Source organism: Phyllostomus hastatus, unplaced genomic scaffold, assembly GCF_019186645.2.
Source record: "Phyllostomus hastatus isolate PE091 unplaced genomic scaffold, TTU_PhHast_1.1 phas_contig_65, whole genome shotgun sequence".
In the NCBI taxonomy this organism is placed as follows: domain Eukaryota; kingdom Metazoa; phylum Chordata; class Mammalia; order Chiroptera; family Phyllostomidae; genus Phyllostomus; species Phyllostomus hastatus.
Window position 1 is genome coordinate 10,246,084 of NW_025333932.1, and position 72,089 is coordinate 10,318,172.

The 72,089-nt window shown below is 37.6% G+C and overlaps 1 protein-coding gene across 3 annotated transcripts; it reads right to left on the reverse strand.

Annotated features, from left to right (window-relative positions):
• Positions 1–1,910: 1,910 nt before the first annotated feature.
• SNX16 (sorting nexin 16) lies at positions 1,911–40,906 on the reverse strand. Of its 3 annotated transcripts, none has more exons than XM_045849517.1 (9): positions 40,708–40,906; positions 39,356–39,467; positions 38,697–39,153; positions 35,227–35,313; positions 31,987–32,135; positions 21,202–21,271; positions 5,169–5,305; positions 4,526–4,645; positions 1,911–3,829 (listed from the first exon to the last, which is right to left on the reverse strand). In XM_045849517.1, the coding sequence occupies exons 3-9, from the start codon at positions 39,051–39,053 to the stop codon at positions 3,733–3,735; spliced, it is 1,017 nt and encodes a 338-aa protein (XP_045705473.1). In that variant the 5' UTR covers positions 39,054–39,153; positions 39,356–39,467; positions 40,708–40,906; the 3' UTR covers positions 1,911–3,732. The 3 variants fall into 3 exon arrangements, with proteins under 3 accessions (XP_045705473.1, XP_045705474.1, XP_045705472.1); XM_045849518.1 differs by lacking the exon at positions 40,708–40,906 and adding an exon at positions 40,045–40,171; XM_045849516.1 differs by lacking the exon at positions 39,356–39,467.
• Between the last annotated feature and the right edge of the window lie 31,183 nt (positions 40,907–72,089).

A 72,089-nucleotide genomic window follows, 5' to 3' on the forward strand; every position in this document is an offset into this window, starting at 1 on the left:
CAGTTAACCTTGAACATGGATTTGAACTGCACAGGTACACTTACATGTGGGTTTTTGTTGATAACAGGCCCTTCCTAACCATGTGTTCTGCATGTGCAGATTCAACCACCATGGATCAAAAATAGTATTTTCTGTTCGGTCTTGTGAATCTGCAGGTGGGAAGGCAAAAATACTTTTGATTCTTAGTTGTTTCAAACTATAAATGTGAAGGGCTGGCTACAGACTCAAGAGTTATACGAGGATTTTTGACTGATTTGGTTTGGCACCCCTAACCCCCACATTGTTCAGGGGTTTAACTGTACTTAGTTAATCCAATTCTGACTTTGGGGGCAATGCAAACATCTGTTGGGTTAGTCCTTGTATGGTGTTTGCTGAGCAGGATCTGGAAGCCCAGACGTACAGATGAGTTAATTCTAGAGGGTCCTCAAGTTTACCCTTGGTTCCCCCCAAGGTGAGTTTGCATTTTACATTTTAGCAAAGAACTTGAGCCATCATCTAACACTAATACATCTTTGACTACAGTTGAAAATTCTACCTATCCTTACCTGTCTCCGTTACAATAAAATCCTAGCTTTCATCAGAAAATACATTGGCTGTACTGTTTTTGTTTGTTTTGTGTGGGGACAATGACATTGTTCCAATTTTGTCACTAAGCAAGTGGCAAGTGGGGTCCATTCTAATTTGAGGCTATGGTGAAAACCATCATCTGAGTTTCTCAATATTGTGCTCTAGTGAAGAACCTACCCAGAGCTTCCCACTAGCCAGCATCACACAGGCTGCTCTCACTTAAAGGCATCTTTTAAAGAAAAGAACAATTGAGCTTTGTGTGATTATTGGCATCACTTAATGGTGTAGTTAGGTGTGTTAGTACAGGCTATAATGTTCTTACCACATGTGGTCTAAAATATTCAAATTTAGGGCTTTATCAGAACAAAAATATATATTTCATAATAGAACTTAAATAGGGAGGGTAAATTGGAGGTTAGAGAAAACAAAGTAGGAAAATAAAGTCATGTTTACTATGAAAAGCTGTAACTCATGAGGTTCCACATAGCAGGCTACAGGTGACTATAATTGGACTCAGAACTGACCAAAAAACACAACAAGAAGAAAAGACAGTAACAGAGTCTATCACACTTAAAAGAAAAGTAGTCAGCTGTTCAGGAGAAGCACAGGTTTACTGGAGTTGAGACCTGAGAGATCTTTTTCACATGTGATACAGCTATCAGCTTTAGAGACACATTATTGAAAATATAAGCTTTGATGACTGCTTTTACTAATAGAAGCAGACAACATAGAAAAAAAGCACAATGCAAAAAAAGGTAATTCTGTGAAGAGTCAAAATGTGGATCAGATGTGAAGCTCTGGAAATATCCCAGAGGATAAGATTTAGATTTCTTGTATTTCCTAGTTGGGAATACAAACTTGTTTTAATACAATCCAAAAACTAAGTTACAAAATTCATTTCAAAACCAAATTATTCTTAGACCTAAGGCCACAATGTTCTCTATAATGTCACAGACAATTGAAGTAGACTACATAGATTATTTATCTGAGGAACACGGTTTTCTAAATAAATGTGCTTTTAATAGCTAATCTTTATATAGCAGAGAGATAATACAGTTTAAAATGCTACATTTTATGGTTGTACTATCTATTTGTAAACTTCATTTTTCAAAGGTTAAAATATTACCCACAAAAGAATTTTCTGTTTCAGTTATGTTCAATTGTTTAATTAATGTTGGTTACTTTTCACGAAGACTTAATATAAAGTGTAAACTTAAAAACTCATTACACATCTGTGAAATGCAGCAGTTAACTACAACTAAATTTACAATAATTGTAGGGATGGGAAAAGAACGTAGAAACTGGAGGGAATAGTATTCAATATCTGAATAACACACCTACTGTTGTACTGAAAAAATAATTTATTAAACAAATATAATACTGGGAATAAAATGCATTATAAAGGTAAAAAAGTAAATTCTAAATATAAATAACACTCGCTTTCCTAATTAACAAGAATTTTTCTTCACTCATTCCAAATTTACAATCGTATGAAAGACCAGATTTTGAAACTGTATGGTTTACTTTAAAACAGAAATGTAGTGTTATAATATCTGGAATTTAGCATAGATAATCATGTTTTATTAGATTAAAAATTAACTTAAATGATTGTTCTTTTTAAACATAATATAATATTTTGAAAGATACAAGTAGAACAGTGTGTTATGTTTTCTTTCTTTCTCCCACACTACTAAACACATTTCTGGTACACTTTGTGGAAAATACTCTGAGACAATGCATACCTGGGGCATTTTTGACATAAGACTTTTAAAATTTTGGTATTTTGGTAGTCTTCTTTTTAGATCAAAGATGAAAAACAGCCATTGGATCTGTTGATCTATGTGAGTTAAATTTTAGATAATGACATCTTAATACATTCATCAAGATACTGACACACTTTTAGATAGTGAGGGAAAAAAAAATGAAGCTTGTTATTTTATTTCCCCAGCAAGTTTCCCTCAGGTTTTAAAAAATATATGGAGTTCAATATATCAACTAGGATCTCAAAATGCTAGCATTATTATGATGCTTACTAACAGCAATATGCAAAACAGTAGAAATAGAAAATGAATAACTCCACACTATAAAAATGAAACAAGGCACTTTTGACAACTGTACACAAAACAGAAATGAACACTTTTTTATAAAGCTAAATAAGCAGACCCCAGGAGACTTGTAAAAAGTGAAGTACTGAAGTCCGTACATAACTCTACTCACTAAAGAAATTCACCAATTCAACTTGGCACAAAAGACTTTAATTACCATAAAGTGCATCACTTGGCTAAATATATTAAAAAGAAAATTGCCAAGAACAGAATATAGCAACATATTTATACATATAGACATGCAATGCCAGGAGTCTACATAGCTAGGAACTCTGTGTGTGTGTATGGCTTTTTATTTGTATTTTTTTGAATAACTCCTTATTTGCTTAGAGTCCATAATATATTTTCAAAAGAGTATGCCTTGATTAGCAAAAGAGGTAGTGTTCTCAAAGAGGCAAACTCACTGATTCTATAGGTAGAGATTTAAGATAAAGATTATGTAGAAAATAAACAAGTATAACAATAAACCAGGACACTTAAAGTATTTTGATATTAATGAATTAACTTTTAAAATCAAGGCTATTTTAGCACTTTAGTTATATTATCACAGCTCTTTCAAATAGTTTTCCTTTGGTACTAGAAAGTTTTCTACTTTTAATAGTAGCATTCTAAATAAGCAGTTTTTATTTTGAGATGGTAAACATTTCAACATTTAAAACTTAGTTCTTTACCAACTAAATCATGGCAGAGACACAAAGAAGTATATCTCAACCAGATGGTGAGAGCAACATGCAATAAATTTCCATTTGACTAATATAACTGGTAACATAAATACACATTGGTGGTTTGGAGCAATATACTGACAAAAAAACAAAATAATTTATGCACAGTATTTAAGGATGTGGGTCTTGATAGTAGAACTCTAACTAGACTTTTTTTTAGTGTATTAAATCCAAAGGTTGAATAAAAGACAATTTAAAGTATCAGTGAATATACTTCTTACCCCCATAACTTAAAACACTTTTCTTCATGTAAACTTTATACATGTGCATTCTCACTATTTTCAGTAAATAATCTAAAGCTTCTGAGATGTAGAAAGGGAAGGAATAGCTATGATGGATTAGTCTTCTTCTGCATGATAAGCCACTTCTGCTACTTCTACCTCTAACACAGAATTTTCAGGTTCACTAAAACTTAAGCATGACTTGTCATCAGCTCTGCAAAGAAAGAGAAACACATCACTGTCAAGGCAGGATGCATGCTATTACCTTTAAAAATCTTTTATGTAAAGAATATTTAAATGTTTAATGAAAAAATATAATATAATGTAATATTTTTCACTTGTCACTGCCAAAGAACTTTTAGAGATATATTTTTAATTCTATCAGCTCTTCCAACAACCATTTATCAATAAAAATCTAGTTTGTGATTACCCTTACAAACATGAAATTTATTGTCATAATTATAGCTTAACAATTACTGGTAAAGTATTAATAATTAGCTTGGATTTATATGCAATAAAAATTCTATAGGCTTTTAAAAATACTATTTTTGTCATTCCTATCATGTAGGCAGGGTAGTGGCTATTACAGTGTCCCACATTTTGAATGGAAAAAGACTGACATTGTGGGAGATTAATTTGTCAAAATCCACAAAATTAATTAATTGACTCACAGCCCAGTTAATTCAGACATAGCTTCAAATTAGGTATTTTTATAAAAACTCTTAGAGCCTATCTGCCAAAGACTCAGTGTTAATGGGCAGCCTAGAATACCTACAGTCTTTCTCTGTGTGCTCAGCAGATTCATGATGCAACAATAAATGACTGTGTAAAAGATACTCTACTGAGTATTATAACAACTTCCCTCCAGTTATTCTGATGATTAGGCTATAATAAACTAAACATTATATACCTGGATTCTTCATCCAAGAATTCTTGACCAAACTGAAGTACAGGGGCATCCACCTTTAGGATCTGTTCACCTTCTGTACCTGACAAGTGCAGTGACTCCTCAGGTTCTAAACACAATGCTCTACAAGTAAATTACAGTAAGTTATTTTCCTATCAAATGTCTTCTTGAAATAATTATGTATGTTTGTTGTGAATATATGTAGCTTTCGTTGTCTTCAGCTGTTAAATCTTAATATAGTCATAAATTGCTGACTGGGAGTGAACAAAAACATTATTATTTATGATTAATTTAAAATGATTTCAGCATCAATTCAGTGCATGCTGATGAGAAAGCAAACTAAAACTTTGTATGTAAAAATTTGGCATAAATGCCTAGAAACAAAGCTGTCATTTAAATAGGTTAAAATGAATAATGTTTATCCTGTTGAACAGCTAGAGGCTTAGTATCCTGAAGTTTCCCATTCTTCAAATGTTCAGTCTCCTAAATAAATAATTGATAAATAAATTTTCTCAATCTACAAGGAAGGACATGAAGAGTCCATGACTTTTAAATTAGAAATTTCCTAAAGCATATTAAATACAAAGGGTGTTTACCCTAGAGTAGAGAGTTGACTTAGAGTAGAAATGCAGGTATTGAAACACACCTGATCCTTTTCTCTAGCATCTCTATATGTAGTTGCTTCTCACTGAGCAGTTTCTTCAGTGACTCCACCTCTTTTTGTTTTTCAAATAATTCTTTCTGAAAACGGTAGTTTGTCTCCTCTAAAGTTTCACAGAAAGCCTTAAAAACAAACAAAAAAATCTTATGTAGAAAAAGAATAAAATTAATTATGTATACAGTATCTTCCTATTTGTATTAGCTCAGTGATAGTAAACAGAAATAGTAAATACAAAACAACATATCAACTAATATGCAAAAATCAATAACAGGAGTAATAAATTAGAATATAATAAAAATATCAATTATGATGATAAATCCTACAGCTCTCCTTAGAAGGTTAAGGAAAAAATTTAAAACTTTACTGAAGGAGTTTAAATAAAGAGAGCTAAGTAAACAAAGATCTCATAAAGATTCATTACTGTAAAGAAGTAGTCTACAAAATCATTCCATCAATTTATTATAATTCCCCCCAAAATGCCAGTAGGATTTTCCATAAAACTCACATGTTAATTAAATAACCCATATAGAAGAGTATATAGCTAAATTAAATAATCCATATAGAAAAGTATATAGCTAACTTAAAGAAGAACAAGGCAGGGAATACTTATACTGCCAGATACAAAGATTTGCCAAGTATAATAATTAACAAATTATAAACTCAACAAATTAGAACATTTCACATCATAATCAATGTACAAAACCTAAAAGCTTTTCCCTTAAGATCAGGAAGAATACAGGGGTGTCCGCTTTCATCACTCTTATTCAACATAGTACTGAAAGTTCCAGCCACAGTGATTAGCAAGAAAAATAAATAAAAGGCATCCTACCGGAAAGGAGGAAGTAAAACTGTCATTATTTGCAGATGACATTATAGTCTACATAGGAAACCCTAGCAGGGGTGTCTAATCTGCAACCCGCAGGCTACATGAAGCCCACGATGGCTGTAAATGAAGCCCAACACAAAATAGTAAATTTACTTAGAACATTATGAGGTTTTATTTTTGTGAATACATGTTGCAATATATTTAATGTGTGGCCAAGACAATTCTTCTTCCAGTGTGGTCAGAGATGCCAAAAGGTTGGATACCCCTACTATAGTCTCTAACAAAGAACTACTAGACCTAATAAGTGAATTTGGCAAAATAGCAGACACAAAGTCAATATTCAGAAATTGATGGAATTTCTGTACAGCAAAAATGAACTATTAGAAAGAGAAATTAAGGAAAAAATCCCATTTACTCCAGCAACAAAAAAATGAAGTGCCTAGAAATAAATTCAACCAAGGAGGTTAAAAACCTGTACATGGAAAACTACAGAACACTGAAGAAATAAATTGAGGAAGATACAAATAAATGGAAACATAACGTGTTCATGGATTACAAGAATTAACTTCATTAAAATGTCCACACTACCCAAAGTAATCTACAGATTCAATGCAATTCCTATTCAAATAACAATGGCGTATTTCACACTTATAACAAATACTTCAAAAATTTATATGGAACAAAAATGATCCTGAATAGCCTCAGTAATCTTGAGAAAGAACAGAGTTGGAGGGATCACAATACCTGATATCAAACTATACTACAGGGCCACTGTAATCAAAACAGTATGGGATTGGCATAAGAACAGACACATATATTAATGGAACAGATAAGAGAGCCCAGAATGAAATCTATGTATCTATGGTCAACTAATATTTGACAAAGGGGGCATGACAGCTGCTTCAATAAATGGTGTTGGGAGAGGAATGGTACACACAAAAAAATATAACTAGACCACCAATGTACACCATACACTGGATAAACTCAAAATGGACAAAAGACTTAAATATAAGTGGTGATACCATAAAGTCCTAGAGGAAAACACAGGCAGTGAAATTTCAGATATCTTCCACAGCAATCTTTTGCTGTTATATCTCCTAGGGAAGGCAAATAAGGGAAAAAATAAACAAATGGGACTATATCAAATTAAAAAGCTTTCGCAGAGCTAAAGAAACCATAATCAAAATAAAAAGGGGACCAACTATATGGGAGAACATATTTACCAATGATGTATCAAACAAGGGTTTAATCTCCAAAATATATAAAGAATAAATATGACTCAACACTGGGAAGACAAACAATCCAATTAAAAACGGGCAAAGTACCTGAATGACACTTCTCCAAGGAGGACATACAGAAGGCCTATAGACATATCAAAAAATACTCAACATCACTAGTTATCAGAGATGCAAATTAAAGCCACTGAGATACCACCTCACACCTGCCAAAATGGTTATCATTAATAAATCAGCAAAAACAAGTACTGGTGAGAATGTGAAGAATAGGGAACACTGTTAATGGGAATGCAGACTGGTGCAGCCACTGTGGAAAACAGTATGAAATATCCTCAAAAAACTAAAAATGGAACTGCCTTTTGATCCAACAATTCCACTGCTGGGAATACACTCCAAGAATCCCAAAACATTAATTCAAAAGAACTTATGCACCCTAATGTTTATAGTAGTGCTGTTTACAATAGTCAAGTGTTAGAAACAGCCTAAGTGCCCATTAGTAGATGAGTGGATTAAAAAAAGTGTGGTATATTTACACAATGAAATACTATGCATCCGAAAGAAGGAATTGCTACCTTTTGAGACAGCATGGTTGTGACTGGAGACTATTATGCTAGTGAAATAAGCTAGCTGGTGAAAGACAAAATACCATACGATCTCATTTATAAAAGGAATCTAATGAACAAAATAAATTAACAGGCAACACAGAACTAGAGACATGGAATCATGAACAGACTGACAGCTGCAAGAGGGGAATGTGGAGATAGAGATGGTGTACATAAGTGGAAGGGATTAGTCAAAAATGTGTGTGAAAGATGCATGGACATGGACAAGGACAATGGTTTAGGGAATGACTGTTGGAGCAAGGATTGTGAGGGGTGGAGGAGGATAAGGTGGGAAAAATTGGGCCAAGTGTAATAGAATAAATAAGTATAATAATAAAAAAACAAATAGAGAATCTCAATAAGAAAACTACAGAATGACAAGAAAAGATAAATTATGGATTTGAAAAGTACAATTAAAATGAAAAAAATTAACAAGAGGGGCTCAACAGCAGATGGAGATGTCAGAGAAAAGAATTGGTGAACTTGAAGATAGATCAATATAGACTCCAACTTGAAAAAAGAGAACTAAATGAAGAAAAATAAATAACACTGAAGAAACATGTCATACAATACAAAGTATACAAACATATAGGTGGGTAATAGAAATCCTACAAAAGGAAGTATGAAACAAAAAAGGACTGAAAAATTATTTGAACAGATAATGGCCAACACATTCCTAGGTCTGATGTTGAGCATTAACCTGCCAAAACTAAGAAGCTTGATGGTCCAAAGAATGATAAACACAAAGAGATCTATGAGGTTGGTCCAGAAAGTACCCAGCCATGCACAATAAAAACAGACACATTTATTGAAGAGGATACAAGATATAAGAAACAATGTACACAGAACAGTAATGCCTCAGTCCTTTTCCAAGAGGCACTTGGGGACCTCAGACAGATCTCCCAATTGTCATCAGCTATCCTGTCATATTTTCCTGAATCTCATTGACAGTCTGAAATCTCTTCCCTTTCATAAGTGATTTTTGTTTTGGGAAAAGCCAGAAGTCACAGGGTGCCAAATCTGGGTGGAGCAGGGATGGGTTAGCTGGGTGATTTGGTTTCACCAAAAAACTGCAAGAGACATGATGCATGAGCAGGACAGTTTTTGTGATGAAGCAGCCAATCACCAGTCGCCCATAGCTGCAGCCTTCTGAATCATCTGAATACTTTCCATGGAGGAATGTCGAAGGTTGATGCAAAATCTGATGCAGATTCATTGCTCTACTCGTTCAGTCATTTTGAATGTGACAGACATAGTACACATGCTCACTCAGTGGTGTATACTGTCCCCACTGACTAGTACAGTGAAGTCATCTTTGTTCACACATATGCATTCCAGTTCACTCTCCTTGGCTGCCAAGTTACATAATGTGCAAACCATTCTTGTTATTTTAACAATGGCTGGACTCTTTCCGGACAGACCTCATATGTATTCATTTACCTTAAAAACAGTCTCATTGTGAATGACACATGACGTTATTTAGTATATTCATTATTGCTACTTTTTTTTGATTTACGTAACTTTTTTCTTTTAAAAAATCACCCAAGAAAATCTCAGATTTTTACACTTTTCCTTTCTTTAAGGAGAATGATGCAAATATATGATCCCAAACAAAAATAAAGTTAACATGCCCCTCCAGTATGTCCCATTATCAGCTGATGGCTTGCGCTTCCTATTTCACGATGCTAACATGGTTGTCTTTTTTGAGCTCACTGCATGAACTAAGCTTAAGCTCTTCCTCCATGAATATGTGGAGAGTACATTCAATGGCAGTTGCTGGCCATGGACAAGATGGTGAGCATGTGCCTTCCCTTTAGCTCTATCCCAGAGTCACTGCAGGTACCCAGAGATAGTGTAGGATTATTTTGAGAAGTGCAAAACAGGACCTCTATGCAACATAGTTTAACTACAATGAAGGCCTCAAAATTGGAGGCTGTAGATACTCTGTAAGGAGCCCAGGCTTCATCACAAGGCACTAACTCTGCTGACCTTTCTGGTCTTCACTTTCCACTTTTGCAAAAGAGGATAATAAAGTAACTACTACATGAGGTCACTCTGAGAATTAATGTATACCTCCATCTGTGAAAGTACCAAGGCCATAATGACTCACCATGTACATGGGAACAATAATATAATTAAAAGCTGACTTTTCACCAGAAACAATGGAGTCCAGAAGATAATGGAATGACACGAAATAGTGAAAGAAAAAAACCTGTCAACTAAACTATGCTTTAAAAATGAACATTCTAAACCCTGGCCTGTATGGCTTGGTTGGAGCATTATCCTCTGCACTGAAGGTTGTGGGATCAATTACTGGTCAGGGTACATACCCAAGTTGTGGATTTGATCCCCAGTCAGGGAGCCTATGAGAATTAACCAATTGATGTTTCTCTCTACATCAATATTTATGTCCCCTCCTCTCTTCCCCCTTCCTCTCTCCTTAAAAGCCACGAAAATATGTCCTCAGGTGAGGATAAAAGAAAAAAAAACATTCTCAGAAAACCAAAGACTGAGAACTTGTTTCCAACAGACCTGCCTTACAAGAGATACTACATAAAGGCTTTAAAGTTGAAGGGATTTGAAAGTAGATGATAACACCAATCCACAGGAAGAAAATAGTAAATATATGAATAAATATAAAAGAGTACATAAAATATGTTTTCTCATCATCTTATTTAAAAGACAAAAGGTTGTAGAAGGAAATAATTACTATACTGTATTGTTATATTTGTATCATACATAGATATAAAATATATACTAACAGCAACACAGTGGGCGGGGGGAGAGGATATATTGGAGCCAAGTGTATAATTTATTGGAATTAAGTTTTATTCTGAAGTAGTGTTAAGATGCATACTACCAACACCTTGAACAACCACTAGAAAATTTCTACAGAGGAATCAAAATAGTATACTTATTTATTTCATACAATGTTAGGCAGTTAAGCAGAAAGGAGACTGAAACAGATGAGAGATATGTGAAACAAATAGTAAAACGCAGATATGTCAGACTGAATAAATGCCCAACACCCCACTATATGCTATGTACAACAGACAGACTTTAGATTGAAAGATACAAACAGATTGAAAACAAAGGATGGAAAAAGATATACCAGTTAAACAGTAGCCACAATAGGGCAACAGTAAATAGGACTGTGTGGTGCTGATATGAGGATAGGTAAGTAGATCAATGAAGAATACAAAAGTCCAGAAGCAAACCCTTCTATTGATAAAGGTGTCAACACAAATCAATAAAGGGTAGTGACACAATTATATATCTATAGGAACTTGATACTCTTTTCTCACACCTTACAAAGAAATTAGCTTGGGATAGGTCAGAGACCTAAATGTAGCAGCTTCAACTCTAAAATTTCTAGGAAAAAAGTAGGAAAAAATCTTTGTGACCCTGTATTAGGCAAAGAGTTCTTAGGATATAGCACCCAAAGCATAAGCCATAAAGTGATAAAATGAACTTCACTGAAATTAAAAACAGTAGCACTTCAAAGACCATTAACAAGATGAAAAGACACGTACAGACTGGGAGAAAATATTTATAAATCATGCATCTTGGTAAGGGTCTTGTATCCAAATAAAAAACTCTTACAACTCAATAAGATGAAGAGCCCAAATTTTAAAAAATGGACAAAAGGCTTAACTAGAAAATTCATCAAAGAAAATCTGAATGGTTAAAAAGCCCATGAAAAATTGATCAACATACAAAAATCATTAGCGAAATGCAAATTAAAACTATAATGAAATACCATCATCACCCACAACAATGGATATAATAAAAAGATAGATATTATATCAATGCTCTGGTTGGTGCTCTAGGTCATACAGAGCATGATCTAGCCTCACTCCTTATTCTGCAGCCTCAACTTCCACTACTTCCTGTATATACTTGGTGTAAGCCAAGTGTCAGACAATAGGTAGTGGTGGGGATCAGAGAATGCTTGCTCTATTGAAAAGGCTGGCTGAGTTCATCTTGAGACACTTGTAGCATACAGGAAGGGAGATTCAGTGATGTCAGCCCTTCTCTTTAAAGAGGAACTAGAATGTAAAATTTAAATGTAAAATAACCCCAATTTTATAGCCTAGAGAAAAAAGAAAGAAAAAATATTTGTAAGTGAACTGGAACTCTCATACACTGTTGGTGGGAATGTAAAATGATATAGGCATTTTAGAAAATATTTGTAAGTTTCTTTAAAAAGTTAAACATGATCTTTGCCATATAATCAAATATTCCACTCCCAGGGATCAAACCAAGAGAAACAAAAACAAGTCCACACAAAGCCCTCTATGAGACTGTTCATAACAGCATTATTTATAATAGCACAAAACTGGAAATAATCCCAAACAAAATGTAGTATATGTATACAATGAAATACCATTCAGTAACAAAAAGCACTAACATGTTGATAGAGGCTATACCATGGATGACCCTCAAAAACATTATGCTAAGATCCAAGATAGCAGAGGAGTATGTGAAAGCTACACTAATTTCCTCCCAGGACCAATCTGGAATTACAACAAAATTGTAGCGTAATCATCCAGAATAACAAACTGAACAATAGCTGAAGAGGAGCCTTATAGCCATGGACAGACAGTAGAAACCATTTCACAACAATAAGACTGGTACAGAGTGTGGAAGAGACTCGAGAGGCCTGGCTGGGCTCCCATAGGCGGCAGCTGAAGTGCCAGAGGGAAAATTTCAGTGGCTAGGATTTCCCAATGAGAAGTGTGGAGTCTAAATTCCAAGCTGGGCCTCTCAGTCTATAGCACCAGAGTTGGAATGGAGCCCAGGTAATATCCAGTTGTGAAAAGCAGTGGGGTTACTGTCTGCCAGGGAACAATGGCTAGAGATACAGAAAGCCTCTTAGGGGGCCAAAACAGAAAATTTCACTGCAGCCACTTAGCCTGGGCTCCAGCAAAAGCAGGGCAGAATGGTCTAGAGAAGCTTGAGGAGACTATAGGGATGGTGATTTGGGGGAGACAACTGAGGGTGTAGTCACAAGGATCCCTGTGTTGAGTCATTCCCTATACTGCACGAGCCATCTTGTTCAGGCAGAGCAGATCCCTCCAAGTGGCATCAGCCTGAAGGGAAGCAATAGCTTCCCTTGCCGTAATTACTCTGCCCCACCTTGTGGTGCTTAAGCCTGCCTACTAATTACAGACTGACTAGATTAACAACAGAAGAGTGCAGCCACAGACCGTGGATCGCTGGTAGCCTTGAACACGCTGCCTAGGGACAGACTGGGACACCATCTGACATCACCAGTGGTGGGTCCAGAAAGAAAAGACAGTGGTAAACACTAGAATTTACTAAGATAATTTCACTGTGGTCTTCTTCATATTTTTGTGTTATTTTCCTCTCCTGCATAGCTTTTAAACATCCATTTCTTGTCCTTCAAGTTTGGGCTTACCTAGGGTACTACATTTTACATTATAGTTTATTTCAGATCTCATATTTTGCTCCTCCTATCTCTTATTCTATTTTACTTTGTTTCCTCTTATTTTCATTTTAAATTTTATTTTCTCTCTTGCTATGATTTGCTTCCTTTTGGTGCTCTTACTAATTCTACTCCCTCCAGCTACTCAAACGCATTTTTCTTGTCATTAGTCATCTCACATTCTTTTTCCTGTTCTTAAAATACCTCTATTCTCTCTCCATTTTTATCAATTTCTGTTCATTGGTTGTGGATATGGTGGTTGTTACTTCATTTCTTTATCTTTATTACTATATCTTCACCATTTTTGTATTTCAAATCTCAAATTTTACTGTTGCTCACTCCTACTCCATGTTGCCTTTCTCCTGCCCCTTTTTCTTTGTTTTAAATTTTAATATCCCCCTGTCTTAGCCTCAAGGTTTTCATTCCTCAATGTTAGTATTCCCTTTCTCTCTATCCTCTCAATATCATTACTCTTTCTAGATATCTCTTAAGCTTTTCTTTCTTTTTTCCATTTTATTCCCAACCCACCTATATTAATCTTTGCTAATTTCTTGTTGATAACACTGTGGTGGATCTTTTTCTCTGATTTGATTCCTATTTTTTTCTCTCTCACTATATTTTTTAAAAATTTCTGTTAAAACCTAATACTATACGCTTCCCATCTCTTACTCCATTCCACCTTCTTCCCTCCCTTTTTATTTATGATGTAAGCTTTACTTTTTTTCTTTCTTCGCCTTGTATTTATTCCCTACTCTTAGTATTGCTCCTCCCTCAGCACTCTCAAAATTGTTTTCGTTCAATTAGTCATCTCATACTCACTTTTCCTTTCTTATAATAGTCTTTATCTCTTTGTACCTTTATCAATATTGGCTCACTTGCTGTTGATAGTGTGTTGTTGTAGGTAGGGGTTATTTTTGTGGGTGTGGGTTTGTTTCCTGGGATGTTTGGTATTGTCCTGGCAGCAACTGTACGACAGCACACAAGATGTGGTGGGTAGAGTGACTCTCAGTCAGCCAGCCAGAGAAAAGGACCCACTAAAGAATGACCCAATAACCATGTAAACCCAATTATAACCAAATAGCCCACATAAATAGCACAAAGGGCAATCCAACATCATTAGTTCAGGAGACCAAGAGAACTGCACCACTGAAGCCCACAAGTCTCCTACTACATAAGGTCACAACAGGAAGAGAGGGAGTCAAAGCAGATCAATCTAACATGTGGAAACAAGAAGAATCACCTAAAATGGGAAGAAAAGAAACACCCCCCAACCCAATCAAAAGTAATGGAAAAGTAACTTAAGGCAATGGAAAGGAGAGATCCCCAGGAACAATGCTAAATAAAATAGATGCAACAAAACTATCAGACACTGGTTTCAAAATAATGGTTCTAAGGATGCTCAATGAGCTGTGCAAGAACTACCAAGAACTGTAGGGAAGCTACAAGGAACTTACTGAGAACTACACTAGCATAAAAAAAGGCCATAGAAACTATCAATAAGAGCCAAGAAAAAATGGAAAATAAAATATCTGAAAAGAACAACATGGCAGAAAGAATCAAAAGCAGAATAGATGAAGCAGAGAATAGAGTCAGTGAGCTGGATGGCAGTGTAGGAAAAAATTCCAAGACAAAGGGAGAATCTTAAAAGCAGCAAGGGAGAAACAGTAACATACAAGGGAGCTCCGATAAGGCCATCAGCTGATAATTCAACAGAAACACTAAGGCCAGAAGAGAATGGCAAGAAATATTCCAAGCATTGAACAGCAAAGAACTGCAACCAAGTCTACTCTACCCAGCAAGGGTCTTATTTAAAACGGGAGGTGAAATAAGGGTATTCTGAGACAAAAAAAGGCTAAAAGAACATATTTCCATCAAACCAGAATTTCAAGAGATGCTAAAAGGATTGTATTCAGAAGTTGAAGAAAAAGAGAGAGGGTAGAACACAAGAATAAAGGTAAAAAATGGCAATGAATAAGTACCTACTAATAATAACTTTAAATGTAAATGGTTTAAATGCTCCAATAAAAAAACAAAGGGTAGTTGAGTGGATAAGAAAACATGACCCACATAAATGCTGCCTATAAGAGACCCACCTCAGAACAAAAGACCTACACAGACTAAAAGTGAAGGGTTGGAAAAAAATATTCCAAGCAAATGGACAGGAACAAAAAGCTGGGCTAGTAATACTTATATAAGACAAAATAGATTTCAAAACAAAGGCCATAAAAAGAGACACAGAAGGACACTTTATAATACTCAAGGGAAGAATCCATCAAGAAGACATAAACATTATAAATATATATGCACCCAACATATGAGAATCTAAATGCATAAGAAAAATCTTGGAGGACTTCAAGAAAGGTATTGACAGCAGCACACTTATACTAGGGGATTTTAACACCCCACTGCCAACAATGGAATAGACCTTCCAAGCAGAGTCAACAAGTACATTGTGGCACTGAACAACACAGTTGTTCTCTAGATCAAATGCACTTAATTGATATGTACAGAACCTTTCACCCCAAAGCAAAATATTCATTCTCTTCAAAAGCTAATGGAACATTCTCAAAAACAGACCACATGGTAGAGCCAAACATGCCTCAACAAATTCAACAAAACTGAAATCTTATCAAGCATCTTTTCAAATCACAATGGTTTAAAACTGGAAACCCATTTCAAGGAAAGAACTCAAAAATATTGAAATTCATGGATACTGAATAACGTGCTATTAAACAATGAATGGGTTAACAATGAGATCAAGGAAGAAATAAAAAAGTTTCTGGAAAAAAATGACAATGAACACAAAACAGCCCAGAACCTATGGGACACAGAAAGGGCAGTCCTGAGAGGGAAGTTCATAGCAATACAGGTCTACCTAAAAACGATAGAAACATTTCAAATAAATAACCTAACCCTACATCTACAAGGACTGGAAGAACAACAACAAACAAATCCCAGAGCAAGTAGAAGAAAGGACATAATCAAAATCAGAGCAGAATTAAATGATACAGAGACTAAAAGAATAATTCAAAGGATCAATAAATCAAGGAGCTGGTTCTTTGAAAATAAACAAAATAGACAAGCCTTTAAGCAGACTCATCAAGAAAAAAAGAGAGAGAGCCCAAGTATATAAAATCAGAAATGAAAGAGGTGAGATTACAACTGATACCACAGATAAAAAAAGATGGTAAGAAATTACTATGAACAACTATACGGAAGAAATTTGAGAACCTGGGTGAAATGGACAAATTTATAGAAACCTATAATCTTTCAAAACTGAATCAAGCAGCAGCAGAAAGCCTGAATAGACCGACAAGAACTAGTGAAATTGAGGCAGTAGTCAAAAAACTCCTGGCACAAAAAACTCCTGGCACAAAGGCAGGATGATGGACTGCATCCAGTCCATCATCCCTGGACTGGATGATTTCACAGGGAAATTTTACCAAATACTTAGGGAAAAGCTAACTTCTATCCTGAGACTACTATATTTTGCCATGTACAATGTGCATGTTGCTGCTCAAATTTCTGAGGGAAAAATAAGGATGCATATAATACATGGGAAGTGATAAATCCTTTTTACATAAAATGTTAATCTTTTATGTTTATACATTAAAAGTGTCACACTTGAAAGTACTACAGATATATGTATGCAATATAATACCCTGTATTATGATAATCTAAATATAAAAAATTAAAAATTGAATTAAAAATTAAAATGATAAGATGTTTTTTCCTGAAAGTTTGGTCCAAAAACATGGGTGTACACTACACACAGTATAACACATTATACTAGGCGACATATGGTATTCCAAAACATTCAGGAACAGGGACAACACCCAAACTCTTTATGAGGCCAGTATTATCTTAATCCCAAAATCAGGTAAAACTGAACAAAGAAAGAAAACTACAGGCCAATATCACTGATGAACATAAATGCTAAAATCCTCAACAAAATATTGGTAAACTGCATCCAGCAATACATTAAAAAGATCATACACCATGATCAAGTGGGATTCATCCCAAGGATGTAAGGATAGTATATTTATAAATCAATAAACATAATATACCACATGAATCAAAGGAAAGACAAAAATCACATCATGACATCAATAGATGCTGAAAAAGTATTTGATAAAGTATAGTACCTACTTTTGATAAAAATGCTCAGCAAAGTAGTAATAGAGGGAGAATGCATCAACATAAAAGGCCATTATGAGAAACCTACAATCAACATCTCACTCAATGGGCAAAATTGAAAGGCTTTCTCCCTAAGATAAGGCATAAGACAGGGGTGTCCACTTTTATTCAACATAGTATTGGAAGTTTTAGCCACAGCAATCAGATAAGAAAAAGAAATAAAAGGAATCCAAATTGGAAAGGAGAAGTAAAATTTGCAAATTATTTGAAGAAAATTTGCTATATTATTTGCAGATGACATGATAATGTACCCAGAAAACCCTGTAGGCTCCACCAAAAAACTTGACCTAATAAGTGAATTTGGTAAAATAGTGGGATACAAAATCAATATTCAGAAATCAAAGGCACTTTGTACACCAACAATGAAATATCAGAAACAGAAACTAGGAAAAAATCCAATTTACTATAGCAACAAGAAAAATAAAGTACCTAGGAATAAATTTAAACAAGGAGGTTAAAGACCTATACTTGGAAAACTACAGAACACTGAAGAAAGAAATTAAGGAAGATACAAATAAATGGAAGTATATACCATGTTCATGAATTGCAAGAATTAATGTCATTAAAATGTCCATACTATCCAAAGCGATCTATAGATTCAATGAAATCCCTATAAAAATACCAATGACATATTTCACAGATTTACAACAAATATTTCAAAAATTTATATGGAACCAAAAGCAACCGCAAATGGCCTCAGCAATCTTGAGAAAGAAGATGTACAAAGTAGGAAGGACCACAGGACTTTAAATCAAACTATATTACAAGGCCACTGTAATAAAAAGATTTCGGTACTGCTGTAAGAACAGACACATAGATCAATGGGACAGAATAGAGAGCCCAGAAATAAACCCATGTCTCTATGGTCAATTAATATTTGACAAAGGGTGCAGGAGCATAAAATGGAATAAAAATAGCCTCTTTAACAAATGGTGTTGGGAGAAATGGAATGGTACATGCCAAAAAAAAGAAAAAAGAAAAACGAAAAAAAAAAAAAGAAAAATGAAACTAGACCACCAACTTAACACCACACAGCAGAAAAATGTCAGAATGAATAAAAGAGTTAAACATGAGCCATGATATCATAAAAGTCCAAGAGGAAAACTTAGGCAGTAAAACTTTAGATATCCCATGCAGCAGTATTTTCACTGATATATCCCTAAGGCAGGGGTGTCAAACTCTCTTTCATTGGGGGCCACATCAGCCTCGTGGTTGCCTTCAATGGGCCAAATGTAATTTCAACACCTTAACAATTAAGGAGTAGTAACATTTATACAGTCCTAAAATTATTTTGGCCCTTTGAAGGCAACCATGAGGCTGATGTGGCCCCTGGTGAAAATGAGTTTGACACCCCTGCTCTAAGACAAGGGAAATAAAGGACAGAATAAACAAAAGGGACTACATCAAATTAAAAACTTCCACATGGTTAAAGAAAACATCAGGAAAAAGAAAATGGCATCAAGTGTGTGGGAAAACATATTTGCCAATGATACCTTGGACAAGGGTTTGATCTCCAAAATATATAAAGAACTTGTATGACCAACACCAGAAGACAAACAATCCAATTAAGAAATGGGGCAAGGATGTGAATAGACACTTTTCCAAGGAGGTCATACAGAGGACCCATAGGCACATGAAAGGATGCTCAATATCACTAGTCATCAGAGAGAGGCAAATTAAAACCACAATGGATACCACCTGACAGTGGTCAGAATGGCCATCATTAACAAATTAACAAACAAGTGCTGGTGGGGATGTGGAGAAAAGGGAACTGTAGGGCACTCTTGTTGAAGACTGCTGCAACCACTGTAGAAAACAGTATGGGATTTCCTCAAAAAACTAAAAATGGAAATGCCTTTTGATCCTATTGCTGGGATTATGCCCTAAAAATGCTGAAACACCAATTCAAAAGAACCTATGCATCCCTATGTTCTAGCATCATTATTTACTACAGCTGAATGGTGGTAACAGCCTAAATGCCCATCAGTAAATGAGTGGATCAAAAAACTGTGGTACATTTATACAATGGATACTATGCAGCAGAAAGAAAGAACTTCTACCTTTTGCAACAGCATGTATATAACTGGAGAATGTTATGCTAAGTGAAATAAGTCAGGCGGTGAAAGACAAATATCATATGATCTCACCTATATGAGGAACCTAATGAACAAAACAAACAAACGAGCAAAGTAGAACCAGAGGCATGGAAATAAGACTGACAGTGACCAGAGGGGAGGGGGGATGGGCATAAGAGGGCAAAGAAGGGGAAAGGTCTAGTCAAGGAACAGTTATAAATACCCGTAGCATGGACAAAAATGTGGGGATAGAATGAGGGAACAGGAGGTGGGTGGGGCAGGGGAGAGCTGTGGTGGACAATTGGGACAACTGTAATAGAACAACAACAACAGAAAAGACTACAGTTAACTGAGGCAACTAAAGCTAAGTAAGGAGTATATTCAATAATCAAAATAATAATCAGACCATTACCAAACTCATTATACTTTTTAGGTTGTATTAATAGAAGCTAATGTAGGTTCAGTATAAGAATCATGGATTCAATTGTTCAATGAATAATCTGGAATTATATGATTTAATGTTCCAGGAATATCGTAAGTGTTACAGAGAACTGAAATAAACTTCTTGTTCTGCCATAAAAAAATTATTCTAATGAAAGAAGATACAAATTATGTTTTATATATACAAAGACTATACACAGTTATAAATCTATACATATAAAAATTATATAATTGAATACTGATTCATATAGGCATACACACACATTGTGATTGTATTTATATGAAATATCCAGAAAAGGCAAATTTGCAGAGTGAAAGCAGACCAGTAGTTAGGGGCTGGGACTGTAGATTGCAAAATGGCTTGTAGAAATTTTTTTCTGAGGTGATAGAAATTTCTAAAACTGGATTATGGCACAGCTTCATAAATTTCCTAAACGTATTGAACTGTACATTTACCATAGAATAGCAAGTAGCAAATATTATGGGTAAAGATTTTACTTCATTGAAGCTGATTTTACTTCAGAAAAACTATGGTATTCACTCTGATACAAAGAACTGAGTTTAACTGAAAACAGTACAAACCTACTAATTAAATCTGTTCTATTTAAACAGCATTAAACATTTGGGGAAAAAACTTACAAAAAAATCCTAGCTAATCTATTATTACCAAATCTGTTTTGATAATCTCGCCAATTGCTTCAAGAAATAGGCCACTTTAACACGTCAATTAGTGTAATCTGAGCAGCATCAAGCTTGAGCCGAACTAACAAGTCAGTTAACTTCCATCTCTGAAAATAAGTTTTCAGTCTTATTTTAACTGTAGGTTCCTGACTTTGATACTTAGAAGGAAGAATACTTTAACATACAAATAGTACTATTAGATGTAGTAAAATAAATTTGCAAATAATTTTCTTTTTTTTTGAAACAGTAAAAATAGAGAATAAAATGCAGGATTTGATTTTAGAGCTTCACTGACTACATGACATCCATGCATTTTTACTTTTTCACTGAACTAGGTACATACATTTCATTGAAAAAAACATTTGACTCAAATATTAAAATCTTCCTGGGCAAAACTACCATGGTTTGAAACTATAATATTTTGCTGTTTGCTATTTGATTCTAGGAACAATGTAGTTATTGTACTGAATTATTTGTTCCTCTTTTCATGTGATATATAATACAGCACTCACCCTGCTTTCTTCTAGGCTATCAAATGGACCTGGTGGATCATCCAGACAAAGAAATTCTCTCACTGCCAGGCTTTTCAAAGGAAAAAAAAAATTAGCTGGGGTACAAATAAGTTTACAAAAGATTGCAAGAAGCAGAAGTTACTTTGAAGCTATACAGTCTTTTAAGCAAGTTGACTGCTAATATACCAAAATAAACAAGTTGGTTTATGTGGATTTATACAAGCAACCAAATACCATAAAATACATAGAAGATACAAAGATTTTAAACTGTTTTTAAAGATCTTATGAACATAGCAGAGGGAGAATTTGTTATATAAAAACTACAGGACATAAAATATAATTCAGAATAATGGTACAGAGACCAATCTAAATGGCGAACAGATACTTTATCTCTTTCAAAGGAGTGTTAGTTTGAACTATTCTAAAAATGATAATCTTGTTATGAACAAATACTATTTCTAACTTACACTTCATCTGTTTCTTCTTTGTGGTATTCATCTACAGTAATTTATTTACTTATTTTTTAAAAAGATTTTATTTGCCCTGGCTGGCGTAGCTCAGTGGATTAAGCGTGGGCTGCAAACCAAAGTGTCACAGGTTCGATTCCCAGCCAGGGTACATGCCTGGGTTGCAGGCCACGGCCCCCAGCAACCGCACATTGATGTTTCCCTCTCTCTATCTCCCTCCTTTCCCTCTCTAAAAAAAGAAAATAAATAAAATATTAAAAAAAAGATTTTATTTATTTTTAGAAACGGGAGGGAGAAAGAAAAAGAGGGAAACATCAATGTGTGGTTGCCTTTCACGTGGCCCCCACTGGGGACCTGGCTCACAACCCAGGCTGTGCGCCCTGACTGGGAATCGAACTTGCGATGCTTTGGTTCAGAGGCCAGCCCTCAATCCTCTGAGCTATACCAGCCAGGGCCATCTAAAGTAATTTAACTGAAAAGTACTTACTCTGAAAAAAGTTAAAGATTTTTCTTGCAATCTTTTTTATTATATTGGTTTACTTAAATATTTTGCCTAGGAAGTCCAAGGGAAAAATTCTGACCATCCCATTTCTGAATTACCATACATTTTGAAATAATGAAATATAGTATTGCTATGCTTATACTATGCAGTTATCAAAAATAGGTTAATAACTTAGAAATTAAACTCTCTTTTTACTAAAATACTCCACTCTATAAAAGCAATTTTGGACAGAGACAACTGTATGTGCATGTTAAAACAAAAATGTGGATATTTAATTTTTTAAGGTGTAAGAGGATAGGAACGTAATTTCTTAATGTATTATATAAAGCAGATGTCAACCTATGCTGAAAAGGGAATGAAACTTTGGGTTCAATTGGGTCACATAGATTGATGATGTCAGTGGATGGTCATAAAGAGAAAAATGGGGTTTTTAGTGAAATTTTCCCCTCCCAAAAATATGAGTTAATATAGAGCAATGGCAATAAGAAAAAAATCCAGAATTAATATAGGTAAGTGGTGTGAAGAAGCAATCTAGAAGATCCCAAAGGGGAGCAAATTTCTGGACTTTAAAATCTTGACAATGTTAGTAGTAAAGGACACATTCAAGGAAACAGAAAAAACTAGAGTATTTATAATCAGGGAATTAAAGAGATGGAAGGGATCTTAATGTGGTCAAGTGGAACCATCCGTAGAATGTTTTATCCCTTTAATATGTTTGGACAAGAGAATAAATAAGCACCTGCAAAAATAGGGAATATTCCATACTATGTTTGAACAACTAAAAATTAGAAAATTATTTCCTTCACTGAGCTGGGACTTTTGTCCTGGCAGCTTCAATTCATGAGTCTTAGTTGTGCTTTTGGGGCCATTCAAGATAAATGTAAGCCCTTTTTCACATGATAATCCCAAAATATGTCAACAATGTTATATTTCCTCTAACCTCATCTCTCCAAGAAGCAATAATAATACATTAACATTTTCTTTCCTTGTTTTTCTTTTCATGTCACAAAATTAATTTAGTACTTAAAGCCTTACAGTCTCTACATTCATAAAGCCAACATTTTTTCCCGGCTTTATGGAGGTGTAATTGACAATTACAAATCGTACATATTGAAAATGTACAAACTGATTTGATATATGCATACACTGTGAAACATGAATTGCAATCAAGCTAATTGACATATCCATCACCTCATGTTTTCTGACATTTTCAAAGTATGTTGTACACATAGGGCAACACATCCTATTTTATTTAATTTTCATAACTATCATGTAAGGCAAGGACAGGCATTATTTTACCACTTTACAAATGATACTCAAGTTCAGAGAGATAAAATGACCCACACAAAGTCACACAGTGCACATGGTAGAGGCAGCTCTTAAATTTCTTCTGAGTGTAAACATGTGCCTTTTTCTACCCTTAAATTCTTTTCTCTTATATTTTGGTTTATTTGGATTCTCTCCCCTTGCCAGTCACTTCAGTCTCACCCCATTCAACCTGGTCTGTTTCCCTCTTTAATAAAGGCTTCTAGAACACTGCAGTTGGTCTAAGAGCACAAAGAACAGGACTACCATACACACACACACACACACACACATAATATATTTGGTTTAGATATTATACTTCCCATCCACCCATTATTTACATTGGAAAACCATTCATTAGGCAAAAAGGCACTACAGGAAATAAATTATCTTGATATTGAGAAGACAAAAGTTTGGATGAATGGCCTGTAAGACTAAAAAGGAAAGTCCTAAGAAGATAATGATTTTTTTTAATACTTTCAGTGTATGACAACCTGCTGTGAGACATTTTCTTATGGTTTATACCCGGATGCCTTTGTTCTTTAGTAATATTTTTATGTTCACAAATTACTCCAATTATTGGCATGATGCTGCTGCTCAGAAAGAAAATGTAGGAGGGGAATTTATACATCTCTTCTTATGCCTTTGTTTTACAGTGGAAATTCAGCCCAAGATCAACAGTGATGATGTCAATGTACCTAGCTGTAGGAATCTTTTTTTGGAGAGATTTTTCTATTTCATTCTCCTTCTCTAAAAATCCTCATAATCTATGGCTCACCAGGGTTCTACTCAGATGAAATCCAATGGATTCTCTAAGTTCTTTTCAATATAGTTCTGAGGTTATATTCTATTCCCTGCTTTCATTAATCTGTAGCATTAAGAATGAAATTTAAAACTGGTTTTACAACTTTGATTTACAAAACATTTTTTCAGTGGTTTACTATATATTTCTTCTGTTTCAAAAGGACTCAACTGGAAAAGAAAAGTCAGTACTCTCCAGCTCTATTCTCATCCAAGGAGAGAGTAACAAAAGAATCTTTGGGAGACAGCGTTCAAGAAAACAATTTCTTTCTCAAAAATTCTGATACCCTTTTTCCCCTAGAAAAGGAAGCACATATCCCTGCTCGAAAATAATTGACTAGAGAACCTTTTTTTAGATTTGATAAATATTTGACTGTCTATGTGTGCTATGGTTCTGCTCTGTAGTTTCCTATATACTATCAATGTATGATATAAAGAAATCAAGTGAATTCAAATAAAATGTTCTCAAGTCTATATTATTAAATAGTCTATAATTTCAAAAGAAGTCATTTAAAAAAGTCTTATTCTTTTCCTTAAAACTTGTTTACTGAGAGGTTCAATACAACCCCTAATCTCTCATCTGTATTCAATCCTTTATACTTTGTTTCCATCTGACCAGGATGATAAAGGTAAGTATAACACCTGGATAGGAAAGAAGTACCTGACTAAAGGAACATCCAACAGTTTGGAACTAAAGGTAAGGTAAGGCTTTTTCTATTGTCTTTATATGTTACCTACAGTACTGATTTAGTGTTTGGGAAAACTCTTCTATAAAATTAAGATCAGTTGTTGACTTAGCTGGCCTGAAGAAAAGGAGACACAGGTGGCATCCCTTAGTACTGTTTTTATTATTACAGCAAATGTGCCCTGTAACTTAAACTCTTCCTTCAATCCTCTTGAAAAAGTTTTAAGAGTTTACTGTAAGTACTATCAAAGTTCTTACAAAACTGCTTCACCCAGTGAAACTTCACCTTCTAATACTGCTTTATTTTCCTGTTTTTCTTTCATGGGTATGTATCAGTTTACATTTCACATTTTTTTTTAAAAAGACCAATAGTTTAACAGCTTAATGTGCTCTTTATCTTAAATGTTATACTTAAAAGACCACCTCCAAAACCAATGCTGACAATTCATTAAGAGGTCAATTAAGTAAAAAATTATACCAAAAATACTAGATACCGATTCTGTCAGAACAAAATTAGGTGCAATGATCACTGCATGAAAATATTATTGAGGGATTGCAGATAGAAATGTATCAGTTAGTATTTCTCTTTATTATTCTTCACTAGTTAAAAGAAAATACTAAAAAATGGCATTAAACACCACCCTGAGGATAGGGCATTGTGGATCAAGGCTGGTGACAGTGAAGGTCATGGTACATGAGCTGGCTTGTGGGTGCCCAGGTCACGTTTGGCTTGCTATGGGGTCCTAGTTTAGATCTTGATTGTCTCTGTCCTACTTGCTCTTAGCTCACTTGTGTCCAGATGTTCAGGCTTATTCCTTCTAACCCAGAACAGTACTTCAAAAACCAATGTTTTATTTTCAACCCAGCTTAAAACCCATCTATCCTCCTCTAGCAAGAGGGATCAAAGCCAAGTTCTTGGTGTTGGCATAAAATATAGATCATTCTGCGTGGCATGGGCCTAGCTCCCACTTAGAAAGACTAGTGGAAAGCGATGTCTGGTACACAGGACCCATACCCACAGATAAGTTTTCCTGTGGGGAATCAGGCTTGTATTGTACCTAGGCCACTTTGAGACCTGCTTTTTGCTAAAACTCCCTCACCATGAATTGAGGCAGCAAACATTTACTGCATATCTTTAAAGTGACTTCCTAAAATCTATGCTAAGCCTTCCAAGGATGAGTGTAACCAGTTCAACCGCTTTTCCCTTTGCATTTGCAAATATCCTTCTTCTGTGATGTGATTAGCAGCATCCTCTCCTTTGTTTTCTATAAAAGGTAACCATCTGTGCATAGTAAATGAGGACCATCCTCAATGTAATGTACCCAGAAAAGCAATAAAAGCTTGTCAAGGAAAGGGTTGGGGCACTCTCCTTTTCAGAGTTGCCATGGTGCTCTGAGGCACTCTCCCTTTGAGAGAGTGGCCGAGTTGTCCATTTTCCTCCACAGGACTCAGAAGCCCATGTGAATTTGTCTTGTATCTCATCCATAACCTCATGGACCCCATGAGCTGGGGTCCACGTCAACTGGCACCCAGGAAGAGGGACCCAGGGCTACAAACTGTCCTTGTGGACAACACATCAACTTGGTTGGAATGCGCGCATCAGCTCAGATAAGGGCTGACGACACCGAGTACTTTTCGGTTAGGTCGTAGGGTGTGTTGGATTTCAGAGGAAAAGGGTTTTTTTTTACTAGGTTGCCCTCTCTTGCGACAGCTTTACATCTGCACCCTCTTTAGTAAGCAGGAGCCTTGCTCTCTCTCCCAAGTATTTGCTGCAATCTCGCGGGCACGGGTCGAGCACTTAAGAGCCACAAGGGTGCTCTCTACAACACTGTAAAAACACTGACAAGCCTATCCCTGAGGCACAACCCCCAAAATAGGTCTGGGCTTAGGAAAAAGAGCAAAGATTTTCTCTTTAACCAGCTTTAAAAACATCAACTAGTTACAGGACAATTTACAAGCATCTCAGCAAATTCTTTCTTTTAAGCTGCCTCTTGTGGTCCCTTCAGTTTTGCCTTATCTCTCCATTCGCCTGCATAAGGATTTAAAAGTGCAGGTGGAGAAAGAGCAAAATTGAGACTAGTTTTGTAATTGCTATACTTGAGGCGGGAGGAATTTTAGAAAAACGTTCTTCAATTTGTTAAAGAATTTCTTTAAAGGTTTCTGCAAATCCTCAACCATGGGGAATGGGCTCTCTAAGGAACAAGAGCAATGTTTTAAGCTAGTTCAGTAGCTTTTTAGGGCTGCTGAATGTCTCCCTGATAAGGGATCTTTAGACTTAGTTATTTAGGAAAAAGTTGGGCAGAAGTTGAAATAACACCAGGTGGTGTTGGCTAAGTTTCTAAGGTTAGTGTCTCACTCTTTCCTTTAGAGGATTTAATTTGAAAATACCGGTTTGCTTGAATTTTGTTTTTGTTTTGAAAGGAAAAGCTCAGTCTCAAAATATTTTGGTAAACCTCTGGTAAATAGAGTAAGATCTCTAATGTAGTTACATCATAAGGATTCTACTCAGAAAGAATTTAAATTGATTGTTTAAAGAAGGAAAAAGATCGCACTTCCCTCAGACAGTAAAAACAGCAGGAAGAAAAGCAATGAGAAAATGTGTCTTAACCATGCTGAATCTTCCTTCTGAAGGCCCAGGGACTGCTTTGGTCCTCAGAACAAGCTGTGCCAAGATTAGTATCCTCCCTCCCTCTTTCCAGCCTCCCTAAAGTCGTCAAGGGCACTAGATAATGAGACAGCTCACTTTTGAGCACACTCAAGGAATGCAGTAATCAGTAAGAATTAACAACAACAACAAAAAAAAGTAAATGTATTTGCTAGTGGAGAAAAAACTGTTTCTGAAAGTTATGAATATGTTCATAAATTTGTCAATATAAAGTATGCTATAAGTGGGATGGGGGTGTGACATGTTAAAGAAATATTAAGGATCCTCCTTATTTATGCTGGAGCTGTGACCCTTTATTGTAAAAATGAAATATAGGTATACTGTCTCCCAGGGAGAACTAGCCCTTCTCCACAGAAGACTAAGTACCACTTTTTAACTCAGTACCTGTAAACACTGATCGTTTCCTTGGGGAAGAACTGGCTATTCTCCTGGAGGGAATGGTTAGTGAATTGAGTCACAAAAGGCCCTTGGCGCATAACCATTTTGGTCTAAAACATATTTAAGCAAAGCACCCCCCCACACACATCTTTCCCACTCTCCTTGAAAACTCTGAACCTAGGAACTACCAGGTCCTGAGAGCAACAGGGCAATTAACTTGCTGCTTAAACTCATTGCAACTTGCAGAAACAATAGGCGCCCTGTCTTTCCGAGCTAAGCAAATTATTAAGAATGCCCTGATTGCCAAGCCCTTAGCAAGACACCCCAATCTATAGGAGTTAATCCTCGAGGACTAAGTTCTCAAATAATTTGGCAAACAGATGTCACTCATTATGCTCCCTTTGGAAAATACAAATACGTTCATATTTCTATTGATACTTACTCTGCTGCCCTACATGCATCTGCTTTAACAGGAGAATTTGCTAAAAATGTATAAGCCCATTGGCTTGAGGCCTTTAGTCATTTAGCATGGCCTCAGCAAATTAAAACTGATAATGGTCCTGGATATCTTACACATTCTACTCAGGTTTTTCTTCAGCGCTGGAATATTCAACATACAACAGGAATACCTTGCAATCCAACCCGTCAGGCAATTGTAGAATGCACTCATCATACTTTTAAAAATCTTCTTAAAAAACAAAAAAGGGAGAGCCATGAGTCCTCCCCTGCAAATTTGATCATGTTAGCTATGTTTACATATAATTTTCTAAATTGTGATGAATCACTCTGTACTCCAATTGAGAAACATTTTCAGAAGAGCCAAAGTCATCTTATCCTCAGGCTTTATATAGAGATTCGCTGGGAGATGGCTCTTGGCAGGGCCCTGTAGACCTCTTAACTTGAGGAAGAGGGTATGTGTGTGTTTCCATCCCTACAGGTCCTGTCTGGCTACCAGCCAAAAGAGTAAAGCCTTATCATGAGCAGGACAGACACCAAGCTCCACTACCTGGAGCTGAGAACCAATCAACAGACAGACCAGATGGCCCAGCTCACCCTGAACAACCAGAAGGAAAATGGATACCCACACCATCACTCACAGGCCTGGGTCTGCCAATGGAGAGGGATGGGGCCTGCCCCAATGACAGGGGCCGAGGCTCGAGTGCCTCCTGCAGAGGGACACAACCCCCCCCAGTGCCCTATAATGTTCCCTTTAAGTATGTCCCCACCACATGGGGGGACATCAAGGCTCTTAATGCTCAAGCAAAGGCCTCATTGAACAAAAACTGTTCCAGACCCTCCATTATAATCTACAATGGCTGAATTGTAGATTTAGGTTCAATAGACTGAATTTACTAGTTTTGGTCATGGCAGTCCTTGGATGCCTCCTTGTCTTAATCCTTATTTGTGCTTTATGATGTATATGGAGGTTGTTTTCTTGAGATTGCACTGAGGAACAGCATATAGTAGGTTTCACAGGCTTAACAACTACAATTGCGTTCACAAACCAAAAAGTGGGAGATTAGATGTTGGGAACCTGCCTGTCTGGTTTCAGAAGCTGTAACCCCATATGGCTAAGGCTGAATGAGAGACCTTGGGACCCTACACCACTGAGGAGATGAGGCTTATCTCCCTCCCTGGAGGAACACTGCCTCTGTCCACTTTACTTCACCCTGCCTGGTCCCCAATGCATGATCAGTTAGCCAATGAAGGGTAAGATTCCTCAAGGGAGGGATAACCTAAGACAAGCACGATCACGAGGGGGCCCTCAGGGAAGGACTTGGGGAGCTATAAAAAAAAGGGGGTGACGGACTCTCACCTCTCGGCTGTGACGTAGCCGGAGTCCTCATTCTGTCTGCAAGAAGTTTCCTAATCTCTTGGCTGCCTTACTTCTGCCCGACCTAAGCCTGAAACAATGCTGGAAGTGGGCGTGGCCCTGTGCTGGAAAGAGCGAGTTCCCTGGGGCAATCAGGTGTAAGAAAGAATGTATAAAGTCCTATGAAGCCTACTTTGCTAATACCCTCAATTTAAACGATAAGGGTCGAAGCCTGAAATGAGTTTGTTTCCCCAAAGTTTTGTGGCCTTTTAGCTATTTGACTGACTCAAAATAGGCCCTCTGAGTTTTTTAAATGTTATCTATTTGATCATTTCTGCCCTGACAATGAACGATGGGCTTAATCTGAGAATGTGGGTCTTTGGAACTGCTGGTTGCTTAATGATTATAATAATGCTCTGTGTATTTTGACATATTTATGAATTATGTTCCCAGGGGTGTGTGAGAGACCATCAGGTAGCAAGCTTTGTGGGATCTATAGTAATCCTAACTAAAAATAAGGGAGAAAATATAGGAGACTGTTCTGGATGGCATGGGCCCAAATAGGACCCACGCCCACGGATAGGTTCTCCCGTGGGGAATCAGGCCTGCATTGTACCTAGGCCACTTTAAGACTTGTTTTTTGCTAAAACTCCCTCACCATGAATTGAGGCAGCAAACATTTACTGCATATCTTTAAAGTGACTTCCTAAAATCTATGCTAAGCCTTCCAAAGATGAGTGTAACCAGTTCAACAGCTTTTCCCTTTGCATTTGCAAATATCCTTCTGTGATGTGATTAGCAGCATCCTCTCCTTTGTTTTCTATAAAAGGTAACCACCTAAAGTGAACCTGTGCATAGTAAATGAGGACCATCCTCCATGTAATGTGCCCAGCAAAGCAAAAGAAGCCTGTCAAGGCAAGTGTTGGAGTGCTCTCCCCTTGAGAGAGTGGCCGTGCTGTCCCTTTTCCTCCATAGGACTTGGTAGTCTGTGTGAATTTGTCTCATATCTCATCCACAATGCCTCGGACCCAAGTGGGGGATTCACATCAGAGGAAGACCAGCGGGAAAGCTTCTGTAATAATCAAGGTGAGATAACTGCTAAGTTGACAGCAGGCATAAAGAAAAGCTGACAGATTTACAATTTAAAATGTAAAGGAAGGAATAAGGGGTTTCAGGTAGATAATGCTGTTGAATTTTTTGGGCAAGTCTAGAGAGTAAGCTTTTAAGTCTGTTTTAGATTTAAGGTCACATTGACATACCAGAAAGAGATGTTAAGGAGGTAACTGCATATATTAATGTGAAGCTAAGAGAAAAGGTATGGATCATTGTTCATTTCATAGAGGAAAATGAGGATGGTGGGCAAAGTCTCAAGCAGCCATCAAGCTTAGGCAGCACATGTTAAGAGCCAAGATGTATATGCAAAGCATGTGTTATGTATAACATAGGCAATATAGAGAAAAACACTGAGAATAAAGGGCAGATAAAGTGAGACAGGCTGGTTTTCTTGTTTTCCATTCTTATGTGAAAAACTGCTAAAGATAGTTACAGACATAGGTATCAGGATATGCTATTGCTGTCTTGCAAGTGGCTCTATAATTTTTCAAAATATAGATTTGATAAAGTTCCTAAATTAGGTATTCAGCTGATATTAAATCATAAAGCAATTTTGTTATAAAGATATTCAGAAGCAAAAACACCACATAGATCCTTTCCCTTTTAAATGATGTTTGGTATTTTCACTTTACCTTCTATATAAATTAACTCAACTTCATAATTTTCATGTTTTTACATTACTGGGAAAAATATTAAAAATATTACCCTCACAATGATGTAGTATTGTATTAATCAAAAATCTAATATGAGGGCCACTTGTTTAAATGATTGCTAAAAAATTAAAACCTGAAATCAAGTTAACATTTGAGTTGTTTGAATATGGTACACTAAATTTTTAACATTGCTGACTTTTTTAAGTGTTAATACAAACCAGACACTAAATAAAGTTCTTACTGAAAACAGGAAAGAAAATTCCATGCAGTGTTTGTTAAAGGACAATTATACTTGTTTTATAGGTTTTGTTCATCTTGAATAACTATGGTCCTAGATTTATTCTTTGGTTTTAACTAGTTGTTGAAATGCATTTATAATGTCTTATTACAATTTGTTACATACCAGTGAGCAATGTCCTTGTGAGCTACTAAATTTTGAAGAAATGCTTGTAATCCTAATTGTCTATCTTCTAAAAAGTCAGCATTGTAATTATCTTTAAACCAGCGTTTTGGTGGAAGTGCTAATCGAAAGCCTGGAAACATCTCTTTTAACTGAAAAAGAAGAAAAAAGAATATACATTGATATACTCCATTATATCAACTATACAAAATCTATCCTGTTGACTAGGTACAATCTTCATGAAATAAGCTTAAAATCAAATCAAATCCAGCTAAGCTTTTTATGCCTTGATTTACTTCTTGACTTTTCCTAGCTGTGTATACATAGGAGTTAACAGAGGTTCCTCCTCCTTCCCAACACTTGCATTGTCAGTCTTTTTAATGTTAGCCATTCTAGTGGGTGTATAGTAGTGTTTTAGTGGCTTTAATTTGCATGTCTCTGTTAACCCAATGACAGTAAGTATCTTCTCATGTGCTTATTTGGATCTGTGTATCTTCTTTGGTGAATTATCTATTCAAATCTTCTGACCTCTCATATTTTAGAAGAAAACAGAATTGTTTTATTGAGTTGTAAGAGTTCTTTATATATTCCAGATATCTTTTGTCAGATATACATATGAAAAATACCTTCTCCTAGACTGTGGCCTGACTTTTAACAGTCTTAGCAGAACATATATTTTAAATTTTAATATTATCTAATTTTCATCCATTTTTGTCTTTTATGGGGTGTGCTTCTTTAGATCCTATCTAAGAAATCGCTGTGTTCTCGAAGGTTGTAAAGATATTCTTCTATTTTTTTTCTTGGACTTTACAGTTTTAGCTTTTACATTTTGGTTTATGATCTGCTTTGTATATTTGGCTTAAATTTTACATTCTTAGGGAGAGACTTTTCCAAACTTCTGAGTCAGATTTATACACTCTGTTGAAGTGACTTATATAACAAGTTACTCCAAAACTCAGTGACTCGAACAACCATTTATTAGTCCATGGACACTGTGGGCATAGTGACGATGGTTTATCTCTGATCCACAATGAGTTAGGAACTCAGGTGGAAGATTTCAAGGTGGAAGCTGGAATCATCTCAAGTTCACTCCTACATACTTGTAGAGAATGATGCTGGTTGCTGGTTGAGACCTTAGCTGAGTGTCAGCCATAATCTTAACATGGAGTGTCTTGGACTTTCTTATAGCACGGAGGCTGTTTCAAGGGGGAGTCTCCAAGAGAGACAGTCAGGATGAAGCTGTATATTTTGTATGACCTAGTCTAGCCAGGCAGCATTATTTCCTCTGTCTTTTTCTGGTTGACTACTCCCAACTCAGCCAGGTTCAAGGGGGAGGAGAAACAGATTCAACCTCTTCCTGGTCAGTGGTAAGATTCTAGAAGAGCATATGGGACTGAAAATATTGCTGTGAACATTTTTAGAAAAGACAATCTACCACAAGTTCTCAAATCATTAATTTATTTCTAAGTGACATTTATCACAATGTAAATAATGTTTATTTAATTTTGGATTCTCTTACTGGACCAGTGATTCTAAACCTTGGCTGTACACTGGAATCACTCAAGGAACTTTAAAAGATATTAATGACTATATCCTACCTCTGACAGATTTTGATTTAATTAGTTGGGGTGTAGACTGGTCATTGCAATTCTTTTTTTTTTTTAAAGATTTTATTTATTTGTTTCTAGAGAGGAAAGGGAGGGAGAAAGAGAGAAATATCAATGTGCGGTTGGGGGGGCTGTGGCCTGCAACCCAGGCATGTGCCCTGACTGGGAATTGAACCTGCAACACTTTGGTTCGCAGCCTGCGCTCAATTCCACTGAGCTACACCAGCCAGGGCTACAATTCTTAAGATGCTTTCCAGGTAAGTCCAAAGTATAGCTGAGGTTGAAAAACATTTCCCTACACAGCGATGATTCTGCCTTATTCATAGCTGCATCCCTGTCTACTACAGTGCCTAGTATGTTATAAGCAGTCAATAGTCTAAGTTCTGTAAGTGGGTGAATGAAATAAAACCATGTGCATTCACATTTCTGTTCTTAAATGTAAAACTAAATATCACAAGGTAATAAAAGACTGACAAAAGGGAAAAATTCACAGGATAAAATGTTAAGTAAAAATATAAAACATAATGTTTTGTCAGAATAATAAAAGGCATGAAAAGGAAGTTTTTTTAATTAATTTTGAGCATTAAAATTTAAATATCCCATATATCTGCATGCATAGTTAGACATTCTCCCCTCCACTCCCTCACAATGAACTCTTTAAGTGTTCATGTTATGGATACTTCATATTATGGATTATGGGTAATCAATAACTTTATTTTGAGCAAAGTACAATTACGAAACTATACATTGCTTAAAATAACCTTAATAAATGCTAGTTTTCATACTTCATTACATTAAAATACTACATTTTCTGCAAAAAATGACATAATAGGCATTTGATGTTTCTATAAATAAGCCTTCATAGATGACCTTGTGACCTCTGCTCCTGGTATTGTTTGTGTGATTTCCTTACCTTTCACAGCAAAAGGCATTCTGCAGATATAACTAGGGTTACTACTGGCTGACCTGGATACAGGGAGATTATGTGTGTCAGCCTATCTTATCTTATCACAGGAGCATTTTAAAGTAGAGCTTCCTTGTGGCTGATGGCAGAAAAGTCTGAGATTCCAAGCTCAAGGACTCCACTTGCTGTTGGTGGCTTTGAAGATGGAGGAGCCCTGTGCAAGGACTGTAGAGCAGGCTCCTCAAGCTAAGAACCTCTCGTTGACAACCAGCAAGGACACAAGGACCTCGGTATTACAACCAAGAGAAAGTAAACTTTGCCAACATCCTGAATGAGCCTGGACGCTGATTCTTTCCCAGAGCCTCCAGATAAGAGCCCAGTGGAGCCAACAGCTTAATACTGACTGTGTCTCATCCTAAGAAGCAAATCCAGCTGATCCTAGCCAAATCACACCAGATAATAAACGGAGTGTACTTTTAATTATATTTTGTCAATAATTTTAAGGTCTTCATGTATCTTTTGTTTTCAAAAAAAGAAAATTACGTGTACAGATGGAATTTCAGACTACTAAAGTGAAATGAAATAGTGAATTTTCTTGGGAACTAGCAAATGTTTGACTTCATACAAATAATTAACAACGAAGAAAAAAACACAAATATAAGAGCAAAACTGTCAGGAACAGATAACAATTCAAAACTGAAAAGTCAGTTTTAGATTTATTAAAGTACTTACTTTATCATTAAGCCTAGAGAAGTCAGTGTATCTTCTGAAAATTACCCAACTTTCTTCTGGGGTTTTCTTTACTAGAATTTTATATACCTGTGAGGGGGGAAGGTTAAAAAATATATGTAAAGATATTTAAAAATTCAAATCAAATATTTAAAAAATTTCTACTTGACAATCTGGAGCATAACAATCATTGTGAAAAATATCAGAGATCATTTAGACCATGAAATATACAAATAATCAATGTAGGCACCAAAAGCAAAATTTTTTTTAAAACACAAGACTATGACAGATTTGAGCCAAAATACTTTTTTTGGTGTACAGGAACAATAAATGAACTCATCAGCTTCCAAAATATCTTTTATGCCACATACTTTAGAATTGATAAAAGAATCACTCATGCTTGAAAAAGCTATGAAAAATAGCCACTTGTGTCCTATACAATTGATTTAATTTTTAAACTCAATACTACAAAGCACTATTGAAGTAAATTTGATGATTTAATCTTCTAGGCTGAAATATAAGCGAAAACATACCCACACTAGATAAAAGTTTATACTTCTATGATTATGCACAATTATCTAGGCTAGTAAATAAAAAAAAACTTGTTTGAATCATGTCAATATTTTTAAAAGTTTATAAGAAAAAAACTAGATTTTATTTTTATAAGTATAATTTTAGAATTTATTAAGAGAAAGTACTATTTATAACAGAATTGCAAAGCTAAACTGATAGTTTCTGGTATAGCATTTTGGGCAAAGCTAAATACATGGCATTTATAAAGTGTCTAACAAAATCTACTGAATGAGTAAAACTCTTGAAGAGCAACTTCTTTTCTTGAAGTCAGCTGTGCAGTAACTTCCAACTGTAGCTCTAGAGCTGCAGGCCAGCCACATGTGGCTACTAAACATCTGAAATTTGACTAGTCCAAATGGAGGTGTGCTGTGACTATAAAGGGATTGCAAGCTATCCTTACCATTAGATTTGAATTTTCTCCCTTATAGACTTCTCTTTTAGCTTGTAAGGGGGAGAATTATAAAGAGTTAAGCATGAATCTGTGTAACATATAAAAGTGAGATCATTTGGATACCCTCTAAAATATCCAGAAAGTCCTGATCTAAGATAATCATAAGAGGGATTAAAGATACTAGTGTCTGACACGTAACAGGTACTCAAATATTAAATTAATGATAAAATAAACACAATTAACCTCATATCTATTGTTTACCTCCTCTTCTATGATGTCTTGAAAGACTTCATATACTACTGCCTTAAATTTACCTATGAACTTGCATTTTCACATATACCACCTTGATGAACACTCATTCCTTCATAAGGAAGGTAGGTCAATGCAAGGAAATGTGCCACTAGTGTGTTATTTTGAAAATCACTCTTAAAAAATGTCACGTTCATTCAGATTTCTTAACACATCATCACTCTTATGATAATTTAATGGTAAAGATTGTCTCTTCATAAATTTTCTCAATAATTTTTGACCTGGGCATCCTTCCATACTGTCCTAAGTGTGTAGCATGAAGTGGCATAGACATATAAACTTGACCTCAAGAAAACACTAGAGAAAGAACTATTTCAACTGATAAGTGAATTTAGCAAAGTTGCTAGATACATAAACATACAAGCCTGATATATATAAATTAGCAAAAAACAGAAAAAAGATATCAAGAACATCAAACAACATCCATACTTAGACATAAATCTAACCAAAAGATGTAAGATCTATGCCCTGAAAATTACTTTGCATCATTATAAAAAGCAAATGCCTTAAGTATACAAACTAAGTTCAAAGATTCAAACTCAGTTTTGTAAATATGTCAGTTTTGTAAAGATTAGTCTGTGTTCAATATAATCCCAATGCAAAGGGTCAAGAGCAGCCAAGACAATCCTGAAAAATAAAATTAGAGTACATAGGCTGCCAGATATCCACACCTATCAAGAAGCTTTAATGATTAAGACTGTAGAATTGATCAAGGAGGGAAAAATGGAACTCAGAAATAGACCCATATACTTATGGTTATCTGATTTATGTCATAAGCAACAGAGCAAATGTAGAGGAGAAAGAGTGGTCTTCTCAATAAAAATCTGATCATTTGTATGAAAATGTGCCTTGACTGCTACCTCACACCATGGACAAAAAAAATTCCAAATGGTTTACAGATCTAAAAATGAAAGGTACAGCAATAAAGTTTTTAGAAGAAAACAGAACATTTTTTTAGTGGGAGTAGGCAGATTTTAAAAAGTGCCGACCATGTAAGAAAAAGTTAGCATGTACAAAGGACACATGGACAAAGTCAAAGGGGTGTAGGATTGAGGGTGGGAGGTGGGGGTGGAGGGGAGTGATGGGAGGAAAACGGAGACAACTGTACTTGAACAGTAATAAAAAAAGAATAAAAAGAAAATTTAATAAATTGGACTATATTAAAATTAAGAACCTTTTTTTTATCAAATGCATCATTAAGGGAGTGAAAAGGAAAACCTTTTCCTTTTGAGAGAATAGTCACCATACATGTCCTAAAAGAAGACTTATTTCCAAATGCATAAAAACTACAAATTAAAATCGAAAAGACTTGCTCATAGGAAAATTAACTAAGATCTTGAACAGACTCTTCACAAAAGAGATTATCCAAATGGCCAAAAATGTCTTCAATTTATTTAGTCATTAAGAAATGCAAATTAAGACCACAATGTGATCACTCTACCCACCAGAATAGCCAAAATGAAAAAGATAAAAAAATACCATATATTGGGAAGGTGTGGAGTAATTGGAACTCTCATACACTGCTTATAAGACTATAAATTAGTACAACCACTGTGGTACATTGTTCATATCTTATAAGCTGGGTATATGATCCAGCAATTTTATTCCTAGGCAGGTATCAACAGAAATGTGTCCACGTGTTTACTGAGTGACAAGTACTAAAAGGTTCATAGTGGCAGTGTTTGTAAGAGCCCCAAACTGGAAATTATCCAAGTGTTCATCAACATACAAATAGTAAATATTCATGTAAAGGAACAGTATCAGTAATAAAAATGAGCTACCTACAATTACATGCTGGGTCAAGGAGGCTTTAAGGTCAAGGAGGCTTACCAGCAAAATGCTGAAGAAAAGAGACCATACTTCATGACTCCATTTATGTAAAATACAATATAGGCAAAATTAACATAGGCTATCAGGAAAGTGGGCATTGACTGAAGGAGAGTATAGTGGTGGTTATGGATGCCAGTTACGTAGTTTCTTGATCTGTGTGCTAGTTTCATAAGTATGTCTGGATGTGACAATGCACTCACGTAAAACAAAAGTTTATACAATGGTAGAATTTACAGTGTAAAAACCATTTGAATTACATCTTCAAGAAATTACAAGTATATGCTAACATTAATCCATTTAACACAGGTATAGAATACAGCTGAGTCAGTCTTTCACTTTCTAGTGGTATGCAGCAAAAGTCAATACTCACAGTAAATTTAGCTCTTTCTTCCATCACCTCATAACCTAAAATAGTAGGTGTAGAAGGCCTGTCTTCCAAATTCACTGTTTCAGAATTTTGTTCTTCACTTTCTCTTGGTCTAGTAGAATATTCAATGGAAGAATTTGCATTTGTAAATTTAGTCCTAACGAGGGGGCTGCCATCCATTAGATCAGGTACACTTGTCTGTTTTAAGTTTCCCATATTTGATTCTTCTAACTGGCCTTTGGAAGAGTTTGAGTTGGTTGAAATACTCCCAAAAGAAGAACTTCTTTGGTTTCTGTTGGTTGTAAAGCTGGAAGAAGAGTTCCCTATGGGCACAGGAACTGGCACATAAGGGGTTGCCATCTTCTTCTGGGCTTTGCTACAATCCTGCACACCTCTGTGTCCCAACACTTAGAGAGCAACTGATGTGCTATTCATTATTTTCTTCTTGGGAATTTTCTATCTAAAAATGAGAAGAACATATTGAAAGACTGGTCTTTAATCTGAAGCATTATCCAAAAGAAAATATAATGTTCATATCCATTTCTTTTAATTTTATGACACTCTATTCTTTTATGAGATGAAAACATGCCTCAAATCTTTCTTTAATTGCAAAATATCATCTCTAAGGACTCTCATTTGCAAGGTAAAGAGAGCATACCTACCTACTCTTTCTTGACACTCTTCCCTTCTTCCTCTATTTCTTTATGATAGATTTCTGTAACATTCATTTTAACCTTCCTCAGGTTTTATTTTCCGTTTATAGTCCTGACAGTACTAGGTACAGCACAGGGAGGGAAGGAGGGAAGGGCAGGAGAATTATTCATATCACCTTTTGATTCAATTAGTGAAACACTACAGAATCAACCAAAGGAAAAACAGTGAACCAGAAGCTTAGACGCTACAAATAGCAACTGCATTTGGAAAGAAAAAACAAAAACAAAAACAAAAACTTGTCCAAATTAAATTAATCAAATAAAACCCAAATGGGCATTAAACTTATCTCCAACAAGATGCAATGAGTAAAAGTTTAAATGTTCTTCACAGTTTCCAGATAATTACTGATTCTGCTATACCATAAACTGAGGGTACTTAACAACTTTACAACTTATACTCATAACTTCTGTTGTCAACAGGGCTAGTTTATCTTATCTCAAAATAATTTCGTCATAATACGAAGAAGAAAAGGTTTACCACTAAGTTGTTTAGTAGCAAACTAAGAAATCGTATTAACTGCAGACCAGTGACATGACAACAGGTCTGCTTCTCCAACTACATCTATGTAATTGCACCGGTGAGAAAAGTAGGAAATGAGCAGTTCGCACTTGCAAAGATGCTGAAATAAGAGTTTTACCACAGCACGTGGCTCTGGGTAGCCTTCCCCATCCTCAAAGCCTCAAGACACATGATTCACCGGCGCTCCTCCGTGTACTTCGAAGGCCTGCCCGCCCCTCTCCCCTCCAACAAACAGTAAATGGACATCTGAGGTCTCAGCCTCCCCCCAGCCCGGCCAGCGGGACCGCCCCGCGCTCCGACACGCGGTTACTGAGACCGCGAGGCCGGGCGAAGGTGAACCTCCGCGGTGAGACCTCAAATGGGCGCTACCCAACTTAGGCGGAAACAGAGGCTCAGCAGCAGCGTCAGCGCTTTCGCCCCGGCGCCCAGACCAACCCCGGAAACCCTCCGGCAGGTGCGGGGCCCAGCCGCTACAACACGTTGGGCAGCAGAAGTGGGCGACTAGAAAAAAGCGAGGATGCTTGGTGCAGCCTGCCTACACCAGTGTCCCGTCGCTGGCTGAGCAGGCCGTGGGGCTTGGGTTTGGCGAGCGTCAGTTCCCAGCTCCCGGGGTCCCTGCATTCCCACCACAGTCGCATCCCGGCCGCCTGGTACTCCGCGGAGAGTCAACGGTGGCTCGGGGAATTTGCGGCGTCCCTCCGCCCGCTTGCGGTCAGCCACCCGCGGGGTACAGGTGTCACCGCTAGAGCGCTAGAGACAGCGTCCGCTGCCCTGCCCCTACCTGAGTGCACTCCGCCGTCCAACTCCAGCAGGCTTCCAGTGCAGGTTAAATCCGACCCACTTTCTCCGCAGCTCTCAGTCCCCACCCGTACAGTCTAGCAGTCTCAGAAGTACCGACACTCTGACATCAGCCGCTCCGTGCCTCGGCGGCCTCGGCCCCTCCGAAAACACTAGATCCTGCTCTGGAAGGGGAGAGGTTGGGCGGGGCAAGCAGCGCTAAGGGAAGTGACGGCACACGAGGGCGCCGCCCCCGGAGGCATTAGCAGGAATTGGGCCAGGGCTCTCTGGCGGGTGGCTTTAACCTAGTTTCGTGGTAAGAATTTTTCTTTCTCGGCCTCAGCTTTATTTGTATAAATGTTGAGCAGCTCAGGCTACCGTACCTAGTTTTCCCGACTAGCTATGAGAAGGTGACAATTCCCAGCAGGAACTAAGGCCAATAGAGGTCAGGGCACCTGCTTTGCATCATGGGACTTGTAGTGCTCATCAGCTTGGGCTGATTCTAATAGCTTATAGCTGGTTTTCCAGAATTAGCGGTTTAAGGGGTGACAATCGATTCTAGGAGTAGGAAATGATAACTGCACTGCAACCTACTTGTCCTACATAATTCACACGTTTTCATGGTTAGAGAACTGAAATTCTTTGGTGTTTGCTTGTTTGTTTTACAGTCGGGAGCAATTTCATCCCAAATAATACAGCGTTAGGCTTGTTCGACAGACACATCTGACAAACTGTAAGGTTTTTGGGAAAATCGTTCTTTGATAGTCAGATATCAAAACTCATACCACTTTTTAACAGGTCTGTTTATCAATAGAAGAGTGCAATTTGAAATAAATTTCATCTCATGATCTTCAAGACTTTGTAAGATTCCCAAGCCTGGAAAAAATGGATATTTATTTTATAACCAACATAGGAAGTTAATCTAGCTTGTCGAATAGTAATGGTTTTGTTTGATAATACTATTCTTCCAGTGTGAATGAGAACTAAAAAGAGAATTCTATAAAAACAGTTGACTAAAACATGAGGTAGTTTTCAGGATAGACTTGGCAGCCTTGCTCCTGAAGTGGCATTTATGTCCCTGAGTTCTGTAAGTGAATAAGGAGAGAAAAAGAAAAAGAAAAAAACGAGACTTGGAACATATCCATCAATTGTGGACTGGGCTGTACGTGGTAGCAAAAATGCCTGTAATGAGGAAAACTTGATAGTCCAATATCAGGGAAGTCAAGGAAGACTAAACTTCCAAGAAATAAAGGTGTACAGGTACCGTAGGAGGAAGATAACAATCTAGAAAAGATTGTTATCCAAGAAGAAATTGAAATTGTCCAAGAAGAACTTCATAGATTATTGAGAGGAACATACTATATGTATTCTTTATCTTCCAGAATATCTGCTTTTAACAAATGTCTAGATTTTACTTTCAGATAATGAACTGAACGTTGTTTTTTAAAAATTAAAATTGTTTTAAAAGTTGTGGTATAATTGACATATAACATTATATTAGTTTCAGGTGTACAACATAATGATTCTATGTGTGTATTGGGAAATGATCACAATAGGTCTAGTTAATATTTGTCATCACACGTAGTTATAGACAATTTTTTTTCTTGTGATAAAGACTTAAAATTTACTCTTAGCAACTTTCAAGTGTGCAATGCAGTATTATTACCTATAGTCACCGTGCTGCTTGCATATTACACCACCAGAACTTATTTATCTTCTACCCGGAAGTTGTACCTTTGACCCCCTTCACTCATTTTATTCACTTTCTACACCTTGCCTCTGGCAACCAGCAATCTATTCTGTTTCTATGAGTGTAGTGTTTTCTTTTGTTTTTAAAATTCCACATATAAATGAGATCATGTGGCATTTGTCTTTCTCGGCCTGACTTATTTCACATAGCATAATGCCCTCAAAGTTCATCCATGTTGTTGCAAATGGCTAGCTTTCATTCTTTTTTAAAAATATATTTTATTGGTTATGCTATTACGGTTGTCCCATCTTTTTTCTCCCTTTTATTCCTCTCTGCCCTGCACCCTCCTTCCCACCTGCATTCCCCACCCCCCTAATTCATGTCCATGGGTTGTACATGTAAGTTCTTTGGCTTTTACATTTCCCATATTATTCTTAACCTCCTCTTATATATTTTGTATATTTATGCTACTTATTCCCTACCTTTTCCCCCATTCTCCTCCCTCCCCCTCTTCACTGATGACCCTTCAGGTGATCTCCATTTCTCTGATTCTGTTCCTGTTCTAGTTGTTTGCTTAGTTTGTTTTTTGCTTTCATTGTTTTAGGTTCGGTTGTTGATAGTTGTGAGTTTGTTGTTATTTTACTGTTCATAGTTTTGATCTTCTTTCTCTTAGATAAGTCCCTTTAACATTTCATATAATAAAGGCTTGGTGATGGTGCACTCCTTTAACTTGACCTTATCTGGGAAGCACTACATCTGCCCTTCCATTCTAAATGAAAGCTTTGCTGGATAGAGCAGTCTCGAATGTAGGTCCTTACCTTTCATGACTTGGAATACTTCTTGCCAGCCTCTTCTTGCCAGCCCCTTCTTGCCTGCAAGGTTTCTTTTGAGAAATCAGCTGACAGTCTCATGGGAACTCCTTTGTAGGTAACTGTCTCCTTATCTCTTGCTGCTTTGAAGATTCTCTCCTTATCTTTCATCTTGGGTAATGTAATTATGATGTGTCTTTGTGTGTTCCTTTTTGGGTGCAACTTCTTTGGGACTCTCTGAGCTTCCTGGACTTCCCGGAAGTCTAGTTCTTTTACCAGTTTGGGGAAGTTCTCTGTTATTTTTTCAAATAAGTTTTCAATTTCTTGCTGTTCCTCTTCTCCTTCCAGCACCTTTATGATTCAGATGTTGGAATGTTTAAAGTTGTCTCTGAGGTTCCTAAACTTCTCATTTTGTTTGAACTCTCGCTTCTTCATTCTGTTCTGGTTGAATGTTTATTTCTTCCTTCTGGTCCAAACCATTGATTTGAGTCCTGCTTTCCTTCCCTTCACTGTTGGTTCCTTGTACATTTTCTTTTATTTCACTTTTCATAGCCTTCATTTTTTCCTCTACTTTGCGACCATACCTAACCATTTCTGTGAGCATCCTGATTACCAGTATTTTGAACTGTGCATCTGATAGGTTGGCTATCTCCTTGAAGCTTAGTTCTTTTTTTGAGTTTTGATGTGTTCTTTCATTTGGGCCATATTTCTTTGTCTCAGCGCACCTGTCATGTTGTAAGGGTGGAGCCTTAGGAATTTAACAGAACCGGATAACCCACATTGCTGTGCTGTGTGTGGATGTGGGGTCCAAGAGGGAACAATGCTGTTTGCCTGGCTCTCGGCTGGCTTTCAGTCACTTCTTCACTACCCATAAGCAAGTTGGGCCCTCCTGGTGCTGATTCCTGGGTGAGTGGTTTTGGGTATGTTGTAGGACCCTGTGCTTCTCCCGAATGAACTCTCCTGTGAGGCTGGGAGTTTCTCCTGCCACCACAACCCCCACAGGGTTTTTCAGTCAGAGGTTTTGAGCAGGTTTTTTCAGTTAGAGGTTTTGAGGTTTTATTTCCCTGTGCTGGAACTCTGGGTTTCACAGTCTATCTCATGCTCCAGTTGTTTCTCTTGGTGTATACACATGCAAATGTGGGATGGGGTGGGACTGCATGCTCCGCAGGCCACTGCCTCACCTGCCCAGGTGCTTCAACTACCTCCTTGCTGCACATCCTCTCTGCCCCAGCTGCCCATCTCTTCCCCTCCTACCAGTCTGGATGAATGTTTCTTTAAGTACTTGGCTCTTGGACTTCCATAGTTTGATTTTTCTGGCAGTTCTCATTGTTTTTTGTTTTTAAACTTGTTGTTGTCCTTTTTTGTTGTGCAAGGAGGCACAGTGTATTTACCTATGCCTCCCTAGCTTTCAGTCTTTTTATGGCTGCATAGTATTTCATTGTGAGTGTGTATTACACAATTCCTTTATCCATTTATCTGTCCTTGGACATTTAGATTGTTTCCATATCTTTTTCCATTTATTGACTATTATAAATAATGCTGCAGTGAACATGGGGTACATATATCTTTTAAAATTCATGTTTTTCTTTTCTTTGGATACATACACAGAAGGAGAGCTATTGGATTATATGTAGTTATATATTTAATTTTTTGAGGAACCTTCATACTGTTTTCCATAGTGGCTCCACCCATTTAAAATCTTACCAGGAGTGCACAAACAAGGGTTTTCTTTTCTCTATGTCCTCACCAACACTTGTTATTTCTTGTCTTTTTGATAATAACTGTTCTAACAGATATGAGGAGATAACTTATTGTGGTTTTGATTTGTATTTCCATGATGATTAATGATGTTGAACATATTTTCATGTAATTGTTGGCCATCTGGATATCTTCTCTGGAGAAGTATCTATTTATATCTTCCATCTGTTTTCTTAATTTAGTTTTTTTTCTACTGAGTTTTACGTAGTTTGGATATTAACTCCTTATGACATGATTTGCAAATATGTTTTCCTTTTTAGTAGGTTGCCTTTTCATTTGTTGATGATTTCCTTTGCTGTGTGGTAGTTTGATGTAGTCCCATGTGTTTATTTTTCTTTGTTGCCTTTGCTTTTGAAGTCAGATCCAAAATCCATTGCCAAGACCTATGTCAAGGAGCCTAACCCCAATGTTTTCTTCTAGGAGTTTTATGGTTTCAGATCTTACATCCATTTTGAGTAAATTTTTAGTATGGTGTAAGATAGTAACATAGTTTCAGTTTTCTGCATGTGGCTGTCCAGTTTTCACAACACTATTTATTGAATAGACTGTCCTTTCCCCAGTGCATATTCTTGTTTTTATTTTTTTTTGTGTGATAAATTTATTGACCAAATAGGTGTGGTTTTATTTCTGGGCTCCTGAACACCTTAATAATCACGAAGGAGTATCCTGTGGTTGTCAGAGTAAAAGTAACATTATCACAGCCGATATCATATGGCTAGTTTCTATATATACAATATGTATATATATATATAGTTTTTTATATATATGTATACACACAAACATGTGTGTGTGTGTATGTATATAAAATTTGGGCAATTAAAAAAATTCTCTCCTGAGTATATGTTTATTGATGAGAGAGAGAGAGAGAGAGACATTGATGTGAGAGACAAACATCATAGGTTGCCTCCTATACACACCCCGACCAGGGATCGAACATGCAACCTTTCGGTGTATGGGACAGTGCTTCAACCAGCTGACCCACCTGGCCAGGGCTATGTATGGAATACTTTAGTTAAGTTTTGGTGTCTCTATGCAGTGCATGGAAATTGAATTATATACATTTTAATTTTTGAAGTAACATAGGATATTTTTCTGCCCTTTTATTATCTTAATTTTACATAGAACATACACACCTAGCAGGACACTTTAAGCCCACTCATAGTGTAATTTTATACAACAATATATAGATATTGGTAAGTATGGGAAGGTGATTTTAGGAGCAGAAACAAGGGTAAAAAAAGCCATAGCAGAAAAAAAGTACATGCAATAGGCAGGCATCTCCTCTGGTGGCTTCCTAGAGCCCAACATGTCCCCTTCCCTGGAACTGGTCCCTTTTTTACAAGGCTGGACCCTTGGTGGCCATGTTTGTAATATATTACTCCTGTAGCACATTTTTTTTATCATAGATGATTGTGTCCAAGGAGGACATTTGACCCGTGTTGTGTCCGAAGGATACTCTCTCCTTGGAATTAGGTTGGGGGAGAAACAAGCTGGAAGCCCCAGGAGCTAGAGTTAGACTGAAGAAATTCTGTGGTGAGAGGTTCCATGAAGCCCCACTGCTGAGGTCCCTGGAGTTGATTTTGTTCTTCCTTGTTCTTGACTTTTTTTGGAATTCATGAGATACTCTAGTGTTCGTCAATTGATTTGCTTTTTGCTTAAATCTAGCCAGAGTTGGTTCTTTTGCTTATAACCAAAAGTACTACAAAACTAATATAGTTATGTTGGAACGAGGCAAACTGAATATGAGTTGTGAAAGCTGGTACAATGCAAACAATTCCTTCTCAATGACTTATAATGAAAATCATATAAAAATCAACTTTTTTATTATTTTGGTATCATTTCATAGATTCCATAGTTCATGTATATTGATTTCCATAGACAGTGTTTTTATAATTTGGGATTATAAAATCCCATTTGGGATCTCTACTTCACCTGCCCTCTATTTTTCTCACTGCCATGAAATTGTAAGAGTTCAGAGAAAAAAACCACAGCAGTCTACTCTTAGAGTAACAGGAGGTGACCAAAGTAGGTAGAGCAACAGGACAGCCACCTTCATTGCAATGAACCTGTAACCTTTGCAATTATGTAAACTAGGATAGGAGTTATATGGCTTTTATAATGATAGAGAGAAGATACTCTTCAATATGGCTGCTTTCATTAGTGATTTTTCAATCATCATCATCTAAGGAACATTTTTAAAGCATGTGTAGAAATTCTACTGGAAATATAACAAAGATCAACTTTCTCCACAAAATCACACTTATAATCTTAGAACTCAAGTGGACTATAATGATCCTGAGGCTAAGCTCCCTTTTAGAGCCAAGACTGCTAAGGAAAACAGGCTAAAAGGTCTGTCTATAATCACAAGGCCAATGCATTCTTGACTTCCAAACTAGTAAGCTTCTCACCACACCTAATAAGACAGCCTTTCCTGAGCATGTGGTATCCTAAATGTCTTTCAGCCTTTCAGTAGTGTCTTGCCTCTGGTTCATTCTCAATTAACATTTGATACCTGGGGAGTGCTCATGGATTTGATGCATGAGGAGTGCCAGCATTTGGCCTTTAGGGATTGGTAGGAATTGGATAAATAAAGGAGGGAGGCAGTGTAGACTGGACAAAGTCAAAGACTTCAGGGAGAACATAGCAAAGAGTGGGGTGTTGTGGGGTCATTAGGAGACCAGTCTGATTGGAATGAAAAGTGTTCAAGAAAACTGGAAACATAGACATTAGCTCCTACTTTTTTTTCAAGTCCCTTTCAAATATAATCTCATCAATAATACCTTCCTGATTTCCTCAGATGGAAGTTGTAGGAGACTGTTCTGCGTGGCATGGGCCCAGTTCCCACTCAGAGATGCACAGTACCCACACCCATGGATAGGTTCTCCCAAGGGGAATCAGGTCTTCAATATGCCTAGGCTGCTTTGAGTCTTGCTTTTTGCTAAAAACTCCCTCACCCTGATTTTTAGCAAACACTTACTGCAAAGTAACTTCCTAAAATCCATGCTAAACCTTCCAAGGATGAGTGTAACTGGTTCAACCACTTTTGCCTTTTCATTTGCAAATATCCCTCTTCTGTGATGTGGTTAGTGGCATTGGCTCCTTTGTTTTCTATAAAAGGTAACCACCTAAAGTGAACCGGTGCATAGTAAATGAGGACCGGCAGGTAATGTGCCCAGAGATAGAAATAAAGGCCTGTCATGGCAGAGGCCAGGGCTTTTGCTTCCCTTGAGAGAAAAGCCATGCTGTCCCTTTTCCTCCACCGGATTCGGTAGTCCCTGTGAATGTCTTATTTCATCTATAATGACATGGACACTGCGGGCCCACGTCTGCCTCAGAAGTTAAGTGGGCCCTCCTCTGTCATCACATTGTATTTGGTTCATGAGTGGAGGCAAGCATCAAAGTATATTGTGAGTACTATACATACGTGTAGTCTGAAGGCCAGAGTCACTTATTAGATATCATGTACTGACAGTACTTTTATGGAACGTGGATGAGGCAGGTGTTTCATGTATAGTCCTCATAATCACTGTTTGTTTTACATATGGCCCACTCTACTTATTTAAATTTCCAATAAGATTTGCATAGACATTCACATTTTCAATTCCTAGTTTATAGAATAAAATCTAAATTCTTTAAGGAGGTGTATGTGTCCCTACATAAACTGACTTTTATCTACTTTTATAACCTATTTCCTCCATATTAATTGGTTAGTTAATCAATTAACCAGCTATTTATTGAGTACCTGTCACATGCAATGAATCTCAATGTCTAACCATGTCAATTCTTTCTTCTTCTGAGCCCTTCATTTTTTCCCTTGTTAGCATTTGTTGTTGCTTTTGCCTAAAATTCTCCTACTTTTCACATCCCATTTCTGAATCTCAGCTCTTAGTGACCTTCTCTCCAAAAGCTTGTCTGAATCCCCTCCACTACATCCTCACAGTCCCTTCTGCAAGCTTTTGCTGTAGTCTTGCTCCCATTCTATGCACTTATCCCTGTGTGTCTGCCTTCCTCATTAGACCATGTGCTTCTTAAGGCAGAGACTGTCTTTTTTTCCTTTTCCACTGGCTGGCAGAGCCTCTGACATATGGTGGGGCTAAAATGAGTGAATAAATGAATGAAAATGAGTGATTAAAATTTTTTTCTTTATTGGGTCAGCTTGGTGGTTTAATATGAACACATATTCTCTGTAGAATTTGGTTTCAAAGAAACATTAAGTGGAAGCTCATTTTACGAAACAAATAAAGTGAAGGATCTCTGGTTAAAGAGAAAAGATTCTTTCATTTACTCAGAATCATTTGTAGACCAGTGGACTAGATAGATGATTTCTAAGGTCCACTCCAGACCCAATGTTTTGTGTTTATGCATATCCTTTGAAAACCTGAAATAGGTAATTGAACAAATATCACAGCCTGGTTAGCAATGGTAAGATCTATACAAGGCATTAGGCAGAGCAGAAATAAAATAAAAACAAATAAGCAAAAAAAGCTAAACTCCTGAAATTAAACAGACCAATGGATCTGGTATTATTGTACATTTAAGTCTTGTCTTAAGCTTCTAATGTGCTCTGACACTAGATGCAAACATGGAGAAGAAATTTTGTTTTCTGAGGTTCAAGTGCCAAGTTTCAGTATTCCCATTGTGCCAGAGATCCTTCCAAAAAAAGTTTTCAGTGGAAAAATAGTCTTGAAAGATGTAACAAGTTTTCATTCCATCAACACTAGGATTACTACTCATCGAGGTGAGCTTGATAGATCTTAGGGGAGGGTGAAACCATCTGTGTTACTTCTGGTCTTTTGTTTGGATTACTTCTGACTTCTTTTCATCTATAATATGCAACAATAATAGTCCTTTCTCATAGGGTTATTGTGGAAAATAAAAATGATCCTGTTTGTTAAGTGCTTAGTAGAGTGCGCAGAAAGTGAACAATAGCTGCTATTATCTGGTGAGTCAACTAAGTAGTTCAACTACTTTAAAAAGATAGACAATACTTAATAATATATATAGATACTTGTTGAATGAATGATTAGTAGTTAAATACGAGCAGAGAACTGCACTACTGATACTATGTACATTAATTTATTTAATCCTCTCAGTAATCTGAAGAGGCAGGTGATGTTATTATAATTGACACTTTACAGTGGAGTCTCTGAGAGTCTGAGAGACTGGTTAGGTTGGCCTTTCTATTTGGAAAATTATTTTTTGAGAGGTTATCTGGGTCGGCAAGGTCGGGGGTCAAGCCCAGTTCTGTCTGTGTAGTTCATGCTCAGATTTCTACTCCACTGTGCGTTCTCTGTCATTGTGATGGTAGAGGCTGGCCCTCAAAGAGCCTTGTTGCAGGACATAGGTTGAAAATGAAGTCTTTAGGAAATCCTGTGTTTCTTACCCTCTGTTAATACTATGTAGCTAGCCCAAATGACTTCTTTTTCTTTCTCTCTGAGTATTACCTCGCTCTAGTATAATTTATGTATCCTAGTTTGTCTCCTAAAGTAATCTGTCTTGATAAACTGATGTTATTCTGTGTGTGTTTCATCCTCACTTTCTCTATTGTTATTCTGATTTGCTCCCTGGTATTGGTTTTGATGTCTTCCTTCTTCTACCTTCCTTGTTGAAAAATTACATGACCAGAAGGATTGGGAAGGAGTTAATCAGGTGAAGTATGTATCTGGAGGGGAAGTGAGGGGTACAGTTGAGAAGAGGTGTATTCAGGCAGAAAAGGTATAGAAGGTTTTATGTAGAGGCTGCTTAATAATGAGAGATAAGGTTAACTTTTATGTGCTATCAAATAGCCTCCATTCGTGAGGAGCCAGACCTTCATACTCATTCAACAAATATTTGTTGAGTGCCTACCAGATATGCCAGTTACTGTTCTAAGCCTACAGGACTTAATCACAAACAACATATGCAAACACACCCTTCTCATGACATTCACATTCTGGTGAAAGTTTATGCAGGGACAGATAATGAACATAAGTTTTAAGGATTGAGCTGGATTCATGTTCTTTGAAGACAAATGAGTAATGAGATTAGAATGGCTGGGGGAGTGTACAGTCATACATTGTCAGGGCACCAGATCAGACCTCTGTCGGGAGCCGACCAACAGCCAACCCTTGACACAGTCAGGACAGATGAGACGCATCTGCACAGCAGAAGTGACTGTGGCCATATCTCCTGTCTATCTCTTCTTGTATGCCTGTCCCTGCTAGTAGTAGGTGGTGGGATTTTTGGACACCTGTGCTTTATTACTAAAACTCTACACGATGCCTCTGATTCTGCACAAAATGACTTATTGACCACAGACCAGAAGTCCCTAACAGCCCTAACGCTGCCTACTTCCCCCACCTTGAAAGTTAAGGACAAAATTAAACTAGGGGCAGACTAGCTTCCAGAACACTGGAGGAAGCTGTTGCTAGGAATGCCCCTTATGGAGTCACCACTTATAAGCTCAAGATTTATTAGAGCCACTACCCCTCCCATACCCTGGACAGGAGTGTTTATTAATGGGACCAGGTGGGTAAAGAAGGGAGGAGTTTTAATTAAATATAATAATCTGAGTACATGGGAGCAAATACAAAAAATGCCCCCCCCAAGATGTATAAGTCAATAGACCTAAGCAAAAGATCATTTATCTAACTTAGACAATCTAACTTCAAAGAACAATTAGCTGACTTTTAAATCACCCCTTGCACCCTTTAAATTTAAACCAATCTATAGAACCTTAATAGACATCTAGTTATTAATTGGCACCTGAAAGTTTGTGCCCGAATAGCTTCGTTGGCTAGCTTATTGATGACCCTCTTGGTAAAAATAACCTTTGTTTAACATGATTGATCTATAAAACCTCCTGTACTTTTTGAAGTTATTTCTGTGGTAACCTTTTCTGTTTTAATAATCACACTATGCACCTACTCTATTGAGTAGAGTAGGTGCATAGTGTGCACCTACTGAGGTTATATTGAGTATAACCTCCCCTGTAAAAATAAAGATTGATTCTTCTTGGGGAGTCAGACCCAAAAAGCTTGGCTGTCCTCCAGCACCCCACCTGGTGTCTTGCTCCATTTTCGCCTGCGCCATTCATCCTTCGGGACCCCTGAGACCCACTGAGGCTGGACCCCAGCAGACCTCTCTGAGACTGTCCTGAGTGCTGAGATTCAAATATCTAGAAGAGAACAGCTTTGCAAAAACCAGGGGGCAAAGCATTCCAGGACAGCAGCTTCACATGTTCTGTAGGAGGAAAAAGGAACTAGCAAAACACTCCCTTTTCCTTCTAAGAGCTTAAATTCCAGGAAATCAGATGCCAGATGTTTCTCTCATCACACATGTGATCTATATGTCTCTGGGACATTGGACTTTAACATTTGTACCTAAATCTTGCTCATTTTAAGCTTCCATTTCATATTAAGGAATTTTAGTCTCTTGTAGATTTTTCTTTTCCTGTATAATCTTAGAGTCCCCAAGGCTCATCTGTGCTCCAGGGATTCTGTTCTGGTTATTGCTCCCTGTCACTGTTGCTGTTGAATTGTGGTCACTGTTTTTGCCGCTGGCTAATCATGCTGCCTTGACAGCTCCACGTTAGCCTTTCTACTCACAGAGATTAGATATTTAGTGTCTCTTGAGTTGAGTTAAATTCTTATACCGCAGGTGGAAGCTGGAGATCTCCAGGGATGCTACCTCCCTCTATAGAAATGAAGACCCATAATGCTGCAGTCTGGAGCCCGTATAAATAGAGAGCTTGCTTTCACTTTTGCTTGAATTCTGAAGTGTTGCAGAGTTCACCAGTCCTCTTTTTCCCCTGGAGCACCACACTGTGTGGGTGGCTGAGTTTGTAGAATCTCCCCAGATGGCTCTGCAGTGGACCTTATTAGTTGTCAACTTTTTGAACCTTTTTCTGTGTCTCAGGAATTCCTGCCCTATGAGTCTTCAGTGAGAGATCAGAGCAGACTTCCCACTATAAGAATCCAAATTGCCATGTATTTCCTTTGTCTGCCTCCCTGCCTCCAGGTCTAGATACATGCCTGAGGCATTGTTGCCCATGTGAATCCTTCCCCGTGTCGGCAATGTTGGTGGTCCCAGGTACAGGCTCTAATGCTCAGTGTAGTAGTATCTCATAAGACTGGTTTTATGGTTTGGTTTTAGGCTTTGCTCCTGGTTGCAGTGTCTCCAAGCTTCCCAGAGGTTCTGTGAGCTAGTTAAGATCTTAATTTTTTTTTATTCATAAATTGGACAGAGTCCCTTTCGGTTGCTTGCCACATAGGTGAGTGAAGTGAAGGTCAATAGATAGACCAAGAAAAAGGAAGGACTTGATTCCTGGCTTGAGAGAAATACTCTATTCTCTTCAATTGGGCAAGACAAGGAGGCCCAGAGTCTTGATTGCCTTTGGGAGTCACCTTGCAACTGTAAGGGAATCACTTTGAGATGAAGCCCATATGAAAATGGCAGAAGGGAGAAGGGTGAAGCATCTTGATGATATCACTGAGCCTAGAGTCTGTTCAACATCTGGACTTGAAATTATCTGAGATAATACATTTCCTTATCGATAAACAAGCTTCAGTTGGAGTTGTCTGTTGTTACTACCTTTACTACAATAAATACAAATAATAATATCTAGCCTTTACTGAGAACTTAAAATCTCACAGATATTTTTCATTCATTCATAGAACATATTTTCATTGAGCATCTACATATATTAACTCATTTAATTGCTGTAACAACCCTAATGTCACAACAACATAATGTTATGTATATAACTGGATGTATAGACTTATACACAGACATAGACATATAGAGATATGTACATATGTGTAGAGATACAGACAAACCATGTATATAGATATGGATATAAGTATGGCTGTGTACAAGGCTCTGCATGAAGGTATAGATTTACATAGAGATAAAGATGAGCAACTAGGTGATAAATGAGATTTATCACCTGTGACAGCTAAGTCCCAAAGCAGAAGATAGAAGTTGCTGAGTTCTCTGTGTTCTAAGGGTATGGTGCACATGTAGTTGGAGCCAGCATTCTTCTCCAAAATTCTTATTGAGGGGTGCCAATTCAGAAACTGGACAGTCACTAACATCACCCAGATAACAGTGAGGAGGCCCAAAGAGAGAGAGGGTGGCATGTCCTTTTGGTGAATGTGGTGTTTGTGAAGAGATACTGTTTCTTTCCTATCATAGCAGCTAACGGTTTAACCAGTTTCTCAATCTCATTATCATGATGGCCAACTCCTCTATCTGGGAGGTTCCCTGCACCATGCTTCTCTCATTCAGCTCATTCCACATTTTAATACCAGATTCTGAGTTAGTCTTACTTGGAGGTAAAAATAATAGAAAATATGGCTCAGACTTGCTGGAACATTAATAAGAATATGTGTTGGTACAGTTATCTGAAAATCCAGGAGTGTAATGGGGGACCCTGCCCCCAGAAATGGGGGAGGGGTTGAGCTGCACATGTATGCATCACCTTGGCAACCATGGCTAGGTGTGCTGGGGACTGTGCAAGGGATTCTGGGGAGATTATTTAAAACAAGGGTGTCAAACTCATTTTCACTGGGGGCCACATCAGCCTTGCGGTTGCCTTCAAAGGGCTGAATGTAATTTTAGGGCTGTATAAATGTAACTATTCCTTAACAGTTAAGTGAGAGCTCAGTGCTGCTGCTGGGTAGAAACAAGGTGCCGGTTCAGATAAAACAAGGTGGAGGGCCAGACTGGGCCCTCGGGCCTTGTGTTTGCGACCTGTGACTTGAAAGGAGTGCATGCAAACACTGCTTCCTCTTTTAAATCTCCCCTCCTTCTCAGCTGCTGGGGGCTTGAGATCCTGGCCCCAGAACATTAGGGTCTGTAAGTGAGATGGGGAGGAGGGTCAGGCCTGTCAGTGTCAGGTTCTGTGCTGTACCCTTGCCTGACATGGGCTTGTCAATGGCAGCAGGCAGTACACCTCTCCAGCATGGACTTTGCCAGTGGTCACCAGCATGGATATAGGTAGAGGACAGCACACCGTGAGAAGAAGTCCTGGGTACATTAACTCTGAAAGATGCCTGAAACTAGACAGTGACCAAAGACCAGCTAAGCTACCCTACATTTAGAATAATTTTGGGTAAGAGAAGAGGTCCCTGGTGCAACCTTGGTCTGAGCTGGCAGTGGGTGACAGGGTGATTTTTCTTTATGTTTCTTAGAGGAAACATGCTTTGCAAACTGTTAAATAAAAGATTCCTTTCCTTTCCAATGAACTCTGTCTTTGGAGTTTGCCTAGTAGGCAGCTAGCAGTAGGTTACCTTTGTCCCCTTACTGGTTGGGTTCAGTAACAGGAGGACAGGTTTTAGGTTTGAGTGATCTGATATGTTAATGGTTCTCTTCCTTTTCTATGGTACTAAGCTAATTAGCTGGACACTATAGGGTGGTCTCCAGGACTGATCAATTATATATATTTCCTTGTTTATTTTTGTGGGAAAAAGAATTTCCATCTCAGTATTACAAGCAAGAGTCCTGAGATTCATTGTAATTGGACTGCATAAATCACATGCGCAACAATCTTCCAGTGACTGTGGCCAGGGGAATACATACATGTTCGCTGGCTTAAGTCAGCCAAGGTCTGCCTCTGAGGTAGAAGATTTTCAATCAGCTTGACCTAAAGTGCTTGGGTTGCATGGGGGATGGGATGTATATCTCAGTATGAATCTGGATGTTGTTAGGAAGGGAGAATGGAACATGCATACTGAAAAACAATCAATAATCTTCTCTGTAAGGAGTTAATGACATGGTGAAAAGTGATCAATGATGGGGATATCTATAAAGCCTAGATGCACAGGAACTTGGATGGTGTCCCAATTAACAGGTAAAGATGGACAGCTCTTAGAGAAAGGTTGGGAAGGCTTTGAAGAATTCTTTGTCAAGAGGATCAGCTTGTACTTCTACTGGGATCTATCTTCATTTGAGGTAAGTCAGGTTAGGTGGTGTCTGGTACAGAGTGGGAAAGTGTAGCTCCCTCTCCAGCAACCCACAGGAAGAGGCACCAGCTTCACTGGGTTACTTAGTGATGACAAGCATCTGCCTGTGGACAATAGTCCAGCTGGAGAAATGGTCAAGCTGATCCCCCCCGCCCTATTTTCCCTTCTCTAGAAGTGAAGAGATGTACTCTGTGGAACAGAAAAGAAAGTAGTAGACCTCTTAGGCTTATACCCAATAGCTGGTTGAATATTCCTACATGAATGTCCCATCAGCACTTTAAAGACATCATTTACCTTCTCTACTTTGATTGGTGATGATATTCCTACCAACCAGACCACCCAGAGCAAAAAACTTTGAATTGTCCCAGAGTTTCTCTTCTGCATTATGTCTTGTCAGAAGAAGTCTCTGTCAATTGTTTCATAATATGTTTCAAAAACTTTTCTTTCCCATAACTACAGACACCTTCCTTTGAACATCCACCCGTATTGCCTTGGACAAATAGAGTTAGCACCAGATCAGTCTCTTTGCCACCAGACATTCATTTTCCACTTTGGCTACTAGAGTTGGCTTTCTGGAATACAAATATACATGTATTATAATCACCTGCTTCAAATCCTTTATTCTTGCTCAGTCACTTATGAGAGAAAATGAGAAAAACCCTTTACCTTGGCAGCCAGCACCCAAAGATTCTTATGATCTGGCCCTTGCCTTTCATCCTAACCTCGTCATTCCTAACTTTCTTTTTTTCTCTCTTTAGCCCACATACTGAATGAATCACTTGTCATAATGTGAAATGCCTCCTTCCTTGGTCTATGCTGTTTCTTCCCTACCTTTCAAAAGATTCTATTCATGAAGCTGACACTTTAAATCCTTCATGTGATTTTTCACAACTTTTCCATGCTTAGTTGGCATTTCTTCCTCTGTGCCTCTGTTGTCCATTGTATAGATTTTGGTCTTTATCACACTGTATTAAAATTGTTTGCATGTTTGTCTCCCCATTTATTCAATCAACCCACATTTCTTGAGTACCTTGTATATGTGAAGCATAATTCCAAGTGCTGGCCATTCATGCTAACTGATTCTAGTCACCAGTTAAGTAGAGATTGGCATTTAAATCAATGAGTATGAATGTGTTCTAGATGCTAGGGTGGATCTCTCAACAGTGTACTTGAATAGCATAAAGAAGAGAGAGGTATTTTCTTTGGCATTGTGGGTTATGTGTCAGGTTCTATGATAGTAACTTTATGTGTTACCTCACTTATTCTTTTCACCAACAACAGATCTTTATTGAGCACTTATGCTTGCCACAGAATGAGCCAAGAGACAGAGTGGTAATAAAAATAGAATTAGTTATTGCTCTGATGGCACTTAGAGCTGTGTTGGGAACTGCCCTGCCTGATTTCAGAAGCTGTAACCCCCCATGGCTAAGACTGAGTAAAAGACCTTGGGACCATAAGGCACTAAGGAGACAAAACTTATCTTCCCAACAGGTGTGCTGCCTCTGCCCCCTTTACTTCATCCTGCTTGGCCCCAGGCAGATGTCTGATTAGCCAACGAGGGGTAAGATTCCTCAAGGGGTAAGGTTGCTCAAGGGAGAGATGACCTAAGACAGGCATGGTTGCGAAGGGGCCCTCAGGGAAGAACTTTGGGGACTATAGAAAAAAGGGGATGATGGACTGTCATCCCTTGACTTTGAGATAGCCTGAGTCTTCCTTTTGTCTGCAAGAAGTCTCCTAATCTCTTGGCTGCCTTACTTCCCCTGCCTGACTTAAGCCTGAAACCATGCTGGAGGGTGGTACAGCCCTGGGCTGGAATGGGTGGTTCCCCTGGGAGATCAGGCCTAAGAAAGAATGCATGAAATCCTGTGAAACCTGCTTTTCTAAGAATGCCCTCAATTTTCTGATAAAGGTCCAAGCATAAAATGAATTTGTTTCCCAAAGTTTTATGGCCATTAGATGTCTGACCCTGACTCCGAATAAGCCCTCATAGTTCTTTGAATGTTATCTATTGTTTGATCATTACTGCCTGACAATGATTGATGAGCTTTACCCATATTCCTTTGCAAATCAAACCCAATAAAAAGCCCATTGAGGAATAGGCTTAAGGCCCTTCTCTTCTGAGAGACTGGCCACCTTTCCTCCCCCAAGCAGATCACGTCTTGGTAGACATTCTCATCCACCATGCCCTGGGGGGTCTGCTGGACAAAGCTCCACAACAGAGCTGAAAGGAGACAGAGCAAGGAGAAAATTACTAATTGGTTGAATTAGTGGATGTTCACACAGAGATGTGTCAATCCAGGCTGTGGGGTGGATTGTCAGTGATTACTTCCTGGAGAAAATGATATCTAAGTTCATACCTGAAGGATGATTAAAAGTTAGGCAGGTACACTTCCAGCCAAGATGGAGGGATAGGTAGACACACTGTGCCTCCTCACACAACCAAAAGAAGGTCAACAATTTAAAAACAAAAAACAGTAAGAACTGACAGAAAATCAAACTGTATGGAAGTCCAACAACCAAGGAGTTAAAGCAGAAACATTCATCCCATCCAATAGGAAGGGAAGAGATGGGCAGCTGGGTGGAGAGGACTCACAAGAAGGCGGTGGCCGGAGGACCAGGGTGGGTGAGGCTGCAGCTGGTGGACCCTGTGAGGCAGCGGCTGGTGGAGCAGGTGGTCCCACATTCTCATGCAGATAAACTGGGAGGAACAACTGGGGAGTGAGACAGACCGAACAACCAGGGTTCCAGCGCAGGGAAATAAACCCTCAAACCTCTGATTGAAAACACTTGTGAGGGTTGAGGTGGCAGGAGAAACTCCCAGCCTCACAGGAGAGTTCATTGGAGAGACACACAGGGTCCTAGAACATACACAAACCCACATACCCATGAATCAGCACCAGAAGGGATGAATTTGATCAAAGAAATGGGGGAAGTGACTGAAAACAGGGTGAGAGCCCAGAAAGTGGAATTGTTCCCTCTTGGACCCCTCACCCACATATAGCACCACAACACAGCAACATGGGTTGCCCCATCCTGGCCAATACCTCAGGCTCCACCCCTGACTACATAACAGTGTGCTGAGACAAAAAAATATGGCCCAAATGAAAGAACAGATCATAGCTCCAGAAAAAATACAACTAAATGATGAAGAGATAGCCAACCTATCAGATGCACAATTCAAAACACTGGTAATCAGGATGTGCACAGAAATGGTTGAATATGGCCACAAATTAGATGAAAAAAAGGCTATGCTAGGTGAAGTAAAGGAAAATGTATAGGGAGCCAATAGTGATGGGAAGGAAACTGGGACTCAAATCAACAGTGTGGAAGAGAACAAAGAAAGAAACATGCAACCAGAAAAGAATGAAAAAAACAAGAATACAGAAGAATGAAGAGAGGCTTAGGAATCTCTGGGACAACTTTAAATGTTCCAACATCTGAATTATACAGGTACCAGAAAGAGAAGAGGGAGAGCAAGGAATTGAAAACTTACTTGAATAAATAATGAAGGAGAACCTACCCAATCTAGCAAAAGAAATAGAATTCCAGGAAGTCTAGGAAGCTCAGAGAATCCCAAAGAAGTTGGACTCAAGGAAGCACATACCAAGGCACATCATAATTACATTACCCAAGATGAAAGATAAGGAGAGAATCTTCAAAGCAGCAAGAGAAAAGGAGACAGTTACCTACAAAGGAGTTCCCATGAGACTGTCAGCTGATTTCTCAAAGAAACCTTGCAGGCAAGAAGGGGCTGGCAAGAAGTATTCCAAGTCATGAAAGGTAAGGACCTACATCCAAGATTGCTCTATCCAGCAACGCTTTCATTTAGAATGGAAGGACAGATAAAGTGCCTCCCAGACTTATCTGGGTCAAGTTAAAGGAGTGCACCATCACCAAGCCTTTATTATCTGAAATGTTAAAGGGACTTACCTAAGAGAAAGAAGAAGATCAAAACTGAACAGTAAAATAACAACAAACTCACAACTATCAACAACCGAACGTAAAAAAATGAAAGCAAAAAAAAAAACTAAGCAAACAACTACAACAGGAACAGAACCAGAGAAATGGAGATCACCTGGAGGGTTATTAGCAGGAGAGTGGGAGGGGAGGAAAAGGTACAGAGAATAAACAGCATAAATGGTAGGTTGAAATAGCCAGGGGGAGGTTAAGAATAGTATAGGAATGTAGAAGCCAAAGAATTTGCATGTATGATCCATGGACATGAACTAAAGGTGGGGAATGTGGGTGGGAGGGGGTGTGCAGGGCAGAGGGGAATAAAGGGGGTGGGATGGGACAACTGTAATAGCATAATCAATAAAATATATTAAAACTTATTTAGGCAGGTGAAGGGAATAGGGATCTAAAGTAGGGGGAGGGGAGGTGTTCTGGGCAATAGTATTTTCTGAGGTCTGGAGGTAAAAAACAGCATAATAGAGTCAGTTGTATTATGGGGAAAACATGAATATATGAATATGTGCAATTTTCCATACACCCTTGACTTTAAGGAGAAAAGATAAATCTTGCTTGTTAGGTCTTTTTTATAATTTAGTAATGAGCTGATAATTTTTTTTTTTAAATAAAGAAAGCAACTGAGAGGGAGCAGAGACTACTGTCCTCAGCATGTTTCATATATGCTCCCTGAGGAGATGGGAGGTGTTTAGAACTCTGAAACTGCTGGGTTCTCTGGCTGTCTTACACCATTCTAGAATGGATTACCTTGGCTGTTGGGCTGGAGCGGAAGACTGGGAACCAGCAGTGGTGCATGGTAGGGACTGGGTAGAGTGGAGGGTGGAGTTACCTGACTGTAAGAGAAGTGGATGGAAAAAGAGTAGATGCTTGCTAGCTACTAAGAATGGAAATCCTTCAGGGAAAGGAGAGATTTATAAAGGGATTGCTTAGGTGGCTTTCTGTGAAATTCAGTGTGATTCCATGTCACTTCTTTAAGACCCTCATAGGTAAAGTCTGCCCTACCCTTTAAGCTTTCAGGCACAAGGCTCACATTTCTGTGGCTGGAATACCATATGTGGGGCCCTGGGAACTCTTTGCATTTCAGAAGGAAGTGTAAGAAAAGAAATAGAAAAAATTCACAGAGCAAATACCACAAAGTATAGTGTCTGGGGTGAAGCAGAGGAGGGGAAGGAAGACCAGAACTCAAACAGTCTTGAAAGTAAGGTTGAGGATCTTAAAAATTTACTATTGGGAATGGGCAATGAGAAGACAAGGAAGAGAACCCAGGATCATATTTTCACTTTAGACAGACTACTCTGCCTCTGATGTCCAGAATAAATAGGAGAGAGGCAAGACTCCAGGAAGGGTGATGATGTGCTAGGGTGTGGAGTAGTCCTTAGAGGGCATGTATTGTCCCAACTTTTGAAATGCAGAAGCGGAGTTCAGGGAAGTGTTTGGCAGTAAACAGAGCAGTGGGATTCTGGATTGACTGGCTCCAGAATCCATGATTTTTCAAGTATATCATACTGTTCTTTTCTATTAGGCTGAATTATTCTTGGAAGGAAAAACCCAAGTGGTTTTTTGGGTTTCACTCCGTGTTCTTGTTATCTATTGATAAATGACTAACCATGACAAAACTTAGTGACTTAAAGCAATAATGTTTATTTTGCTCATGCATTTGCAATGGGTGCAGGGCTTTAAAAAGACAGCTCAGCTTTGCTCTACTCTGACTCCTAGGACAGTGTGAAGTTGGGGCTGGAATCACCTGTGGCTCATTTATATGCATGTCTGAATGACATGTTCACTGTTGTCTGGAGTCTTAGTTGGGGCTATTGGCCAGAACACCTCCACATGGTCTTTTTTTGTGTCCTGTCCCATGTTTTCTCACAACATGGTGACTGGATTCCAAAGAAAGAGAGGACCATGATATATATATATATATATATATATATATATATATATATATATATATATACACACACACACACACACACACATATATATATATATATAACTAGCCTTGGAAATCACTGCATTTTGTTGGGGATGCCTCATGAAGGTGAGCACATACCTAAAGAAAGTGATTAGATTCCACCTTTTGATTGAAGAAGTGTCAAGGAGTTTGCTGATGTGATTTATATCCACTACAGTGCCTCATAATAATAGCAAACACTTATCAAGCACTTAAACATAGCAAGTACTCATCTATAATTTTTACTTATATTGAGTTATTTCTTAAAATTTGTTTATTTCTAGAGAGAAGGAAAAGGAGGAAAAGAGAGGGAGGTGATGAACAGTGATGTGAGAAACAGCAGTAGACTACCTCTTGTACTTCTCTCCTCAGCAGGGACAGAGCCCACAACCCAAGAATGAGCCCTGATCTGAAATCAAACTTTGATCTTTTGCTTTATGGGATGGTGCCCAACTACCTGAGCTATACTGGTCAGGGCTGTATGAGTTATTTGATTCTTATGACAATCTTGCATTATACCCATTTCACATAAGAGGAAATCTAGTCACAATAAGTTAAGTATTTTACCAAGATGACAAAGACAGGAAGGAATGAACCACTATTGCAACCTAGACAATCTGGCGCCACAGTCTCTGCTCTTAGCCACTCTGCTTTGTTGTCTGCTACAGTGTCTGGAATATAGTGTGGGCCAAATACATGTTTGTTGAATTAATGAATGCTTTACTTTTCTAGGTTCCCTCAAATGCTAGTAAAGATGCTCCTTAAGTGAATGATTTCAAATGATTTTACACTCAACCTGCATCTGACATTGAATGGGAGATATTCCGTATTCCTGTGCAAGTGAAAAAGGAGCAATCATGGATTTCTAAGAAAGCAATGAAAGAAACTGATCAAGGTGCCTTCCATTTAAGAGGTGCCTAAAGGTACCACATTCTACTACAGTTACTCAGGGCCCTGAGTACCTTCTAAATAGATATGTTATGGTAACAACCTTCGTCTGTCTCTTTCTCTGTCTCTCTCTCTCACACACACATGCACATGCACACACAAGTCATTGCAAGAACATTTACTTGTATATATTTTATTGTGCTTAGATTTTTTCTCCTTTTTCTAGACTGGCTTTATCTCATTTACTTTTGATTTAAAAGAACATGCAAGAGATAATATATTCTCTATGGAAAATTTTTTTCAAAGCTGCTTAGATGATACAGTTAATTTAGAATCTAGGAAGGGCCACCTTGTGGCAAAATTTAGCATTTCGCAGGTGCATGTTTTTATTTTTATTTATTTATTTATTTAGTTTGTTCATAGGATGATTTATTATGCTTTTATTTCAGAAAAAAAGTGCTGTTTTTTATCTAGTCTATGCTCTTCTTTCTTATCCCATTATCTTGAGATATAATTCCATTTCTTCCAATACCAGGAGTATCATTAGATTTTCTTTATTTTTTAAAGTATATTTTATTGATTAACTAATACGGTTTTCCCAATTTTCCTTCTTGATTCCCCCTCTTCCTTGCACCCCCTGACCTTCCAGCATTCCCCTCACATAGTTCATGTCCATGGGTAGTACATATAAGTTCTTTGAATTCTGTTTCCTATACCATTCTTAACCTCTCCCAGTCTATTTTATGCTTTCCAATTATGTTGTTTATTCCCTGTACCTTCCCCCATTCCTCCCCTCCCCCATTGAAAACCCTCCATGTGATATCCATTTCTCTGATTCTGTTCCTGTTCTAGTTGTTTGCTTAGTTTTTTTTTTTTTTTAGGTTTGGTTGTTAATAACTGTGAGTTTGTTGTCATTTTACTGTTCCTAGTTTTAGATCTTCTTCAATTTCTTAGATAAGTCCTTTTAACATTTCATATAATAAGGGCTTGGTGATGATGAACTTTAACTTGACCTTAGCTGGGAAGCACTTTATCTGCCCTTCCATTCTAAATGATAGCTTTGCTGAACAGAGTAGTCGTGGATGTAGTTCCTTATCTTTGAAGACTTCAAATATTTCGTTCCAGCCCCTTCTTGCCTGAAAGATTTCTTTTGAGAAATCAGCTGATAGTCTTAATGGGCACTCTCTTGTAGGTAATTGTCTCCTTTCCTCTTGCTACTTTTAAGATTGTCTCTTTATCTTTAATCTTTGGTAACTTAACAATGATGTGCCCTGGTGTGTTCTTTGGGACCCTCTGGGCTTCCTAGACTTCCTGGAAGTCTATTTCTTTTGCCAGATTGGGGAAGTTTTCCTTCATTACTTTTTCAAATGAGTTTTCAATTTCTTGCTCTTGTTCTTCTCTTTCTGGCACCCCTATAATTCGGATACTGGAACATTTAAAGTTGTCCCAGATATTCCTAAGCCTCTCTTCATTCTTCTGCTTCTTGTTTCTTCATTCTGTTCTGGTTGGATGTTTCTTTCTTCCTTTTGTTCCAAACCATTGATTTGAGTCCTGGTTTCCTTCCCTTCATTGTTGGTTCCCTGAATATTTTGCTTTATTTCACTTTGGGTATCTTTCATTTGCTTTCATTTTGCTACCAAGCTCAGTCAGTTCTGTGAGTATTTTCATTACCAGGGCTTTAAATTCTCCATCAGATAGGCTGGCTCTCTCCTCATTGCTTAGCTGTCTTTCTTGAGTTTTGCTCTGTTTTTTCATTTGGGCCATATTTCTTTGTCTTGGCACACCTGTTAAGTTGCAAGGGAGCAGGGCCTTAGGTATTCACCAGGGTGGGGCAACCCTCTTTGCTGTGTTGTGGTGCTGTCTGTGGGGGAGTGGTCAGAGAGGGAACAATGTAGCTTGATTGCTCAGCCCTAGCCCCACTTTCCAATGAATTCCCGTGAGACTGGGAGTTTCTCCCCCCATGGCAACTCCTCCCTTAGTCCATAGGCAGCTCTGAGTCTCCGTTTCTCATTCAGCCAGCCCTGCTCACAGGATCCACTGACTTGCCGGGAGACCTCTCAGCCAACCCCGCAAGGTAGTCTTTCACCTTGCTGCTGGTCTTCTCAGCCTGTCTGGTTGCGCAGTCTGGTTGAATGTTTCTTTAATTTCTTTGTTGTTGGAGTTCCATGCAGTTTGATTTTCTGGCACCTCTGGTTGTTTATCGTTTTAGATTGGTTGTTATCCTCCTTTTGATTGTGTGAGGAAACAAAAGGTTTCTACCTATGCCTTCATCTTGGCTGGAACCCACAAGTGCATATTTTTAAACAAAAAAAGTAAAGCAGCCCTATAAGAAATCCATTGAATAGGAAAATAAAAGACATTAATATTATATGTCACATAATGTGGTTTCTGAGATGTATAGTTTGATATTAACATTAGCAAATATTATCCAAATATATTTTTTAAGAATTCAAAAAAGTCTATAGAATAAAATATGCAAAAGATATTACATACAGTAATGAATTTATATTTAAAATGGTTGTATTTGTCTCATAGTACACCTACTTTCAACATGAATTTGGACTTTAAAAATGAAACATAAAACATGTATTCAATTAAACTTTTCTTGATATTTAATTATAATAACAATTACATATTTAATATGTCTTATATTTCATTATATATTTTATTATATATTAATACAACTTAAATTTTATATATTTTAATATCTTTATATAAAATTAGTTGGAATCATGTATAAGTAATTAAGAATACTAAATTTTCTTTTTGGTTCAATTTAATAATTGAACTGATCTCTTTGCAATTTCTCTCCCCCCTTTTTTTAAATCCTTGCCTGATGATATTTTTTCATTATTTGTTAGAGAGACAGAAGTGGGGTGAGAGAGAGAGAAACATTGATGTAAGAAGAAACATTGATCAGTTGCCTCCGGTACGCACCCGACCTGGGGGTTAAAACCCGCAACTAGGCATGTGCCCTGACTGGGGATTGAGCCTACAACCCTTCAGTTTATGGAATCATGCTCCAACCAATGGAGCCATACTGGCCGAGCGCTTTACAATATTTCTTAACTTTCTTTCTTACAGGTGGCAAATTAGTGAATTCTTCCAACTGACCCCCACATTTTTATGTCTTTCATAAAATCTCTCCATTTAGTGGAATGTGGTAGTAAATTTACAAGTCATTTTTTCTGTTAAATATTTTATTATTTATGCTATTACAGTCCCAATTTTTTTCTCTTTGCCTGCTGCCTCCCAACCTACCCGCCATTCCAAAAGTCAATCTTCACAATGTTGTCCATGCCTGTGGGTCAAGCATATATATTCTTTGACTACTCTTGTCATGTTTTATCAACTAATATGCTTTCTCTATTCCCCTCCAACAGCTGTCAGTGTCTTCCATGCCTTGATTCCATACTCATTAGTTTATTTTGTTCATTAGATTTCACTTATAAGTGAGGTCATATGGTATTTGTCTTTCAGTGACTGACTTACTTCACTTAGCATAATAGTCTCCAGTTCCATCCATGCTGTTGCAAAAGGTAAGAATTTCTGCTTTTTTACTGCTGCACAGTATTCCATTGTGTAATTGTATTACAGCTTTTTCATTCACTAATCTACTGATGGGCACTTAGGCTGTTTTCAAATCTTGGCTGCTGTAAATAATGCTGCTGTGAACATAGGGTTGCATATATTCTTTTGAATTGGTGTTTCAGGATTTTTAGGATATATTCCTAGCAGTGGAATCACTTGTCAAAAAGCATTTCCATTTTTAATTTTTTGAGGAAAATCCATACTGTTTTCCAGATTGGTTGCACCAGTCTGCATTCCCACCAATAGTGCATTAGGGCTTCATTTTCTCTACATCCTTGCCAGCACTGTTGTTCATTGATTCACTGATGATAGCCAGTCTGGAAAGTGTTAGGTAATACCTCATTGTGGTTTTAATTTGCATGTCTCTGATGGCTAGTGATGGTGAGTATCTATTTATATGTCTATGGGCTATCTGTATGTCCTCCTTGGAGAAGTATTTGTTCAGGGTTCTTTGCCCATTTTTTAATTGGATTGTTTGTCTTCCTGGTGTTCAGTCATGTGAGTTCTTAGATGTTTTGGATATTAAATGCTTGTCCAAGGTACCATCGGCAAGTATGTTCTCCCATACAGTTGGTTCCCTTTTCATTTTCATGATGGATTTTTAGCTATGCAGAAACTTTTTAATTGGATGTAGTCCCACTTGTTTATTTTTTCCTTTGTTTCCCTTGCCCTAGGAGATGTATCAGCAAAAATATTGCTTTGTGAGATATCTGAAATTTTACTGCCTATGTTTTCCTCTAGGACTTTTATGGTATCATGACTTATATTTAAATCTTTTATCCATTTTGAGTTTATTCTGGTCTATGGTATAAGTTGGTGGTCTAGCTTCATTTTTTTCTGCATGTGTTAGTCCAGTTCTCCCAACACCATTGGTGAAGTGACTGTCTTTACTCCATTGTATACTTTTGCCTAATTTGTCAAATATTAATTGACCACAAAGGCATGGGTTTATTTCAGGGCTTTCTGTACTTTTTCATTGATCTGTGTGTCTCTTCTTATGCTGGGATCAGACTGTTTTGATTACAATGGCCTTATAGTATAATTTGACATCAGGTATTGCGATCCCTCCAACTTTGTTCTTCTTTCTCAAGATTCTGAAGCTCTTTAGGGTTGTTTTTTGTTTGTTTGTTTCATATAAATTTTTTAAATTTTTGTTACAGATTTGTGAAATATGCCATTGGTATTAATGGGAATTGTGTTGAATCTGTAGATTGCTTTGGATATTATGGACATTTTACTGATGTAAATTCTTGTTATTCATAAATATAGTATATGCTTCCATTTATGTATTATCTTCCTCAATTTCTTCTTCAGTGTCCTAAAGGTCTTACTTCCTTTTAAAAATTTATTCCTAAGTACTTTATTTTTTTTGTTGCACTAGGAAATGGGATTGTTTTCTTAGTTTCTATTTCTGATAGTTCCGTATTGGTGTATAAAAATGCTGTCTGTTTATGAGCATTAGTTTTGTATCTCACTACTTAGCTGAATTCATTTATTAGGTATAGTAGTTGTTTTGGTTGAGCCTATAGGGTTTTCTATGTACAATATTATGTCATCTGTGAATAATGACAGTTTCACTTCTTCCTTTCCAATTTGAATGCCTTGTTTTTCCTTCTTTTTGTCTGATTGCTGTGGCCAGGATTTCCAGTACTGTGTTGAATAAGAGGGGTAGAAGTTGATATCCCTGTCTTGTCCCTGATTATAAGGGAAACACTTTTAGTTTAATACTTTATGTAGCCTTCATTTCTTCCTTCATTTTGCAACTGAGCTCAATAAATTCTGTGAGCATCCTCATTACCAGTGTTTTGAACTCTGCATCTGATAGGTTGCCTGTCTCCTTTTAGCTTAGTTCTTTTTTTTGAGTTTTGACATGTTCTTTCATTTGGGCCATATTTCTTCATCTGGAAACACCTGTCATGTTGTAAGGGGTGGACCCTTAGGTATTAGCCAGGGTAGGGCAATCCACTTTGCTGCAAGTGGCACTGTATTTGGGGGAGGAGTCAGGGAGGTAACAATGCACCTTGCTCAGCTTTTTCCCTGCTTTCAGTCACTTTCCCCATTACTCATAAGTAAATTGCACCATTCTGGTGCTGATTCTCAGGTGGGTGAGGTTGTGTATGTTCTAGGATCCCATGTGTCCTTCCAACAGACTCTCTTGTGAGGCTGGGAGTTCCCCCACCACCACAACCCTCACAGGTTTTTTTAGTTAGAGGTTTTGAGGCTTTATTTCACCATGCTTGAATCCTGGGTTGCGCAGTCTGTCTCACTCCCCAGTTGTTCCTCCCAGTTTATCCGTAAGCAAATGTGGGACTGCCCGGTCTGCCAGCCGCTGCCTTGACCAACTGGTAAATCTCCAGCTTTTCTTCCCTTCCCATTTTCACGTATATTTCTCCCTCCTAAACCTCCAAGGATGTATGGTTTTTGATTGGGATGTTTTGCTGGTGTCTCTTGCCATCTCTGTGTTGCCAGTTCTTCAACTCCAAATCTGGGATACATGGCAAAAAGAAAACAGGGCCCTCCCCACTTCATGGTTCTATGGGTCTCCATGTCCCTAGCTGGTTGGCCTTCTTTCCACTTTTCAGGGTCATCTTCTGTTTGTTTTATATGCAGGGTCCAGGGTTTTTAGTTTTACTTAGTTGGAGAAATAGGAGAAAGTAGATCTATTTTTTCTTCTTGGGAACAGAAGTCTTAAATTAGTTATTTTTTTAATTTACTTTTTATAAATCATTTTTGCCACTCTGCAAAAAGCAAATTCAGAAGGAAAGGAGGTAGTGAGACAGAAGGTTCTAGAAGACCAGTTAAAAGTTGTTTCCACCCATCAGTTAAGAGATGATGTTGAACTGTATGAAGGTAGTGGTCATGGAAATACAAGAGTTTATGTCTCTGCTTACATAATGATACATCTTTGGTAGCTGTTTATTTATTTAGTTTTTTCATTTCATCCAGCATATATTAATTGAGCACATACCAGGTACTGGAACCTGGTCTAGGCATTGGTTATAGAGTTTTGAGTGACTTTTGTATTACCCCTGATTAATATGGAACTTATCTAATTTGGAAAGATGTATAATAAATGAGTAAACAAAAAACTGAATTATGGCCACCACTTGAGACAGTGCTGTGAATGCAATGAATGGTGCTATAACAGAACACAGAATCAGATCTACTTAATGGCATAGTCTGAGTAGACTTTTGATAAGATGAAAGTTGTTGTGAGACTAGAACAATGAGAGGGAACCAGGCATGAAAATTTTGGGCTTAGGTGGAAGGACAAGGAAATTTGGTCAGATTAGAGGATATAAAAAGCAGTTTGATTATGAAATAAAGATGGCATGGGGGCTTGGACTTCTGGTGAAGACTTGAGTAAATAGTGATATTGACAAAATGGATTTCATCTTGTTAGGCCCTGGGGAGGGTGTATATGTAGCTCTTGGGCAGTAGTATGGAGTATTTTCCTAAGCAGTAAAGAATTTACAGTGCTTTCTCAGGCAGTGTGAGCTATGAGGGTGAAAAGGGGAATTGTTTATTCAAGATCTCTAAGGATTTGGTCCTAGGAGCCACATGACTCCCTCAGGCAGCAGGCTAGGATCTTTAGGAAAGCTTACCTGATTGTTTTCATTTATACTAAATCTGTTTTTACCAGAATCACACTTTAATTGCCTTGTTTAGCAAGTATTTATTAAGTTTATGTGAACAGCAGTCTGTGCACTGTAATATCTGTGCCCATATGGCAATATCATGATTATTTAACTTTTTATTTACTGAGGATAGAGCAAAATGGATAGACTTGAAGTACTGTATTGGTTGACATATGTACTGTTGTTGAAATTGATGATGAGATGATAATGTAAGTTATTAGAGAAGAATATCAATGTAAAGTGAAGATGCATTAATATATAACATAATTATTTTAAATATTGACTACTTTAAAATACTTTTTTAATGTAAACAGATATTGAGGATTTTTTTGGAGGAAGAAAAAACTCAAGAGATGAAAATGACTTTCATGTGTTCTTCTATCTTTAGAGTGTAAATCCTCAAGGGTAGAGATTATGTAGGATATATCATTGAGTTATTAGTAACTACCCAGCACCTGGCATGTACAGGTGCTAAGTAAAGGTCTGTTCAGTGAATCAGTGAGTGAACAGAAAAATGAAATGTTTAAGCTGATGCTCTGACTACAACCAGCAGATTTCTGATCACACAAGTGCTCATTTCCAATAGTGAATTTGTGTGTATGATATTATACAAGTACATACTGCCCTAAGTGAAAACAGAAAAAAATGAGAAAGCAAGTTAATCACAAAGGAGTTTTTGTCTACTTTGTTCACTCTTGGCTAGTCCATTTGCTCCTTTTTTTTCTCTTAATTCCTGCCTTCAGGGTTGAGTTCACTGAAAAGGATTAGGGATGTACAAACTGCTTGCTAAAACGTACCTAGCTCCTGATACTAACAGCTTGGTTAGTTCTTTCAGGGTACAGTTTCAGAATGGGGTTTGACTATTTTTTACCAGGGGTGTGGAGAGAGGGGGCAGGATGATGTGGGATAGAGCAAAGGACAGTCTGAGAGGGACTAACATGGTACTAGTAATTTCTGTTTAGTATCTGCAGGGTGCCTGGCACTGTACTAAATGCTTTATATTGTTCCACTTAATCTTCAAAACAACCCTCTAAATAACTGTTCTTAGTTTTTTCCATTTATTTACTTATGGATAAGAAATTCAGATGGGGATAGCTTGTCTCTCCTCCATAATGTTGAGCCTCAGCTGGAAGACTTGAAAGCTGGATCTTCCATCTTCTGAAAGCTTGTCTGCTCACAAGCCTAGTGGTTGATGTGATGGATGCTGAGGATCTCTGTGTTGTGTTTTCCCATGATCTGGTTTGTGTTTCCTAAGAGCAGATGGATTTCAAAGGTGAGTGGAGGAGGGAGGGAGTCATGGGAAGAGGCAGTGCGAGGAAGTGGAGTGGGGAGAGAGAGAGGAGAGGGGAGGGGAGGGGAGGGGAGAGGAGGGGAGGGGAGGAGACAGAGGGGAGGGGGAAAATAAATCACTTTTATGACTTTGGAAAATACAGTTGACCACACACAGGCTCAGAGAGGTTAAACAACTCTCCTTGTCAAACAGCTAGTAAGTGGAGCAACCCCAACAGATGGTCATGTTTATTGTACTTGACTCTTAACTTTCTGTGCTTGACCCTTGATCACCTTGCATAGTAGAGTGTTATAGGATCAGTAAGATGTTAAAAGAACCATGGCAAATAAGTAAGAAAAGTTACATAAGCAACGTAAATTCAGGGTTTCAAACCTTTGTTTATTAAATCATTTTTATTGTTATTCCATTACAATACAATTGTCCCAAATTTTCCCTTTTGCCCAACTCTGCCCATCCCATGCCCTGCTTTAATCCCACAATTAATTCCTATACTGTTGTCCATGTCCCGTGGGTCATTCATACATGTTCTTTGTGTAGTCCCTTCCCCTTCTTTCCACCATAATTCCCCTCTCCACTCTTCTGTGGTCACTTTCAGTCTGTTCTGTGTTTCCATGCTCTATCTTGTTTGTTAGCCCTAGGTTTCAAGATTTGCAGGTCACTTAGACAATAATTTGTACCTTTTTTAAAAACACCTTTCTAATGTCACCTTTTCACTTTTTACCTTAAATTCTGTTATTTGTGCACATAGGACTCATCACCTCTCCCTGCATATAGACTCTGTTTTATTCATGGCAGAATTTTGTCTAATTCAGTTCACCTTTCTACCTTGACAACACCTATTCTGAGAAGCTGATTTAT

Excerpts from the sequence above, each read along its gene's own strand:
- SNX16 (XM_045849516.1), bottom strand. The coding sequence starts at position 39,053 with ATGGCAACCCCTTATGTGCCAGTTCCTGTGCCCATAGGGAACTCTTCT. Across the intron at positions 35,314-38,696 it reads AAGAAAGAGCTAAATTTACT|GTATATAAAATTCTAGTAAA; the intron begins GTGAGTATTGAC and ends CCCCCCTCACAG. Across the intron at positions 5,306-21,201 it reads ATAGCCTAGAAGAAAGCAGG|GCTTTCTGTGAAACTTTAGA; the intron begins GTGAGTGCTGTA and ends TTTGTTTTTAAG.